Genomic DNA, 72,089 nt, shown 5'->3' with positions numbered 1-72,089 from the left:
TCAGTGATATTAAGGAAATATTGCCAATCATTAATCTTTGCCTGTGTGGGGGTACTGGGCGTATTCATGTAATGTCACAATTTTTGCTAACCCCAGACAGGATGTCTGTTGAATGGTGTCATTTAAAAAGATCATTTGCACAGGAATCAGGCATGCTCTAAAAAAAGCTTCCTTACCCTGTATTTGCCAATCTTGTGTTCCCAATACACTTTTTAAGTCAATAGTGCTCTTCCAGTATTCGTAACCTTCAACTGCGAGCCGGGAAACAAAGGGATCTGAATAAACCAGTTTTGTGTTAGCAAACTTTTCCTAATTTGTGACGGAGGTAACTTAAAATAGTATGACTCTGCATTTTTCGTGTACTGCCAGTGAAATATGTAAATTTATCTGTATAGTGTTTTGGCCTCCCCACTGGTGGTGTTGAACAGTGTTCTCACTATGCATAGTTCAATACTGGCCTGTGCCTAGTGGCAAGGTGTAGGTAGTAATGTCCCCAATTGTTAAAACAGAACATTTCTCCATAATTCATTGTATGTTCATATACATCATCACTTTCAAATACGGAATCGTCCTTCATTTCAGTTAGCATGGAATCAACTGTTTGGACATCCCAATCATCAGATACAACATCAGGTGTAACCACATCTGTCATAGATATTTTGAACACATATGGAATTTGAATGACCTCAGTAGGCCCGTATATATCAAAGGGAACATTGTCCCACACAATCCCATCAGAAATCAGTATTGCTGAAATGTTCACAAAGAACAAGTCTCTTCGGACCTTATGTGAGGAATGATATGGAGTTAAGACTTCATCCACAGGCTCTACAGAGGAGTGTTCAGGAATGTAATGACCATTTATGAGCAAAAAGAAAACAGTCACAAAACCAACCCAGTAAATGTCAAACCGAACCATAAATAGTTCCAGGGATCAATTAAATAGTTGTGTGTCAACAAAAGCTTTATTCGATCAATGACCATCAAAGCAGTACATAATCAATATCATCATAAATAAATATAAGAATATAAAATACAGTTCCATCCCAAAAACATAAAACCACATGATAACACCACCTAAAAAAAATAAATGCAAATCCAAAAATCATGTTATTAAGTAAAAAGATCCCCTCCTCTGGCTGACTTAACAGAAAAGCCTCATCCATCGGTTTTGCTAATATAAAAGTTCCTAATACGCCATGCTGACAATAGATATTTGCTAACAGAATATATCAGCATTTTGGTAGTATCGCTTTTTAAAATCCTCAATGCTACTGCACATTCCCTTATTCTCATTTCTCGGCAAAGATCACGGATCCACTTAGACCTAGGAGCTTTATATGCAGGGCAAAAAAACATAAAGTGCATCATTGATTCAGAAGTGTTGCCGCACACAGGGCAGGTATCATTAGTCGCATTTGTATCCCATCTGCACACTACGGTCTTCAATGGTAAAGTACCAAAGCGAAATCTAGCATATAGGCTTTTGCCAAAAATGTCAGGTATAAGATCTAGATAAGGTTCAAACCTTGGGTACCACTTAATATCAATAAATGAGTTGGTTAGACGACCGCATGATTTATGATTAATAGCATCATTCCTCAGATAAGACCAATAAACCCGCTTCAGTGCTTTGAGATGGACTTTCTCAAGTTTGTGAGGGTTCTCCCAGTAATCTCCTAACCCCAACATCTTGAGCCAGGTGGATACATGCTTAACCCACGGAATAGAAGCTGAATTGGTGCATGTTAGCAAGTCTAGAAGTGAGGCTTTATAGTCAACTAATTCAGGGACGGTCCATAGCCTGACCCAGTACAACAATGGTCTGAAGTTTATCAGGTCGGCTCTCCGTTTTATACCAAATCTAGAAACAGGGGGATCAAAGGTGTACTAGGGGGACAAGCACAAAGGGCCCTTGCAAAGCTATTCTCCCCTAGGGTGAGCTTGTTGGTATCAAGAAACCCCCATATTTCCGCACCATATACAGCAGCTCCCTGAGCCTTTGCTACATAGATCTTGATAGCTGGGGAGACCATTTTTGTAGAGGTGCTCCTATAAAAACGCAGGATAGATGCTGCATTGTGCTGGAGAAGACCAGTGCTTTTATTAATCTGTTCTTCCCAATGTAAGTTGTCAGTTATCCTTACTCCTAGGTAATCTATGGAACTGACCTTAGTCAGGGAATCACCTTTTAAATTGATGGTACACTTCTTCTGTTTCCCAGAGCACAAAACCATTAACTTCGTTTTCTTGGGATTTAACTCTAGACCATAATCCTGGCAGAATGCACTAAACCTATCAATGAGAATTTGCAAACCCATAGGCGTCTTTGAGATTAAAAGCGAATCATCGGCAAAGAGAAGGATAGGAATTTTTTGGGTCCCCAGAGTAGGGGCATCGCTCTGGCAGGTCATCATAGCCTGTACCACCTCATTAATGAACAAGGAAAACAAGATCGGTGCCAACACACATCCCTGGCGAACACCCCTATTTATGGGGATTTTATCGGTCAGTTCGCCTAGGTTGCCCCAACGGACTTGCGCATAGGTTCCTTCATGCAAGCGCTTTAGTAAGGAGACGAGGTTACTGGGGACCCCTATTCTGTGTAGGACTACCCACAATTTCTCCCTTGGAACCAGGTCGAAAGCTGATTTCAAATCAACAAATACAACGTATAATGGATGATTGGCAAGAACAGTGTGTTTCCAATACAACATAGCCAGCCTAAAGACCTGGTCCACTGTATTAATTCTAGTTCGAAAACCTGCCTGAAGGGGTGATAATGCCTTATGTTCCTTGGCCCATTGCATTAATCTGCCAAGAAGTTGTTTGGCAAAAATCTTTTGCAGGTTGTCTATGAGGCTAATCGGCCTGTAGTTTTCTGGTAGATTTGCATGACCCTTTTTATGGATAGGTATAATCTCTGCACCTTTCCAGGTTGATGAAATCTGCCCTCCTTCAGAAATTTTATTGGAGAGTGCATTAATATACCAACCCCATACAAAGGGTTCAGATCTATAGAGATCCCCTGGAATCATATTGGGTCCTGGGGCTTTCCTGGGTTTTAGAGAGCGATTTGCCACTAAGGTTTCTTCGATAGAGAAGCTAATGGGGACCTCAGTATCTATGAGACCCCTTCCCAATAAAGAAGATGAGAGTACAATGTCTTGCGAGGAACCGGGCTCTTTTCTCTCGCCATGGATTGTGGGTGTCTCTGGGGTATCGATTTTGCCATAGAGGCAAGAAAAGTGATCCACCCAGCTTTCTGGTTGGATATGATTCATAATGGTAGTTCTACCCCCTTGCTCTCTTTTAGCTAAAAGTTCCCAGAATAAGCTGTTGTTGTTAGATTCAGTTGCCTTAAACAACTCCTGCCAGATTGAGTCCTCCCAGGTTTTTTTAGCTCGTGAGATGGACTCCCTGTATTTGCGTCTGACCAGCTGAATATCCCCTGTGGACCCTTTCATAATAGCATCCTTTACCCCTCACTTGGCCCTAGAGCATGATCCGTCAAACCATAAGCTGTTAATCGGGGACCCACTTTGCAACCTTACCCCTTTCTTCCTATAGAATATATCTTGAAGTTTAACAACCATATTTTCATGGATACGAAGAACAGGGATATCTTGAGGATCATAGTAATTGTAAGGTGCCAAATGATCTAAAAAAGATGAATAGATTGCGTGCAATAGGTAAGGATTTGACACCACCTTTGGCCAACTAACCTTCATAGATAAATTCTTCACAATGGGGGTGAGAACCATAGTAACTACGTTATTTGCAGATCGACAAAATGCATCCCCAGAGATAGACAATAGCAGCGGATAATGGTCGCTTTGACTTTTAAGGTCTACCTTCATATCTCTGAGCTGTGGCCACAGTCTTACATCGACTAAGAAATAATCGATTACGCTAGTACAGATACCTCGTTTGAAAGTGGGAGCAATATCCGGGTCAGAGGGCATGCGACCATTACAGGCCCTGAGACCATGTTTCAAACAAAGTGAGGCCAATTGGACTGCTACATGAGTATGAGGACAGTAGCAGTCAGAGTTCAGTTGCACAATCCCCCATATTTCAACCTCCTCCATAGTTAGGCCACTTAATAATGTCGATGGTTCAAAAGTACAATTTACGTCCCCAGCTATAATTAGGTAAGATGAAGATTGAGTAGCAGTGTCTAAAAACTTGAGGAGCTGGATTAGGGTCTGAGATTCTACTCCCCGTGATACTGATCGAGCGTAAACATTAATAAGAGTTATGGTCAGATTCTGTTGAAATGTTATTTGCATCCCCATCAAGTCAGCACAATCAAACTGTAAGATCTTGTAGTCACAATGTAATCTTTTGTTCAGGAGAATTAACAACCCCCCTTTTGCACGACCTGACCCTTTTTCTGAAGGCTGGGCGGGAACATAAAAAGAGAGAAACCCATCGATGGTAGTCCTAACCTCGGCCCAAGTTTCTTGGAAGAGGCAAATATCTTGGGTTTGTACATATGAACACCAGTCCTTGTCTTCCAGTTTCCTCCCAATACCAGCTAAATTCCAAGACAGTATTGATAGACCACCAGTAGCATCAGGTGTAGCTCCAATTGGCTGTGGGACATCCTCTAGAGTTAATTTAATAGTGGGGCTCAGAGGCAACTCTATGATTTTGTCCTCACCAGAGGCTTCTTGGGACGTAGACAGTCATACAGGCTTAGGCAGGATGGTATCAACGTGCCCACATAAATTGCTTGTAATATTGTTGATTGTTTGAACATTTGTTTGGACCTGTGATGCATCAACTACCCCAAAATCTAAATCAATACCCCCCTCTTTCCCTTTAAGCCAGAATAGGCGAGTACGAATATCAAAAGTAATGAGATGATCAATCAGAGACTTATCATAGAACTCAATAGAAAAAATATCATGGTTGGACCCTTGGGGGCTCAGTCGTTTGGCATTTGAAATATCCGAGTGTATAACAGATAAAAAGCCCGTTGATTCCGAAGCCAATAAATGGCTTTGTTTATCCTGGGCTCATGGTCCTCTTTTGCTCCTTGCGGCAACCTGGGAACATTAATCATAAAAAATGAGTTAGGCCCATGTATATATTTTTTATTTTTCCTCGACATACTGAAACCAGTGGGGACTCCCTGAGAGGAAATAGAGCAAGTGGATTCGAGGATGGATACAGGTGGCCCTCGTATATTCAAAGGGGGACACCCCCCTGCATGTCTGAGGTTATCAAATTCTTTACGCCTTCCAAGTCCCTGTAGGTTTAGGGAAGGAAAGGGGCAACCAGTAGGGGCAGCACAGTTAATCGCAGTAATCCTTTCAGAAGGGGGGTGTATATTGCCCAGGTCGGCGTAAATGGATTTATCTACAGGGCATATCAACTGCACATCAATATCCGTTCTAGGTACCCGTTTCTTTAAATGAGGATTAACCTGTAATTCAAACGCCATCTTTGGATGCGAGCTCCTAACGGACTTTATTGGTTCACCTTCCCCCTTGTCCGCACTTAAACAACATTTACATCCAAATGAGTTTGGTGATCTTTCCTGGACAAGTTGGGTTAATAGCTGCACCATACCCTTGAGTTCATCTTGGGTTCGGAGGAGGATTCGACCAGTGGGGAATAGGTAGTTAGAATAGTTAAAGGACTAAGGATTCCGGGATCTAGAACTTCTACTGAAGAGACATGCGACCTATATGCAGCCACATCCTCGGATAATGTTTGGAACCGATTATTGCAAGGAATATTTGGGATCACATTAATCACAGGACTTAGCGAAATAGGAGCAGTGAGCAGACTAGTTTCCTCTTCTCTTTGGTTAGAAGTACAATCTTTGATTGTGTCCTTTTCTTCCCTAAATGGGGAAGGAGTTGTGGTAGACACATTAGATGAAGGCCCTACTCCATTAATTGAGAAATTTAGATCTTGGGCTATGCCCTTGTTCGTCTTATGAAAAAAATCTTGTATCCTACTGGATTGCGACAGGACCTTCTTGGTACCTGCAGTGCAATTTAAAATTGCCTCCACCTCCTCGAACAGATGGTCTATCTCCTCTGATGGTTTAAGGCTACGACCTTTGGGCTTGCTAGCTGGCTTAATGGAAAGTTTTTTCAGTTTTTTACATTAGAGCCGGTATTCCGGCAAGTCAATAGCCTTCCTTTTCCCCATAATGGCTGCCCAAATTGTAAAAAGAACTAGACACTTACTCAATCACTGGATACAAAAAGTAAAGGGGTGGGGCCCAGCCCAGTCTCAGTCGGTCGAAGACGGGCGTAGACGGGCCCGTCTTGGCCCGGTCTTCGCCCGGGCGCTGCCCGCGCGCGTCCCACGGAGCGGGAGCGCGGGCTCGAATTTAAAGGGCTCCTGCCCTTGGTTGATGCTGCCGGTGTGCCCTCCTTCAGCAAGGCGCGCTTCCCGCGAAGCGGGAGCACAAGACTTCTTAGATTAAAGGGCTCCTGCCCTGTGTTGACCTGCTGCCACCCCTCACTCCACAAGACGTGCTTCCCCGCGGGAGCGCGGTCTCGAATTTAAAGGGCTCCTGCCCTTGGTTGATGCTGCCGGTGTGCCCTCCTTCAGCAAGGCGCGCTTCCTGCGAAGCTGGAGCGCAAGACTTCTTAGATTAAAGGGCTCCTGCCCTGTGCTGACCTGCTGCCGCCCCTCACTCCACATGACACGTTTCCCCGTGGGAGCGGGAGCCCGGGCTCGAATTTAAAGGGCTCCTGCCCTTGGTTGATGCTGCCGGTGAGCCCTCCTTCAGCAAGGCATGCTTCCCGCGAAGCGGGAGCGCGAGACTTCTTAGATTAAAGGGCTCCTGCCCTGTATTGACCTGCTGCCGTCCCTCACTCCACAAGACGCGCTTCCCCGCGGGAGCGGGAGCGCGAGCTCGAATTTAAAGGGCTCCTGCCCTTGGTTGATGCTGCCGGTGTGCCCTCCTTCAGCAAGGCGCGCTTCCCACTAAGCGGGAGCGTGAGACTTCTTAGATTAAAGGGCTCCTGCCCTGTATTGACCTGCTGCCGCCCCTCACTCCACAAGATGCGCTAAATACTTCTTTTTAAGCCATTGATACAGCTTACGTCTTTTTGAAACGTTGTCAATCACAATAGTGGATGAGTCTGAAGAAAAATCATCAATCTAGGAAATAGCCAGAGGCAGTCTCTGCAAATACTGGAGCCGGTGCATTACTTGTACTTGGATCCACTTCGCGTGGAGGCTCATGGTAGAATGTGTCATCATTCTGTGTAGTGTTCATGTAGAAAACAGCCAAATCTTGGACAGGTGTTGTCACTGAAGTGGTAACTGGAACTAGCAAGAGTTCATTTTCCACCCTCCCCATGGTCGAGGAGGTCTCTGTGACAACGTCGGACATTGTTGCATAGTCCGTAGTAGTGTTGTTCATTCTACTATGTAGAGGTATACCCTGTTGGGTACTGAGCAGGGATCGGGAACTACCCAAGGGACCTCTTGGTCTCCTGTGAAGGATCGGCCACATGGTGTAGTTTGATGTCATCAATGGAAATGAATCTGTTTGTTCTGGAACCAGACAGTGGTGGTAAGATGACAGTTCTGGTACCTTGAATTCCCAAGACCGGGACAGGTGCTCTGTATGATGGACTGAACTCCTTCTTCACAGCGATCTTCTCACAAACCAGATCCCCAACTTTAGGAATCCAGCCAGTCAAAGTTTTTGCTAAATCCCTTATTCCTAAAGTGGCAACACTGGCAGATGATTTATCGTCACAAAATTGCTGAAGCTCCTATAAGACAGTGAGACGTTCATTTATGTCAAATGGTGTTTCTGCTGCCACCAAACCAGAGCCATCAAGATCTGGGACATACATAGGTATCCCAAAGAGAACATCATAAGGAGTGCATCCCCCCAAGGATTGTCTTGTCAGATTGCAGTGCTCTCTGGACCCCATATAGGTGATGAAGCCAACTACGGCCTGAACCTAATACTCAAGCTGTTAAGGACTGCTTTAGATCATGGTTCCACCTCTCCACGACCAAATTTCCCTCTGGATAATATGGTGAGGAGTAATGGAGTTCTACACCCATCATCCCCATGGTGTCCCTGAATGCCTTAGAGGCAAATGCAGGGCTCTGGTCCGAATGGAATGCTGCAAACGCATATGTACCGAGGAAGATCAGCAAGTCTTTTAAAACAGTTCGAACATCAGCTGACCGCTGCGGCCATACTCACAGGAATCTAGAACAAGAATCTACAGTGACTAAGATGTATTTGAATGCACCATCAGGTTGAAGTGGACCGCAATGGTCCTGGTACACACATTGCAGTGGCCTACTGGACACTAAGAGGGATGTCTGTGGTGGGTGTTTGATATTGGAGCCCTTTATTTGCTGGCAAATGTCACAACAAAGGACGTACTTTTTTGTCCGTCTGCATAGACCAGGCCACCAGAAGCGTTTCTGTAAGAGTGTTATTGTGGCCGAAATACCAGCATGTGCAGAAGTGACACCGTCATGCGCTGCTTTTACTAGATCTAATCTCTGGTCTTTGTTGGGGATCACTCGATCTCTAACCCCAGGAATTGTTATGTAGGCAACATTCTGTGCACTGATGTGGTAAGCATAATTTGTAGGGTATCCTTTCGGGAGGGGCTTGCCTTCACCCAAAGCTTTCATGGCAGTCAGTATTTCATTATCCAGTCTCATTTTTGTACAAATCACTGCAGCCACAGAAGCTGTAGCTACTGCAGATTTGGCTGCTTCATCAGCCAAAGTGTTGTCGGTAATGTGTACTCGTACACGTTGATGGCCCAATGTATGTACTACATGGACACACGGTAGCTTATCCTTAAGATCAGCCACCCCACCCCACAATTTTTTATGTTTAATGGTGTTCCCTTTGGAATCTCAAAACCCGTTCAGCTTCCAATGATTAAGATAATCATTGTATGACTGGACTCAGTAGTATGAGTCACAGACTATTAAAGTCAGGCATTCTGGCTCTGTGTGTTCTAGCGCTAATATAAGAGCTTTAAGTTCAGCTAACTGAGCTGTGCAGTCCCCTAGGGTCTGCGTGTAGGTGTTGTGAGGGTGGAAGGCTCCATCTTCCATCACACCACTCACGGCTGCGCAAGTGGCTGAGTATTGATGTTTGGTACCTACAGCTAGTTGCACTGAACCATCAGTGTATATGACAGTATGGTATCTGTCTAGTGGCAAGATATTTAGAGGAGCGGGGTACTCCTGTTCATACTGGAGAAACTCTTGTGTCTGAACTTTTGGATCAAAGATGCAGTCAACATCAGTGGCAGTCAGGGACGTTGCCCAATGAATCCAACGTGGATGTAATGCTTTAGCGTTGGGAACGATTGCTTTGGTGACAGCCTCTAAGGCCGACACCAGGGTAACGACAATAATGCGTTTTCCCTGGGCAAGTGGCCTCTCCTTTATGACAGCCATTTGAACTGCAGTCAGAATCTTTTCTTGAGGTGCAAAACGTTGTTCTATATTTGAGTATAAATGTGATTTATATGCTATGGGTACTGTGTCGTCTTCATTGAAGGTGAGATAAGTAAATCCAATGGCACCAGCAATTATTCTGATGACTAAATTCTTTTTATTGTCACATGTGTGCAAGTGTTTAGCTTCTAGCATGTCCTGTTGCAATTCCCTAAGGATGCGTGTGTGTTCAACTGTCCAGTGTCTGCTAGAAAAGTTTGGCTGTATCAAGTCATAAAGTGGCTTGATACGCTGCGCATAGTCTGGAATATATGTTCTGCCAAAGTTGAAGAAACCTAGTAATAACTGTAGTTTCTTGAGAGTGTTAGGAGGGTTCAATTGTGCACATTACTCTAGAAAGTGCAGGGAAAGGCTCTTCCCCTCATTTGATAGCTCATATCCCAGGAACAATACACTGAGAAAGGCAATCTTACTCTTTTATAGTTGAATTTGTAACTGAGGTCTGCAAATCCCAAAATGATCCGAACGACCCTTGCAAGATGAATTTTGAGGATGTCGTCTGTGAGATATATGTCATCCATGTAGGATAATGCCTCAGGATCAATATTATGTAATACTGATGTTACACAGGCTGAAAATAGCCCTGGGCTACTCTTATAGCCTTGGGGTAAACAACAAAAGCGTTTTTGGGAGCCAAATGAGAATGCACTCAGGTCCCGACTTTCATGTGCTAAGTTCTGGCAGAAAAACCCATTAGAAATATCTAACGTTGTTTTATGCTTTTTACGCACTATATTGTTTATTAATGCCGTGCTATGTGATGTTTGTATAGCATATGTACGTGTATGGCTATTTAAATGTCTGTAATCTATTACTATTCTGTAGGAATGGTCTGGCTTTGCAACGGGGAACAACAGGTTATTTGTTGCAGATGTACAGGGCTCAATTACTCCCTGGTACTCGAGCTGAGTGAGAATCTCCATCACCGGAGCTTTTGCTTCATATTGAATAGGATACTGTGGCTGAGGTTGGGGTGTAGACCTAATAGGAATTATATGACAAAGAGAGTCCTTGTTCCAACCTACATGATTGTGGTATAATCCAGGTGCCGGCTCTAAAGCCAATTCAGCAGCATAGGCTTGTTTTTCTGCTTCTGGAACAAGATTAGAGAAAGAAGGCAAAATTACATCTTCCCCATGTGGGAGCTTACGGACGTGCTCAGGTGGCCAGTCTCTTTCGGCCAATAGAATATCACTAGTAAGTTCATCCCAGAATATCACACCAATGGTGCCTTCCACGTCTCCCTCTATTGAATTTTTAAATGGGAGAACGCGGCCGTCCACAGTCTCAACTGCAATAAAATCGTTAGTTGCTGTCGCATCCAGATGATCTTTCAGACTCTGGCGACATATCGTGACCTCTGATGTGCTGTCTAACAGTGTCACTGCCCACATCTTATTCCTCAACAATGTTCTCAAGTGTACTGGCATTTTTAGCTGACAATGCTGCCACCTTTTTCTTTTTAAACTGTGGCTTTTGCTGAGGAGTCTTTTCTTCTTTTTTGACTGTAGACTGTGTTAAGTCTTTGTTTTGTTTCACGTATTCAGGACATCGATCAGGACGTCCCCCTCTCTCGCTACGTCTATCCAGTGCGTCCTGAAAGGAATGAGAGGGACTTGAATCAGTATGTCTGTCAGGAGTTTTTATATTTTCCCTATTTCTGAGTTCTCCGGATGTGGAGAATCAGCTCTCTTATTTCGTCTATCCTTAAATTCTTTTTGTTTTACCCAGCGCTTTTTAGAGCCCTCTTGTGCCTGCTTCGTACCGTCCTTAAGGGTCGTACCTTGTAATTCCAACTTCTTTGGTTTGGCTTCCAAACTATCCCGCCCTATACTGGTATAGGTGTCGGAAATTATTTTCGGTACCTGTCTCTCCTGTTCCAAATGTGGAGTTTCTCTGAGACGCTGGCGTATAGCCAGTGCTACCACTTGCCCTTTAATGTTACTGAGTATTGTTGAAGAAACTGAGTCAAAGTTACGCATTAACTTCATCCTCAAATCTAAGACTGGTGCAGCCCCGTGTTCATTCTGTATTTGTTTTAACACTTCCGGTAAATTGGCAAGTGCCGGGGTAACATGTGTGGTAGTATATATGGCAGCGAAGACTGTACCCCGTGTGGCGCAGTCATCCACAAAGGGAACCATGCCAAAGGGCAAGCACATTGTGAGAAGTCTATGTTTTTCCTGTGGTCCCGTATGGGGAAACACAGCTTCCAGCTGGTTTGTTTTCTGGGCTATCCAGAACGGTATTTTCTCTCGTTCTGTGGGTATTTCACCCACAATAGTATACACTGTTTGTGGATTAATCCCAGTAGCCAATTGGTATCCACCAGGTGCTGGTGGAGATGGATGCGCTGGTGTTGTTTTCAAAGTTTGCATTACGAACTGGAATAGTCATCTATATAGTGTCACTAATTCATTATATACATTTTGCAGATCTTCTATTTGCATATTTGGTATGCCTGGGTGAGGTGTGTATGTGACAAACATAGGCCATGTTGATCCATCATTACTTAAAGGACCTAGGCCCATATTTATACTTTTTGGCGCAAAACTGCGCCGGTGCAGTTTTGCGTCAAAAATATTACAGCCGGCTAATGCCATTTTGGTGCGCCGTGCGGGCGTCATATTTGTACTTTGATGCACGGCGGTGCAAATCACAGGTGGGAGTCATTATTTTTTACGCACACCGCAGCGTCAAGTCGTAAAGCAAAACGACGTTAACGCAGCAGAAATGACTGTGGGTCGATTTACGACCCCGCAAACCGGATATGCGCCGTTTTTTGACGCAATAGCGTCAAAAAAACCTGCGAACACCGCCATTACACCAGGGGAGAGCCAAAATGGATCCCAGATGCCACTACAGACCCCAGGAAGATGACAGCAGACCAGGAACCAGCCAGGAGGACCCACACAAGAACAGGACACTTTTAAGAAGAAAAGAAAGTGTAGCTTTAGTGCAGAGGAGCAGGAAATTCTGGTTAAAGAGGTGACGGAACACCAGCACCAACTGTTTGTCACCTCAAAGTGGCCAATCAGTAGGAGAGAGGCTATATGGCAACAAATTGTCGACAAGATTAACAGTGTGGCTGAAGTACGCAGAACTGTCATTGAGTGCAAGAAACGCTGGCATGACTTCAAGCGCAGAACCCAAGGAAAAGATGGCCAGGAACAGGAAGGCAGCACTGCAGACTGGAGGGGGGAGTTCACCACACCAGGAGGCCCTGGACCACATGGAGGAGATGGTCGCAGCCGTCATCCCTGAGGCGGTCGTCACAGGGATTCAAGGACAGGACAGAGCAGACTACCAGGAGACAACACACATGCAGGGTAAGTCGCATGGTGAATTATAATGCAATAATGTCAACTGTGAGCGGGGGGGGGATACCGACCACAAAATGCATGGAAGTCATCTAATACATGGAGTGGCATGGGTAAAGGGGCACGGCATGGGGGCATGGCCCGTTCTGAGAAGACCTGGGGCACACCATTACACAACACCAACAACAGTCCCATGGGGGCATGCTGTCATGCCAACAATGGAGCAAAGGGAAAGCCATGCCAGGAGGGAAGGCCACAACGTCAAACTGACATCCCGGCACACGTCAGACACCATACCCCCTACAATAACTAGGGCCCTATTAACAACCTCTAGCCATACCGACAACTGGAATGTAACTGCGACAAAAGTTGCCACTACCACCTCTGCTCTGTGTGCAGCTCAAGTAGCCAATGGCAGTAACCTCCCCATGGATCATACACACCTAAATTACGGGGTGAGGATGACAACTACAACAATCCCCAGAAACCAGACCAAGGGCCCAGTACTGTCAAATGTCAATGCCCATAGTTGTCGCAAACATCAGCCAATGTAAACAACAATAGGAGCTACACAGCACTAAGGACACACCCATGCTGCATATGTCTGGGTCCATCCTGTGCTAGGGTAACAATGCAACATCCCAAATGTCATACTGCTCAGACAACAGCATTGAGGGGGGGACACATGAAACTGGTCACTGAAATACACCTGCACAGTCAGAGGAGGAAATAGGACACCAATACGATTATCAGGGCAATCCAATGTAACACACATTCCCCAACATCAGTAGGACACATTACCAATGTCAACATCCATATCAGATCATAACATTGCCATGCATAGAATATGCCACATGTCAATTACATTTAAGTGGATGTGAACGATGAGGTCCAGATTGTTAAGTGTGCTGCCAGGGCCATCAGTACACCCACAGCCAGTGAAAGGTCTCACCATGAGAATGGATGTAGACGGAGGGTTGAGTAGGACAAGAAGGTGGCAATTCTCTATTTGGCATAAACCAACACCTAAAGGCGATGAGGCTGACAAGTCTGATAACTCAATAACATACATGTGACATACAGGTGGGCCATAGGCCTGGAAGAATGCCCATCTGAAGGACTGGAGAAATTAACACAAAACAAGATCACAAAGTGAATTCATCAAAAGGCAGGCACGTCACATCAAAATAGCCACAACACAGACACACTAATTGTACCCTGTTTCATTGCAGAGGAAGATGTATCTCCTGTGGATATGCCTGTCCCAGATTTCCCTGATGACATGGATGATGAGCCGATAAACATTCCCCAGGAGACTATCCAAAAGGTCCTTGACACCCTCCAGACCCCCCCTTCAGTCACAAGGAGGAGCACAGAACAAGCAGCCATCGCAGAGGATCCACCCACCACCCCAATTGTAAGATCTGCCATCTCCAATACAGCTGAGGACTCAGACGACACTGGCACCAGCTTTGAGAGAACTGTAGTTGGATTACAGCAGGAGCTGGCCAAGGAGGTGCAGGTGGGGATGCAAAATATGGCAGCCAGCCTTGAGGGGGTGCGTTCGTGCATGATGTCATCTGCAGATCAGGCAGCAGCTATGCAAGCCCTAACATCCATCCTGCAAGGACTACAAGAAACTGTCAAGGAATTCACCACTGCAGTAAGGGAGTTGCCACAACACCTCGCACCCCAAACCTTCCACTGCATGCACAAATGCAATCATGACCCTCTCAGGGCCAACCTGGCTGCCTACCATCGGGATGTGGCTGCTACTCTCAAGAACCAGCAGACGCTCCTTGCTGCAGTACTGCCCTTAAGACCTTCAGAGGGAGCAGCGACCGGGATGTCTGACTCCACGTCTTCTAACACTGAGGTGTTTGTTGCCCCTTCACAACCAACAACAACAAGGACAGAGGAGGCAACACACACATCAGAAGAAGAAGACATGGAACAGATCACATTCACAAGGAAAATGACCCGGAAGCACTAGTCCCTGCCACATGGCCCACATTTACCAAGGTCCTGCGCTTTGTAACTTGCCAGTCTTGCAACAACTTTACTCAAGCACTGTTCTGCAAACCACTGTATATCTTGTCACCCAGCCCAGCGATTGTCTCTCTCCTACTCATTGGCAAATCCTGTCCCTCTGCACCGTCTGACACATCAACCCCAGCTTGTCAAAATCATTTCCGTAACCCCTTGTGTAGGATCACAATGTAAGATGTCACTATAATGGACTCACAATCGTGGACAATGTACAGATAGCACTACAGCACTTTTCAATAAATTGCACTTACACAACAAATCTGTCTCTGGGTAATGTGACATATCAACTGTGCAGTAGATAACTGAAATGTGCCTACTGTCAAATTATGTAGCTTGTCAATACAACTGTCCTAATAATATGTAGTCAGATAAATCTGCACAGTGCCTATGATTGCATCATACTCTGCCCATCCTGAGGGACAAATCTGATGAAGTGAGAAACCATACACCATCATGCTGTGTTGGACAGAAGAATGCTATATTTTAGTCATCAAATAGTGGGCGCAAAATGTTGTCAACATGCAAAAATAACACAAATAACATGGCACACTAACCTAAGTAAACACTACAAAAACTGCATAAATGAAGTTGTCTGAGTTAACATACAAATAGGTAATCATGCTGAACTGTGTCACAAATGATGTATGAGGGTCATGAAGACAAGAATACAAGATTGCCAATGAGAACTCATCTTATAAGGGTGTCCATGATCATCACACTGCAGTCAGACCTAAAACTGTTACCCAGTACCAAGTCTGGAAGCACTATTTGTGACTTTGAAAACACACTTATCAACAGAAACACATTGTCATCCATATTAACTGTGATTGGTGGTTGCAACGAAGAGTCAACACTTTGTAAGGTAGCTCTGGGCTAGCTGTCAATCGTACAGCTCAGTTGGGATTTGTTTGTAGCATAGGACACAGATGTTATAGTACAAAATTGATGTACACTGAATCCAAACCCACGATCAAGTACCATTCAACACATACTATTAAGGGTTAACCAGATATTTATTAAAAGCAAATCACAGATGAGGAAACTGAGGGAAAAATCTTACCTACCCTAATCTACCCTGACTACTCATTACCCACAACTGTCCCTAACTAACCTATGCTACACTTACCTATCACATGTAACGAAACGTTCTAAACATCTACTCCCCACCCCCCTTATGAGACAGGACACATGGAGGACAACACATACTAACCTAAACACATACTATACTATCCTATACAAATATATATATATTTCTTTTTTTTTTTTTTTTTTTTTTTCATACACACAAGAACCCCAACATAGCCCCCCAACCACCCACCCACACACTTAAGAAGTAAATATATCAAGACTGTGTACCCTACACACCCACCCACTAACACTAACTAAACTATCAGCCTATACTAACCTAACACTAAACCCCCTAAGCCCACTAACTATAAGAACAAGGAAAGAGGAGGGACGGGAGGGAATCATGTCCAACTATAAATGTCTAGAGGTTGGCCCTCCAGAGGGTCCTCTTAATAGACTTAACACGCCGGTTAATGTGGCGCACATCCTGGCTCAGGTGGCTCAACTTGCGCAGCACTTTGTCCCCCTTACGTTCCATTTGGTTGAAGGCTGCAGGGTCAACAGATGGAGCTGTGGAAGTCTGGGTACCGGTGGAGGAGGTCTGTGTGGGTGTGGTGCCAGGCCTAGTGGGCTGTCCTGCACCGGTGGCAATGCTGGGGCCTGGAAGTCCAGCAGATGTCGGACCAACAGTGCCAGCTGTGGATGGGGTCACCTGGCTCGGATTGGTGGTTGTTCTGGTGGTGGCTGTGGTGGGCAAAGTAGGCCCACCCTCTGGGAAGGCTCTCCATGCCCCGGAGGCCCGTTCATGGCGATATCGCCGGGCCATCCTCCGGAACCCCGACTCCACCAGCAGGATGTGCTGGTATCGCATGGCCCGGCGCTGAAATTCACGGACCTGGTCTGGAGTCATGTTGGCAGCTGCGAAGACAAATGCAGATATTCTACATTAGTAACTGCATTGTGTGAAATGGCACAAGAAGTTAATCAGACAATACATCTACTGTACTTGTAACAGCTCATATCACAATACAGATCATTGAATGTCCCTGAGGAAGTACATGGCATGCCAGACTACAAAGGTCACATCACACATAGCCCATCCATAACCTACAAGATGGGTAACAACTGTCTTTGACTTGCAATCTGAGTTCTGCCAGTTATCAGCTAAGATTAATGCTGCATACCCTCCGCCAAGACCTGGGCTACAAATCTCAGTGTACGGAAATCAAAACTAAAGCCACATGGTCTGCAAGTTGTAACTGGACTTGCCAGTATAGTACAAAGTGCCAAACCTGAGTGTGTATACTAGTTTGCAACCAAACCGTCACTTATTCGCATGTATGTGTAACATACTGCTAGCATCAGTACTAGGTACCCCATTCACAAACCCATGCCCCTGTTTGAGAGTAGGGGGGTGGATAAACAACTATAATTTGCCAAAAACATGTACACAGAGGAGTGTATAAAAAACTCCACACGTTTGTCTCTACAGACACACCACAGGTAAGGTCTATCAACAGTTATGAGTCAGCAAACCCTAGAGCACTCATAGGGCAACACATGTCAGGAAATGTAGAACTTGGTACACAACATATACTTCCAGTGAGGCCTGACTTACATCACACACATAGTTGCTAGAACACCCATGATCATGAATTGCATGCACATCTAGGTCATTGCACTCAAGTTCCACATACTTGTAGCACTACATGTGGAAGTACATGCTGCTAGGAGGTTCTACCTACTGTTTCATGATTACGTAGGTAAATAGGGAAGCAGATGTCTATTGGAAAGCAATTCACTGTACCAATCTTGGAGAATGTGGGTCTGACAGGCTGACTAAATCGGAGCTGACTTCCAGTGCGACTCTTGGTGATACAAGTGTCATCCACATGACTAACCCCTGTACTCACAGTGGGGCCTACAGGAATGGTCTACAATCCCTACATGATACCATTGGATATGCATTGGCCAACTCAAGACATGTGAGAAACTGAATTCCCACTCATGGAATAAGAGAAAAGCTTGCCCAACGCATCACCCCTTGCTATGCATCCAACTCACACGAGTCCATAACCAGCAAACACAACACATAACAGACATATCAACACTTACTGGAGTGGTCAGGGTCCTCAAATGTCGCCACCTCTCCCACAGTGTAGGGTGCTGGTCCACCTGTAAGGTATGGAAGGAAGAAATGTGCTCAAAATCTGTGCACAGCGCAACAATTTCATAAACATATACAATATGTAGGCTGAATAAGGAAATGGCAGCCATTCAGACATGATGGTACTGCATCTGATATATCACGGCCAACTTGTACATAGCATGGGTCTCCTGTGACAGTTACACACATATCTGCACACATACATTGGCCCTAACTATCATGTGGTTGCAAACATGCCCAGTAATTGGTGGAGTGTTATTGTCTCATCATGTGCATCCAAGAGAGACATCCATAGCCTGGTTACTTGAGGACTGCATTACCAGTCAAACATGCCTTGTGGCCATGACCCATTAATGACACATAGGTACAATGTACAGATGGAGGGGCAGGGACTTTTGTAAGCCATCCTGTTGTTACAGTTTATTCAATTGATGTGGCCCAGCTATGGTGATTTGCATCAACCATGGACATGTAAAGCCATGTGCATACCTTTGAACTGCCATCCCTAATTGGAATGTGGCACAACTAACTCCAACAAACATTCTAAGATGTTAGCTGAGGGCAACTTACACCTTTTCACGATGTTTTCAAATCCAGATCTGACGTGTATCCAAAAAGATCAAGGAGCACAATAATCCCACACATTCATAGTACTTCCTTGTACGCTTTTTTTCCACACTCACCAGACTCACATGAGACATATGTCTGAGCCACTTTGCTATTATCAATTGAAGTGAAGGCAGCACTCATTTTCTGCATCATGTAGTGATTCTAAAGTCAGTCTAGCAATTACGTCAACAAGTTTGGCCTAAATGTTGGTACATCTGTACTTCTCTGTCAATAGTACCCTATATAGACATGATTGGCTCCTATTTTGTTTGCTTTTCTGACAAAAAGGCCGCACCAATTTCCTTCATGGAAAAGTAACCTGTAAGTTTGCTGAGCACATGCTACCTGACAGCTAGCAATTGTGATCCTTGCCATAGTGCATCAATTATCCCTTTATGTTTCCCCAGCATTACACACAGTCAGCAAGTTAGCTGGCAGACATTGTACTAATCCCCTTATGCCACTACAGAGCATTTAATCGTGCACATTAACATGATTCGTACTCACCAACAGTGCCACCAATCATGATTCCCAGGTGGTCCAAGAGATTCTGCTCCCTGGTGATTAGGTCAGCCCACTGGTGCTTCAGCTGGTGGTCACTCCTCTGGCTGGCATACACACGCTGCAGGGGATGCAGCACCTTTCCCCACTGGATTCTGCGCGCCTTTGTTGGATACCCCTGTATCACCCTGCCCCCTGCCTGGATCATGAGCAGCAAGAAATGGCACACAAGCCAGATGAACTCCCCCAACTCCTCTTCCCCCATCCTGCCAAGACGTGGCCTACCAGACATACTTGTGAAGTGAAAGGGAATAGGGGTAAAAGAAATAGAAAGGGGGAAAGGGGGAAAGCAGGGGTACAAATACAGATGAAAAGTAAACTTAACCACTAAAAGAGCCCAACTATCTTCAAACTAACACTACCCACAACAGACTCCCACAAACAACAAAAACACAAGATAAATGGACAAATGTAGACAAAACACAGTAGTACAGTATACAGCAACAATATTTATTTCACAAATGAACTTTACAGATAGCACACAGGACAAAAACAGCACAAAATATCAGGACAACACTCTCTACACAGCCACACAGTCTAGAAGGATCATAGACTGCAAAGTGAAAGTGAAAGTACACCCACTGTACATGATCTGTAAACAGGATATCCTATTACATCACTTCCTGTATGAAAAGTCCCGCCTTTTTCACGTTATGCGTCATTTTTTGTATACCAAAACTGTATTTGCGTCATTTGTTTTGACGCACAGAAGTGAAAATTAGCCCGCATCCACATAATAGTACATGGCCTGTACAAATATCTGGATGCGGGCTAAATTTCACTCCTGTGCGTCAAAAAAAATTACGCAAATACAGTTTTGGTAGACAAAAAATTACGCATAACGCTAGGAACGTCAAAATTACAGTGCATTAACTGGTTTTGGGAAATTTTTCTTGTTTTTTGGTTATGTTACATTTGGGACACATCAGAGACTGTTGAAAGGCTAATTGAAGACACTATGGTGTTGATGGTGTATGTTCACATGTGTGACATCATACTGCAGCAGACCATGATCCGCTACTCCCTTCACAGTATTTTTACGGTTGGCTGACGCAATAGTTGGTCATAAGTGTGGCCTACATATATGTGTTGCAGAAATTGTGCATTTTTGGCATAAGGAGAGAATAGCAATGTGACACACATATGTACAATACCTAAATACCTTGGGCTCAAAGTGTGTGCTTTGGCAACTAATGTATTTGTTGACCAAGTGTGTGTGTATCACAAGAAGCATTTTTGTACATATGCTTGCATGAATGTGGCGTCCATGTGTCCAATCCTTAGATGCAAGTCAGTGTGGAAATGAGAGAGGGCATGTGTTAGTCATATATGTAACAACACCCGTAAAGTGGACTTCCAAGATTTAGGGTCATGTAGACACCACATGTGACATAGCATGCACCTGATGGATGGCAGACACTTGTTCATGTCAATGGTCCACATTTTCTACATCCTATGTCCTAGAGTATTGGTAAGAGCTTCCTAGACACTAGTTGGTGAATCCCACAGTGAGTCATACACATGCATTGAGGAAATGGGTACCATGTTGTTTGCACAGACAGACAAGGGTGAATCTCAAATGTATGATGACACCACAGTTTAGGCCATAGAAGTGAGCCCCAACTATCAAGTGGCAGTGGTGGACCAGCATACGAGGCAGCATGTGTTCACATATTTCCAGTGATCAATTGCACATAGGTGTCTTGTTCATGTGTGTGGTCCAATGATGATCCTGTATATTGTTTGGGGTGTAATTTGTCACAGTTCGGTCCAGGACTCATCATGAGTCATTGGCAGCTATTCCTGTATCTACTGAGTATCCTTGGTTGATCAATGTGAGTAAAGTGGATGTGAACATGTGAACCAACATGTGGATGGTCCCACCCTGTCACTAAAGACGTGTAAAGAGACAGTCAACAGGGCAACCTTGGTGTGCTGAGTGAGATAATGTCTCAGGTGTCATGTTCCGGCAGGTGTCATTACAACATAGCCTCTGTGCTGATTATTCTCGCAGCTATTAACCACACACGGCCCATCACTATGTTGTGAGCACTGTGATTCTGTGTGTGAACTGTCATGGTGCTGACATTTGTGTATTATTCATGGACATTATCAGAGGTTCCTGGTTGTGCTGAAAGCCCTGTACCCAATCCGTGCCTACGGCCCTTGGAAACTGTCACACTTTGTCATCCATGCATAAATGCAACCCAGACAAGGGATGGGCCATTAATTTTTCTTTTCCAAGAGGATATAATTCAAATGGTACAGTTAAACAGCAGATGATGCTATACAATGTATTTGTGTATGCATTGAAGAAGCCCATGCCCAATACCCCCTGATGAATGAGAGGTTTGCTAACGCAAGTGTGGTACATATGTAGACACAGGGATACTTTAGTGTGACGCACAGACAGATTCCAGTCAGGCTGACAGAATGCAAGGTGATTCAGGATCCAGCAATTTCACAAGTTACATAATCAGTGGTCTGACTGAGACTGTTTGGAGGACAAACTAGAGAGGTGACATGTCAAACTGTGTATGTCCTGTGTTTTTGAAGGTGACAAATGAACCCAGTGGCTGTGTTACACGGCTTAATTAGTATCAATGCTTAACGGTGTATTTGACATAGTGGCAACTCCTATGCTGTTCCAGGCATCAGCAGGGGCAGTGCTTTTTGAAATGGGTGGTGTGCATGGAAGTGATCACAGGTGTGGGCTGCATCTGTTTCTCACCAGTCCTGTAGGTGAGACTTGCATTCTAAGGGCCAACAGACATTTTCACACGGAAAGCAATCTATATGTGCTAACAGGGCTTTGAAGCTAGAAGACAGTGTATACATTAACCTGACGTCCATGCAGTCAGATGTTCTATGACAATGGCATACCATAGGAAAGGGTGTAGCACACTGGTTTGCTAATGTTGGTCTGTGTGTGTAGAGGAGGGAATATCAGGGTACACATCTTAGTATTCCAGGGACCTCTTCCGACAGGTGGGTTTTGACCAGGTGCATGGGTGTGTCAGGAGTTAGGAAATGGGCTGACATGTACATGGAATGTCATGTGTGCATTGCTGCTCATATGTGTGGCACTTGTGCTGTCTATGTTCTGCTTCTATGGGACTCTGGTCACAGATAGTCCTTGCAAGTATTGGATGCAGTTGGACTTACTACTGTCAAGGGTCTGGTCAGGCATTCCTGTTACTGATGCCAAAGCACATTGACTGCCTCATGTATGAGGCTTGTTTTCCCCTTATTGAGTGATGGTGTCTTAGTTGTGTGCCATATGCTGCGTTGGACCTTGATTTCAACATGTATGTGTGAAATAGTTGTGGTCCTCTGCTATTGGCCTTCAAAGGAGAAATGTACATGATATATGTCATTAACCCCTTCGCTGCCAGGGCTTTTCCCCCTCCTGTGCCAGGCCTTTTTTTGCCTATTTGGGGCAGTTCGCGCTTAGGCCCTCATAACTTTTTGTCCACATAAGCTAACCAAGCCAAATTTGCGTCCTTTTTTTCCAACATCCTAGGGATTCTAAAGGTACCCAGACTTTGTGGGTGCCCCTGAAGGAGGCCAAGAAATTGGTCAAAATACATGGAAAATTTCGTTTTTTTCAAAAAAATTGGAAAAAGTGGCTGCAGAAGAAGGCTTGTGGTTTTTCCCCTGAAAATGGCATCAACAAAGGGTTTGCGGTGCTAAATTCAGCAGCTTCCCAGCTTTCAGGAACAGGCAGACTTGAATCAGAAAACCCAATTTTTCAACACAATTGTGGCATTTTACTGGGACATACCCCATTTTTGAAATTTTTTGTGCTTTAAGCCTCCTTCCAGTCAGTGACAGAAATGGGCATGAAACCAATGCTGGATCCCAGAAGCCTAAACATTTCTGAAAAGTATACAAAATTCTGAATTCAGCAAGGGGTCATTTGTGTAGCTCCTACAAGGGTTTCCTACAGAAAATAACAACTGAAAAAGAAAAATATTGAAATTGAGGTGAAAAAAACATAAATGTTTCTCTACGTTTTACTCTGTAACTTTTCCCTGCAATGTCAAATTATCGAAAGCAATATACCGTTACGTCTGCTGGACTCCTCTGGTTGCGGGGATATATAGGGCTTGTAGGTTCATCAAGAACCCAAGGAACCCAGAGCCAATGAATGAGCTGCACCCTGCAGTGCGTTTTCATTCTATACCGAGTATACAGCAATTCATTTGCTGAAATAAAAAGAGTAAAAAATTGCTATCAAGAAGACCTTTGTATTTCCATAAAGGGCACAAGATAAGGTGTGGAGGAGTAGTGGTTATTTACACATCTCTGAATTCCGGGGTGACCATACTAGCATGTGAATTACAGGGCATTTCTCAAATAGATGTCTTTTTTACACACTCTCCTATATTTGGAAGGAAAAAATGTAGAGAAAGACAAGGGGCAATAACACTTGTTTTGCTAATCAATGTTCCCCCAAGTCTCCCGATAAAAATGATACCTCACTTGTGTGGGTAGGCCTAGCGCCCGTGACAGGAAACGTCCCAAAGCGCAACGTGGACACATCCAAATTTTTGAAAGAAAACAGAGGTGTTTTTTGCGAAGTGCCTACCTGTAGATTTTGGCCTCTAGCTCAGCCAGCACCTAGGGAAACCTACCAAACCTGTGCATTTCTGAAAACTAGAGACCTAGGGGAATCCAAGATGGGGTGACTTGCGGGGCTCGGACCAGGTTCTGTTACCCAGAATCCTTTGCAAACCTCAAAATTTGGCTAAAAAAACACATGTTCCTCACATTTCTTTGGCAGAAAGTTCTGGAATCTGAGAGGAGCCACAAATTTCCTTCCACCCAGCGTTCCCCCAAGTCTCCCGATAAAAATGATACCTCACTTGTGTGGGTAGGCCTAGCGCCCGTGACAGGAGACGCACCAGAGCACAACGTGGACACATCCAAATTTTTTGAAGAAAACAGATGTGTTTTTTGCGAAGTGCCTACCTGTAGATTTTGGCCTCTAGCTCAGCCGGCACCTTGCGAAGCCTACCAAACCTGTGCATTTCTGAAAACTAGAGACCTAGGGGAATCCAAGATGGGGTGACTTGCGGGGCTCGGACCAGGTTCTGTTACCCAGAATCCTTTGCAAACCTCAAAATTTGGCCAAAAAAACACTTTTTCCTCTCATTTCGGTGACAGAAAGTTCTGGAATCTGAGCGGAGCCACAAATTTCCTTCCACCCAGCGTTCCCCTAAGTCTCTCGATAAAAATGGTACCTCACTTCTGTGCGTAGGCCTAGCGCCCACGAAAGGAAATGGCCCAAAACACAACGTGGACACAACATATTTTTTCACAGAAAACAGAGGTGTTTTTTGCAAGGTGCCTACCTGTGGAGTTTGGCCTGTAGCTCAGCCGGCCCGGGGGGGGGGGCAGAAATGCCCTAAAATAAATTTGCCCCCCGAACCCCCACCGCCCCCCCCGGGAGTGACCCTTGCCTACGGGGTCTCTCCCCCTGCGTGACATTGGCACCAAAAAACAAATCCCCGGTGCCTAGCGGTTTCTGCCCCCTTGGGGGCAAATTGACCTAAAATCGGCCAATCTGCCCCCAAGGGGGGCCGAAATGTCCTAAATACAATTTGCCCCCCAGCGGAGTGACCCTTGCCTGATGGGTTGCTCCCCATCTCTAAAAAAACAAACAAACAAAAAAACAAACAACAAAAAAAAAAATTCCCCTGGCGCATAGAGGTTTCTGCCCCCCCCCCGGGGGCGGAAATGGCCTGAAATAAATTTGCCCCCCTAACACCCACCCCCCTCCCCGAGAGCGACCCTTGCCTATGGGGTCGCTCCCCCTGCGTGACATTGGCGGCAAAAAACAAATCCCAGGTGCCTAGTGGTTTCTGCCCCCTTGGGGGCAGATTGACCTAAAATCGGCCAATCTTCCCCAAAGGGGGGCAGGAATGGCCTAAATACAATTTGCCCCCCAGGGCAGCGACCCTTGCCTGATGGGTCGCTCCCCATCTCTAAAAAAACAAACAAAACAAAAAAACAAAAAAAAAAATATTTGTCCTGGCGCCTAGAGGTTTCTGCCCCCCCGGGGTCAGATCGGCCTAATAATAGGCCGATCTGCCCCCAGGGGGGGGGCAGAAATGGCCTAAAATAAATTCCCCCCCCCCCAACCCCCCCCCCCCCTAACCCCCCCCCCCCCCCCAGGAGCGACCCTTGCCTTCACTGGGGGTGAGATGATAGTTCCAAACACTTAAAATAGGCAGTGTTGTTAACACGTTCATATCAATGTACCCTGGACATCCCATACCTTTAGACATAGGCAATGGATTAATGTAAAGGTCATTGGGACACTTACATTTTGCAAGGTGAAATTTGGGCAACCCACTCCACACGTTGTGTTCTTTGACGTCTTAACATTAGACTGTACACTAATTTCCAATGTGCGACAGGTTCAATGGTGACCTAAGAAACATGGCTAGCGATGTCACGACCTCAGTATGTTCCTGTCCACATGTTGCTGTTGTGGTGTATGTGTTGTGTGTCCTAGAGGGTTGTTGTGCAGTGTGTATATAAGTAGGATTTTGTACTTACCAACAAGTAGTCCATTGCCATACCGTCCATCCTGGAAGTGTTCATTGATGGTGCAGTGAGGGAAGATGTATGAGTCATGGACACTCCCAGGATATTTAGCCACGATGTTGGTGATCAATCCCTGGTGATCGACTATGGCCTGCACGTTGATGGAATGTGTGTGCTTCCTGTTGCGGTAGAGGTGTTCAGTTGCAGCAGGTGGCACAAGGCATTCATGTGTGCAGTCGATTGCACCAAGGACGTGTGGGAAGCCACTGATGAGGTAGAACCCCTGTTTTGTTGTTTCCTGCTGCTTCTGCAGTGTTTTAGGGAAGCAGATGTGGCGGGTGTCAGTCCAATGATGACATCCAGTACTTTGGGCAAAAAGGCGGAGAATGATGGTTGTGATATTCCGCCAACCAGGGCACCAGTTGTTTGGAAAGAGCCACTTGCCAGCATATGAAGTACGGCAAGCAGCTTTGTTTCTGTTGGGATGGTGCGGGTGTCACCAAAGTGGGGGCCAATTGCAGTTCAATGTTCCGCAGCAGCTGCTGAATGGCCTGCCAGTTCAACCGGTACCTCTGGATGATGTTGTGTTCCCTGAGGCCCTGAAGGGTGGTTCTGGGGCGGAATATCCTCTCCTGCCTTCTGCGCTGCCTTTGGGGTCCCTGCTGGTGTTGTTGTAGCTGCTGTTGTTGCTGCTGGGCTCTGCGTCTGTGTGCACGCTGGATTAGAATCACCTCCATAGCTCCCTGTTGCCGCTCTGCTGCTCTGCTGTTTGTTCTTTGTGTTCTGATTAAATACAGGTGTGTTTGCCCCATTTTAACGCCGGCGCAAAATTTTGATGCAAATCGGGCTGTGCGTCATTTTCGGGCTCCGCCTCCCGGTCGTGCGTCATTTTTGCCTGAAAGCATAAATACGGCGCACGGCCGTTTAAGCCATTTTTTGGACGGGAACACCTACCTTGCATATGATTAACGCAAGACGGGTTGCCGCATCCAAAAAATGATGCACACGGCGGAATTTTGTCGTCCGCAGGCTTGGGCGTCAAAGTTTAAATACGGGGCAACGTTTGCGCTGAATGTGCGTCAAATTCTTTGACGCACAATTGGCGCAGACGGAGTATAAATATGCCCCCTAGTCTCACTCTTTGTATTACATGTGGTAGGGCGCCTTCAAACCAGTTCTGATGCTCTTGGTATGTGAGCGTTATTTCATGATACTGGTATGCTTGGTACCGTTGAGGTACGTTTGCAATTTCGTATGTGTGGAATATATGTGTTCTGTGGTCCACCTCAGGAAAGGTGACCCAACAGTAAAATGTCACTGTTTAGTATGCTTCATTAGCTTCTATTATAAGAGTAATATCCCCGCTCTCTGGTGTAAGGCCATGTAAGTGTTGTGTTAATGCTCGTCTATCATTCTCAGGAACTTCTATGGTGTTTGCCATATTTGTTTAGAGAAACGGAACACCAAATTGGGAATAAAGTCCTTTTATGAGTTCGAGCTCGAACAACCTACAGCCTAATCAGGTGTTACCTTTTCAGATGAGGAGGATCTTCCCAAAGACCACGGACGTCTCTGTTTAATGGTACTTAGGGTAACTGTTGTCTGTGAGGCAGTGATAGTCAGGGTATCCGTAAATTAGTGCCTAAACACCATCATTGGGCGCCATGTCGTATTTTGGACTCTTGCTCTAGGCAAGACTGCTGGTTTAAGGATAACGGTACTTATATTTGTAGGCGACTATGCCTATCCTACAACAAGTCGCAGCTGTCGTCCCAACCCTTCCGGCTCACTAGCAGCACCTCACCAAAAACTCAAATAGTAAAAGGTGATTTGTGGCAGCCTTTATGCATGGACTCGAGAGTATGACATCTCAGGGAGTGTCGTGGTTAAACGGAAATTACCCCTTTCTCACAGATATATCATGTCTCAGCCAAACACAGGCAATAAGGAAGATGCGGTAAAGTTTCAATGGTTTTTATTTAACACAACTGCAATCTGCGATAAGTTGCATGGGCTGCAATGATTAGGATAATGAACAGTGCAAGAAACAGAATTGTAAAGACAAGAGTCATTATTACAAAGACCCCCACCATCTTACAATAACATGAAAAGACATAAACGGGGTCATTACAACATTGGCGGTAAAAGCCGCTTACCACTGTGCAGAAGACCGCCAACACACCGCTGCAGCAGCGGAATTCCACCACGGTAACTATGACCCACTGATCGGAATCTGCCAAAATTCAGACACCCACACAAGTCCGCCACACCAAAGGTCAGTGAAAACTGGCGATAACAAAACCTGCACCGTCATGCCAACAGGAATATACACACACTATCACAACACACAAATCCACGTGGCGGTCTTTCAACTGCGGTATTCCATTGGCGATACACACCGCCGCGCTCAAAATACACACACTCTTACAAAACACAGCCACATTGGACAAATCGAAATACACACACCTGATACACATACACACACCACTCCCACACGCCCTTTACAATATAAAACACACACCCACATCTCCCACAAACCCCTACGACAAAATTACAAAGAGAAGGCCAGAGAGATACACTACAAACAACTACCAAGCATCCACAGGCACACAATACCATCACCCACATAACTTCCACGCACCTCACACAACACACCACTAAATATCACCCCACTTATCACTACACACACCACCCCACACATCACCCACACCACCCCATGGCACGGCAAAGACACCCCAGGTTCTCGGAGGAGGAGCTCAGGGTCATGGTGGAGGAAATTGTCTGGGTAGAGCCACAGCTATTCGGATCACAGGTGCAGCACACCTCCATAGCTAGGAAGATGGAGCTATGGTGCAGAATAGTGGACAGGGTTAACGCAGTGGAACAGCACCCAAGAAATAGGGATGACATCAGGAAGAGGTGGAAGGACCTACAGGGGAAGGTGGGTTCCGTGGTTTCAAGACACCACCTTGCGGTTCAGCGGACTGGCGGCGGACCCCCACCTCTTCCCCCACAACTAACAACATGGGAGGAGCAAGTCTTGGCGATTCTGCATCCTGAGGGCCTCGCAGGAGTAGATGGAGGAATGGACTCTGGTAAGTCAAATCTTAACTATTACATCCCCCACCCTACTTGCATGTTATCACATACCCCTACCCTCACCCTCATCACTCCAACTCCTCACAAATGTCCCAACATCACAAACCACACATCCTAAGACCAAGCCCTGCATGCAACAACAAAGCATGGGCCCCCATCACCAAAGCATTGCCACTGCACATACCCGTACACCCCCCTAATCACCATCACACAAGGACCCACACAGGAATGCAAGCACTGGGGTACACGCAGGACTCCTACCCAACGTCACCAGACAGAAGGGCCCACACATGTCCACACCACCAACAGAAGAGGCCCACAGTGATGACAGCAGCTCTGTCCAACTGGATCTAGATGACCAGCCCGGCCCAATCGGGGACCTCTGGACAGTCGATTCCACTGACACAGTCACAGGCCACCACAGAGCTTCCCCCCTCTGGAAACACCAGCACAGCACCCACCCAGCTGGCCCATACCTCTGTCCCCAGGACACGTCAATCAGCAGTGTGTCCACCACTACAGGGAACCGAAGCTAACCCACCACCCCAACAACAACAGGGACCTGGGGGCAGTGGGCACACGGTCCAGGGGACGGAGGCCCAGGAACACAGGGGAACTGGGAGGGCTGCTGTGCGACAGGGGGAGGACAGGCCAAGGGAACCCACTCTCCACGAGATCCCTCTCCAACATCATGGGAGCCTACCACCATTATCAGGAGACGATGGCAACGGTACTGGCCAAGTTTCAGGAGACCCAGCGCCTGCAGGAGGAACAGTATTTGGGCTTCAGGGAGGAACTCAGATCCATCAGTTCCACCCTGGGAACCATCGTTGGGATGCTGAAGGAAGTCCTCAACACCAGGAGGGACACTGTGGCACAACAAGGGGCCCCTGACACTAGCCTGGACGATGAACTGCCCACCATCTCCGCCGGCGCTAGTGGACAGGAGGCACCGCCACAGGACCACCACACCAGCACCCCACCCCTGCAGAGGGAGAACCACCCCGCAAACGGTCCCTGAGATCCAGGACAAAGACAGAGAACGATGCCAAGACCCCCGCCAAGAAATGAGACCACCCTGAATGTCATCCTTCTGTCCCACTTTGTTACCCTGTCCATCCTCAAACTGCCCAAGCTCCACTTCATATGCCCATTTGGGCAATGCACCTTTGAGACTAATAGACTGGACTCTGCCATGGAAATTCCTCCACCATCACCCCTCTTAACATTTTACAACCCCCTCCAATCTTGAGCACATAAATAAACACCCTTAAAGCACAAAACAATCTGGAGTCTGTCTGTGATTTCGAAATAGTGTATTAGCAATTACAGTGGCAAAATGCTCTTTGTAATGTAATTTCAACATACCTATGTCACACAGCTCTAGTCCATGAGGAAACAAAGCAGATGTCACACAGTGGGACCCACATCTGTGAAATCGTAAAGGAAAGTGACAACTCAGTGACCTTACACTGGGTGAAAAGGACAGACAGTAGATAGGTAGTAGTGTTAAAGTACATGCAGTAGGCAGGTGTGTATTCTTACCTGTGTCTCACTGGAAATATTGCAGGATAACCAAGTTCCTGTTGTCGATGTCCTCTTCTTCTGCTTCCTCGTCTTCACTGTCCACAGGCTCCACAGCTGCCACAACACCTCCATCTGGACCATCCTCCTGCAGAAAAGGCACCTGTCTTCGCAAAGCTAAGTTGTGAAGCACACAGCAGGCCACGATGATCTGGCACACCTTCTTTGGTGAATAGAATAGGGATCCACCTGTCATATGGAGGCACCTGAACCTGGCCTTCAGGAGGCCGAAGGTCCGCTCTATAATCCGCTGAGTTCACCCATGGGCCTCATTGTAGCGTTCCTCTGCCCTTGTCCTGGGATTCTTCACTGGGTTCAGTAGCCATGACAGGTTGGGGTAACCAGAGTCACCTGCAAATGGCGAGGGCAACTGTTAGACACACACTAACCTGTAGAGATATCCCCAGACCTAGACAACCATTCCCACTGACTTGCTTCCAGGTGCTAATCTAATAGCCACACTCAGTGCCTCTGGAGTTGACCCATCACATAAGGGATGCTGCTATTCCGCAGGATGTAAGCGTCATGCACTGAGCCAGGAAATTTGGCATTCACATGGGAGATGTACTGGTCTGCCAAACATACCATCTGTACATTCATAGAATGATAACTCTTCCGGTTTCTTTACACCTGTTCACTCCTGTGGGGAGGACCAAAGCCACATGGGTCCCATCAATGGCACCTATGATGTTGGGAATATGTCCCTGGGCATAAAAATCACCTTTCACTGTAGGCAAATCCTCCACCTGAGGGAAAACGATGTAGCTGTGCATGTGTTTCAGCAGGACAGACAACACACTGGACAACATGTTGAAAAACATAGGCTGGGACATCCCTGATGCTATGGCCACTGTTGTTTGAAATGACCCACCTGCAAGGAAATGGAGTACTGACAGCACCTACGCTAGAGGGGGGATTCCGGTGGGATGGCGGATAGCTGACATCAGCTCTGACTCCAGCTGGGCACACAGTTCCAGGATTGTGGCACGATCAAGCCTGTAGATGATGATCACATGTCTTTCCTCCATTGTCGACAGGTCCACCAGTGGTCTGTACACCGGAGGATGCCGCCATCTCCTCACGGACGGTGCCTATGAAGGACAACAGCGAGCACAGAGTCAACCAACTCAGAGGTACGTACCCACAGCTTACACAGAACAGGAATCATATTCTGAAATTTGGCCTGTATGAGTGTTGAGGCAAGGCCTAGGCATGTGTGACGCAGTGAAAAGTTAAGCCATCTGGGCTCCTGAAATGGTGGCGGCCTGACCTGTAAAGTGGGACAATGGGATGTGAGGTAACTGTGCTGGCGTTGTACATCGTTGCGGTAGGCGTTCGAAGACCGTGGCGCAATTCTGCATTGGTTAACATTGGACCCTATGGGTCCCAGGAGCCAATGACGATGTACGCCCGTGGTGACGGTACGCACCGCCACGGACATGACCGCCATTTTCTATCTGTTCAATCACTCGATACCTGATCTTCGACAGGAGAGGACCTACACTGCAAGTGCTGCTGTGACCTTGGTATGGAAGAGACATTGGCTCGTGCGTCTGGGGAAAGGGCCCCTGCCTTCACATCGGAGGAGTTGGAGAAACTCGTGGATGGGGTCCTCCCCAGTACATGCTACTCTATGGTCCTCCAGACAAACAGGTAAGTACACTGGGAGCATGCTGTATGGGCTATGCCTGTGTGGATAAGAGTGGATGAAAGATAGGGGGGGTGAGAATGAGGTGTGCATGAAACGACGGTGAGTGCATGTGCCACATTGCAAGGGTAGGGAAGGGGGCCAATGACTGTGACGGTGCGGACGGTTATATCTTCTCCTTTTCCCCTGTACTATTCCTGTAGGTCAGCACCCACCAGAAGAAGGATATTTGGCGTGCCATCGCCAAGGAAGTCCGAACCCTGGTGGTCTACCACAGACGGAGCACCCACTGCTGTAAAAGATGGGAGGACAGTTGCCGCTGGAGGAAGAAGACGGCGGAGGCCCAGCTGGGGATTGCCTCCCAACGTGGGCGGGGTGCCCGTCGCACCATGACCACCCTGATGTTCAGGATCCTGGCGATGGCGTACCCGGAGTTGGATGGGCACTTGATGGCATCACAGCAGCCACAAGGGGGTGAGTACAGTCTCATTCTGCTGATTTTGCGTGCAGTGGAGGTGTCTGGGTGGGGGAGGTGGGCTATGGATTTCCGTAGGCCGGGGCGAGTGTGCTAGTTAGGTCCCCTTGTTCTGGCAGCCCCTGTGGCACCTGACCCCACCTGTGTACAGTGCCAACTACACCTAGTCAGGCTGCTGTGACATCCATGTGTGCTGATGTCAGCCATAGCCTTGTAGGCCATGTCCCAGGGATTGAACAGTGTACCCCAAGTGTGCGGCGTAGTGCAGGGGGCTTCTGTGTCTGTCGTGTCCGCCAACGGTAGCGGTAATGCATGCACTCAACATGTCTTTCTTCTGTCGTTCCCCCCCCTTTTGTGGTCTCCCTGTTCTTGGGGGCATTAGCATCATCAGGCAGAGGAGCAGTGGCACCGGAGACTACGGACTCTGAATTCACCAGTGGGACGGAGGGCGATGGGAGCTCCACGGCGGGGACAGGAGCTGACACCAGTGATACGGACTCATCCTCTGATGGGAGCTCCCTTGTGGTGGCGGCCACATCTGTGCCCTCGCATCTACAGGTATAGCCGCCACCCCCCCTACCAGCACTGCCCTCCCAGCAGCCCCTCAGCCTTTGCACCGTGCCCGCTCACCCAGGAGGGTGGGCATCACCTTCGCCCCAGGCATCTCAGCCCCTGCCCCAGTCACCCCTGCTGCCCTCAGTGAGGAGGCCATTGACCTCCTCAGGTCCCTCACTGTTGGGCAGTCTACTATTTTGAATACCATCCAGGGTGTAGAGAGGCAGTTGCAAAAAACAAATGCATTCCTAGAGGGCATTCATTCTGGTCAGGCAGCCCTTCAGCAAGCTTTTCAGACTCTGGCCTCAGCACTGATGGCAGCTATTGTCCCTGTCTCTAGCCTCCCCCCTCCAACTTCCTCCACCCAGACCCAATCCCCTATACCTCAGGCTATCCCAAGCACACCTTCAGACCAGCATGCACACACGTCAACACACAAGGGAAGCTCTGGCAAACATAAGCACCACACATCCCACAGGCACTCACGCAAGCATCACACATATGCAGACACACCATCATCCCCTCCTCCTCGTCTCCCTCCTCCCTCCCAGTCTCGTCTACACTCACACCTGCATGCACTACATTTACAGCCACTACTTCCATCACCAGCACACCCACCACCACACCCCGCTCACGTGCAGTCACCACCCCCACTACCATTCACACGTCCCCTGTGTCATCTCCCAGTGTGTCTGTGACACCACCTCCCAAGATACACAAACGCAGCCACACACCCACCCAACTGCCATCCACCTCACGACAGCCTACAGCGCATACACCTTCACCCAAAGTCACCAAACAAACACCTCCTACAACCACAACCTCTTCCTCCACTCCCAAACCCCCTCCAGCTACCCGTCCCAGTGTTCCCAAGAAACTTTTCCTGTCCACCCTTGACCTCTTTCCCTCACCTCCCCCACCCTGTCAGTCTCCTAGGGCCCGACTCTCCAGGTCCCAACTTAGCACCTCAGCCACAACATCTCCGGGACCAGTGGTGCCTGTAGTCACCGGAATCTGGAGTGCACCGGGCAGCAGGGCACCCAGTGTGGCACGGAGCCACAGCACAGACAGTCCCCCACCTGTCAAGCATCAAAAGTTGGCCAGTGCCCTGCGGGAGAGGGGGGAAGACTCCAGCCAGCAAAGCCGCTTCCAGGGGTACAGGTGGGAGTGTGGAGTCAGCTGCAACACCTTCCAAGGTGGGGAAGGGGCACAAGAAACTCAGCAAGTCGGGGAAGAGCAGCATGGCGGAGAAGACCGCCATCATCCCCGCTGCCCAGGAGGCCACCGCCAGCCCCAGCCCTGCTGCCCAGGAAGCCACCGCCATCATCCCCGCTGCCCAGGAGGCCACCGCCATCATCCCCGCTGCCCAGGAGGCCCCCGCCAGCACCAGCCCTGCTGCCCAGGAGGCCAGCACCAGCCCTGCTGCCTAGGACAGGACCACCAGCACCAGCCCTGCTGCCCAGGACAGGACCACCAGCACCAGCCCTGCTGCCCAGGACAGGACCGCCAGCACCAGCCCAGCTGCCCAGGACAGGACCGCCAGCCCCGCTGGGCCATAAAGGACCGCCAGCACAAGCCCTGCTGGGCCATAAAGGACCTCCAGCACCAGCCCCGCTGGGCCAGACAGGACCGCCAGCACCAGCCCTGCTGGGCCATAAAGGACCCCTAGCACCAGCCCAGCTGGGCCAGACAGGACCACCAGCACCAGCCCTGCTGGGCCATAAAGGACCGCCAGCACCAGCCCCGCCGGGCCAGACAGGACCGCCAGCAGCTGAGTCACTGCCAAGGACCCTGCAGCCACAAGCACCGCTGAACAGGACACTACCACCACAAGCACCGCTGGCAAGGACACCGCCGCCACAAGCACCCCTGAACAGGACACTGCCGCCACAAGCACCGCTGAACAGGACACTGCCGCCACAAGCACCGCTGCCAAGGACACCGCCGCCACAAGCACCGCTGCCAAGGGCACCGCCGCCACAAGCACCGCTGAACAGGACACTGCCGCCACAAGCACCGCTGGCAAGGACACCACCGCCACAAGCACCGCTGAACAGGACACTGCTGCCACAAGCACTGCTGGCCCATGGGCGCCAAGGGCACTGACGCTACTGAGTCCGTCACAAGCAGGGTAAAGCACTCTGGGCACAAGGCCCCCTCCAGAACCAGTGGACAGATACATCCACTACCTCAGTCCTTGGCAGGATGAAGCACTCTGGGCACAAGGCCCCCTCCAGAACCAGTGGAGAGATACATCCACTACCTCAGTCCTTGGCACGATGAAGCACTCTGGAAGCACTCTGGAAGCACTCTGGGAACAAGGCCCCCTCCAGAACCAGCAGAGTATCACATCCACTACCTCAGTCCTTGGCAGGATGAAGCACTCTGGGCACAAGGCCCCCTCCAGAACCAGTGGAGAGATACATCCACTACCTCAGTTCTTGGCAGGATGAAGCACTCTGGGCACAAGGCCCCCTCCAGAACCAGTGGAGAATGTTATCCACTTGAGAGACTGTGGCTTTGCACTCCCCAAGATGGAACAGTGGGCAACCCACCCACTGTAGAGACTTGTGAGACTGTGGCTTTACACTCCCCAGGATGGAACAGTGGGCAACCCACCCACTGTAGAGACTTGTGAGACTGTGGCTTTGCACTCCCCAGGATGGAACAGTGGGCAACCCACCCACTGTAGAGACTTGTGAGACTGTGGCTTTACACTCCCCAGGATGGAACAGTGGGCAACCCACCCACTGTAGAGACTTGAGAGACTGTGGCTTTGCACTCCCCAGGATGGAACAGTGGGCAACCCACCCACTGTATAGATTCGAGAATCTGTGCTTTGCACTCCCCAGGATTGAACAGTGGGCATGTGGCCCCCTCGTGGATTTGGTGTTGTGCACTCAACCGGCTGAGGTGCCCCCCCTTTCCCTTCCCCCTGAGGTGCCTGTTTTATTGCTATCTAATGCCCCTGCAGTGTTCTGTCCATCATGTTCGGGGATTGAGTGTGGGCCTCGCCCATGCCGTGTGGGCCCAGTGTTCCACGGACTTCAATGGAGCACTACCTGGACTACTATTCTTGGTGTATATATTTGTTTATGGTGTATATATATTTTTTGCATACTGGATTTTAATATATTACAATGGTTACACTCATTTCCTATTGTCCTTGCATTCTTCCAGGGGCGTTGGGGGTGTAACTGTTATGTGTCAATATGTATTAGCGTGTGTGTTGTAGTGGGTGATGGTGGGGGTGGGGGTGTTGCGTGTTGCATGTGTGTGTCACTGTTTTTTCCCTCCCCTGTGTCGTAGGTGCAGTACTCACCGTGGTCTTTGCCGCCGGCGTTCGTGCTCCTGGTAGAGGAGCAAGAAGATAAGGGCTGCCAGGATCAGGAGCTTGGGTTCCATGGCGTCCGAATTCCTCGTGGGGTGTGTAGAGGTGAGCGTTTTCCCTTCGAAGTCCTGTTTCTGCCGTGTTTTTGTTCGCGGTGAATCCGCCCCGGAAAAGGTGGCAGATTGGTAGGTTGTGATACTGTGGGTGGTACATTGTCCTCCGCCTGTCTGTTGGTGGTGACCGCCATGCTGTTTGTTTGTACCGCCATGGCGGTCGGAGTGTTAAAGTGGCTGTCTATGTTAGCGTTTTCCGCCACAGTCGTAATTCCATTTTTTTTTTCGCCGGCATGTTGGCTGTTTTACCGCCGCCTTAACACCGACCGCCAGGGTTGTAATGACCACCAAAGTGTATAATATGTCCTAATACCCTGTCATGATAGGCCTAACCTCCTACCTAAAGGAGAGCTGGGTATGTTAAACCTAATCTGCCAATGCCTTGCCAACGAGAGGAGCCCCCAACCCTGGTTACCTTGGAATGAGGTCTCTATCTCAGACTCCACATGGACACGAAGACTGAGTCAGCATGAAGACGACGTGCAGCATCGATATCAGCGATGGTGGCGATGCCCTCTGGTCGGAATCCCTCTCATTATCTGTCTAAAGTGTGATGTATTTATGCAGATCTACTTGGACCCCTGACGTAGGTATGTTCCCAAACAATAGATAACAGGCATGCTTGGGGCGACAATTAATATAAACAATTCCCTCAAAAGCATAGAGAGAAAGTCCCTAAGTGTGAACACCTACTGTTTGTCGGTCTTTGTCACTTGATCTTGACGCCTTAACGTGGTGGCACTGATAATGCAAATCATAACAAGTGGCCTAACTATAAACAAGGCAGCCATCTTAGAAGAATTAAATATTAAATGGGCTAAGACAGAGGAAGCTAAGTAGGCTAAAAGTCACTAGGTAACGGGGGCACGAGTCTGCAAGCCAAAGGCTAAGCTAACTCCTGTTATCCCATTAAACCAAACTAGGATTCACTACACCCACACTAGTACAAGGCCTTACCCTTCTTCCCCTCAGAAATCCTTGAAGCCACAAAAATCACTGCTGCTAACATAAAACGCTGCAAGCACAAGCACTTTTCTTCTGGGCTCCCACCAGTAAAGAGTAGGTACTGACAAGGGGATGCCCTTTTCTTTTCTTAAACTGCGTATGGGGGGAGTAGCGGTTTATTAATTATTTAGATAATTGTTCAGGGTTTGCAATTTCTTTTTTATTAGTAATGGACTTATTAGACTAGTGTTGATCACTGCTAATATGCTTTTAAACTATGATTATGGTTTTACACGGATATAAGTTTATCGTTGTGTGTATTATTTTATATTATTGTAAGGCCTTTGCTGATACAATTTAATGAATTAAAAAATGTCAAGATAAGTGGCAAAAGTTAACATCCTCAAGCAATAACACAGACCTAGTCTGTGTTGTCTTGTGCCCACTCTGGTAGCTGTGCATTTTTGGGGTCTAAGTAAAGTAAATAACCTAGCAAATAATTATAAGGAAAAGGTCTTCAGAATCAGCTAGGGAAAAGTCGATATACAGTAAGTGTTTGTTCTGAGAGCTACTTTATGTCAATTATAAAAACAGACTGCACTAAAAACAGTGCAAAGATACAAGACAGATTACAGTTATGTAAACAAACTACCCATTTATTTTCTTTAAAAATGAAATTCACTCTCTCCATCCTCAACAGGCCCACTCCTATCCCAAACAAATAAATAAATCTCCCCAACGTTCAACGTAATTCTCCAAATCCAAATGTCCTGGCCCCAACTGCCCTTGCCAATTGTCACCCTCTCCACCCTCTACAAAAGTCCCTTCAACCAAAGAAAATATATTTAAAAAGGGCTTAGAGGGCATCTAGCCAGGTGGGGGGGTATGCTACCTCTCAGCAGAGCAGCACCAATTCCTGTAGGAAACAACAGACAAGGCGGTCTGTGGGTGACAATGATGAGGAGGAGGAGAGGGCAGCAGTGGTAGATCCTGGCTGCTGGCAGCGCTGGCAGTGGTGTGGCTTGGATGCATGTGCTGATGGCTGGCCAGAGGTACTCGGATAGCGGCACATACCTTCCCTTACTCCTCCTCCAGAGCTACCATCCGGCAATATTTTGCCTGGGTGGCCTCCATCTAGTGGTGTCACAACTGTACGGCTATCTCCTCATGTGATAGTGGATGAGCAGGAGTAGTTATATCAAGAAAGAAAAAAGTAACAAAATACAATTGTAACTAATGCTTAGTGAAAGCATGTGTTAATATAGTGGCAAAGTAGCAGAACATTGCTGGCCCCTTAGGGCCATTGGAATTTTTGATGTGATACGTTACAGGGCCAGGATTTTCCCACTCATGCATCACATAAAACAATGACTGCAAAAAATTAAGCCGCATAAAAGTGATTTTGTTTGTCCGGAGGATTTCATAGTAAAAACTAATCATGTGATGCCGCTGGCTCCTGCGGCTTCTCCTTCACAGGCCGCGGCTGGATCAGCCGTTTTCAGAGTCACATATGCCTTTTTGGCCATAGTGTGGCCCGTGAGTCCTAGATTGGGCTCTGTGCCACACCTCGTTTGACAGCAACCTCCTTAACTAACAACACCCTATTCGATAAACTGTAATTCGTGGAGACTTGCTTTCTTCTTTCATTTTTTTTTTCTTTGTTCTTTCTTCTTTGTTCTCTCTTTTCTTTTTGGAGCCATATCGTCCTTCCCAGATGTCTGTGGTTTTTCCCTGCATGCATTTCTTTAACAAAATGGTGTTTTTTTATGTTTCTTCTTATGAGTTATTCCCAATCCAAGATGGTGCTATTTGTCCTTCCTGCATGTCATTTACTGTTTTAGGGCATATAAAGCCCGGAGCGCCTTCCTTCCTTGCGTTGCAAACACTTCCAACTTGGTGGTGATCTTCCCTCCTGTCTACAGTTTTGGGGACTCTTCTTGACCTGTTTTCCTGCTGTTCCGATGCCTTGCTGAGTCTCTTTTTTCCTCATTTCAGGAGTTCCTGTGGTTAGAGGTTTTTTTCCCATTTTGGGGTTTTTCCTCTGGTATTCCTTCTGGGGCTTATGGCTTACTTTTGCGTTATCTAATCGACAGCACCGTGGCTACTGGAAGGGGTCACCTTTATCTTGGTCAATCTAGAACAAGCAAGAAGCAAGGCGGCATTCCAGGATTTGTAGACCAAAGCGGTAAAGGACGGGCAAATCGTGACAAATAAAAAACTTTAGTCACCATTTTGACATTGGCGGTCTATTCCGAAGACCGCCGTGATGACGGCCGCCAACAGACCACTGAGGAGGCAGTATTCCACCCACCAGTTAATGACACACAAACACAAAACCAACAGAAACCAGCCACAACCACAAGTCCACCAGACCCAACAAAGGTGAAAAACTGTCAGACCCACCACCCTCACCACTACACCAGCAATAAACCACCCTCCAAATTATGACCCACGAATCCCCACAGCGGACATTCAACAGTGATCAGCAATTGGTGATGCACACCGCTGCGGTGGAATTGGGCACCCAGCACCACTTGAAACCAACATTGGCCAGACCAGAGAACACACACCTGACACATATACACACACCCTACACACCCACCAATAGCACTATAAAACACCCCCCCACATAACCCACAATCCTTAGCAAGCACGAAAAGACTGCTACACCTTGCCAAGCCAGTCCCTCAGAGAACTGCTCACACACACCAAATCTACCTATATATTTATCATGCATTACACACCACACATCCCACCACAACACTGAACACCCTCTGAACAACACACACAGCACAAAATAGGTATGTCCCCACAAAAAGCACCCCCGTTTCACAGATGAGGAGTTGCGGGTGATGGTGGAGGAAATTGTCAGTGTAGAGTCACAGCTGTTTGGTGCACAGGTCCAGCAGATCTCCATTGCCAGGAAGATGGAGCTATGGCATCGTGGACAGGTTGAACTCACACACAAGGGACGACATCCAAAAGTGGTGGAACGACTTAGGGGGAAGGTGCCTTCCATTGAATCAAGGCACCAGGTTGCCATCATGAAGACTGGTGGTGGACCCTCACCTCCTCCCCCACAGTTCACAGCATGGGAGGAGAAAGACTTGGCAATCCTGCATCCTGAGGGCCTCACTGGAGGGCTGGACCCTGGTAAGTCACCATTACTTACCTACCTCCACTGATACCTGCATTACATGTCACCCCTCACCCCTCACCCTGACTCCCTACACCCCACTCCATCCCACACAGTGCACCACCCCAATGACCACACTTAAATGTGTACCCCTGCATGCCCTACCCACTGCAAGCATACCCCTCCCAGCTCTGCATGCACACCCACCAGCAATGCATGAACAACATGTAGAACTACCAATCCCACAATCCATCACCATACACTACCAAAGGTGGGAGGACAACACCAAACCCATAGTGAAAGTCATAAATGTGGAATATGTGACAAACAATGACCCTAACAAATCACTTACATCCCCACAGGTGCCCCAGCCAATGTCAGCAGCGAGCAGGTGCCACGACAACCCAGTCCTCCACCAGAAGATGCCCTCAGTGAAGGCAGCAACAATGGATCTCCCGAGCTGGATGAACTCCCTGGCCCATCTGGGACCACAGGTCAGTCGGCTTCCACATCCCACAGTCAGTCCATCACAGGGCCCATCCTCTGACTCGAACATCACAGCAGCCACTCAACGTCCCCAGACCCATGTCTCCAGGACACTTCGATCTATAGTGTGCCCACCTGTGCAGGGACCTGAGTTGACACCACACATGTAAACCAGTGAAGGTCCTGGTGTAAGTGGGATTGACACACCGTTCAGGGGACACAGGCACAGGGGGCAGGTCCAGTGGGAGGTCAGCTGTATACCAGGGGGAGGCCAGGCCCAGGGAAATGACTGCCCAGGAGGCAGTCACACATGTCCTGGGGGCATACCAAAAATCCCAGGACAGGATGGGCCAGGTGATCACCATCATGCAGAAGACCAGCAGCTGCCTGGGGTACACCACCAGGAGGTCATGCAGCAGTTGTAGGGCCTAAATGGCAACATGGCCTCCGTTGTAGAGGTGCTGGGTGACATGGCCAACACCATGCAGGAGAAGAGAGCGCACCAGCACCCCACTTCCACTAGTTGGTCCACTCACCATCCACTAACATCTGCTGCAGCTAGTAGACAGGAGGACCTGCCACAAGACCCAAAGGCCACCAGCACCCTGCCCTCTGCAGCAGAAGAACTGTCCCTGTCCAGACAATAGGTGAGTATGATGTGCCAGTCCTTCAGTATAGCCAAGTCCACCAGGGATCTGTACATGGGTGCTTGCCTCCTCCTCTGCAGTGCTAGGTTTCTAAGTAAACCAAACATGAGATGTGTGTGACTGCATGAAGTATGAACATACAATATCACAGTACACAGAGCATGTATATTTGTAGAAGACTGGAATTGTCTAAGTGTGTATAAGCAATACCAATGACGCACATACATTTGTCCAGCATGAATACTAGCATTTGGAAATGGCAACCCCCTGTCTTGTATGCAGGGACAGGTGGAAGTGACCTAACTCCACCGGCATTTGGAGTCATTGCGGAAGACAGTCTGCACCACTGTCTAACTCCTCATTTGCTAACATGGAGCTCTATGGAGTACGGGAACCAATGATGATCAACGCCCGCGGTGACAGCGTTCACAGCCGCGGACGTGACCGCCATTTTCTCTGTACCACTTCACTTGATTCCTGACTCTCTATGGTTCAACATCTCCACTTAGTGTGCTGCTGTGATCTGTGTCTAGAACCTGCGATGGCCCGTGCTACAGGGGAAAGGGCCCCGGCCTTCGCATCCGAGGAGTTGGAGAAACTTGTGGATGGGGTCCTACCCCTGTATAGGCTGTTGTATGGGCCTCCAGACCAACAGGTGAATACATCATGGGTACGTTGAATGCAACATGACTGCATGAAGATGTATGTGTGTGCTGGCAGTGTGTCTTTTGGGCTGGTTTGGATGCATGCAATGTGTATGCAGAGGTAGGGGTCATGTGTGTGCTTAATGTGGGTCATATGCAGTATGTAAGCCATTTGTGTAACAGAATGGATTGTTTAGTTCACGGTGTCCTTCTCTCTGTGTATCCTCTGCAGGTCAGCGTCCATCAAAAGAAAGAGTTGTGGCATGCCATCGCCAAGGACATGCAGAACCTGGGGGTCTATAGCCGGTGGCGCACGCACTGCAGGTAATAGGTGCCCGTCGAAGCCTGACCCCCCTAATGGCCCGCATACTGGCAGTGGCCAACCCTGAGTTGGATGGGTGCTTGAGGACAGCACAGCAGCCACAGGGGCTCTTCTTTGTTACCTGGGTTTGGGTGCAAGGATCTAGTCAGTGGATGCACCCATATGCCGGTGTAGCTTTCCCTGTGTGGTCCTGCTTAGATATGTATGGTGGTATGTATATTTGGTATTGGTAAGGCGCCAGCATACCACAGCAGATAGGGCATAGTGAGTTCCAGTAGGTGTGCAGATGGTAGTGTTTGGGGTATTTACTGCTGTTGTACCCAGGTAATGGTTTGTCATTGTGGTCTATACTTCACAGTGTTGGTTCCAGTGAGTGACTGTGATGTGTATGCCTTATGTGCAGTTGTTGCTGTGATTGACCCTGTGCTCCCTTTCTTTCTCGCCCACAATCTCTCCTTTTCTCATCCTGTCCTTGTGTGCATTAGCATCATCTGGCAAAGGAGCAGAGGCACCGGCGAGTGGGGGAACTGCAGCATACGGGACCCAGGAGGTGGAGAGCACAGATGCCGAAGGGGCCAGTGGGTTGGAGGGTGAGGGAAGCACTAGAGGGAGACAGGTGCGACGACGACAGATTCAGATTCCTCCCCCGATGGAAGCTCCCTGGTGGTGGAGAACCCCTCTGGGACTACCCCAGCTACAAGATGTTCCACTACCCCCGCACCAGCACCGTCCTCCCAGTAGCCCCCCACTGTAGCCCCCCACAAAAGCTCCCCACCCAGTTGCCCGTACCCACTCACGCAGGAGGGTGGGGGACTCCTTTGCCCAAGGCACCTCAGGCCCTCTCCCAGTCAGCCCTGCTGCCCTCAGTGTAGAGGCTATTGATCCATCTCTGTAGGGCAGTCAACCATAGTGAATGCCATCCAGGGGCTGGCTTCCCAGATGCAGCAATGCAATGCCTGCCTGGATGGCATTCACTGTGGCTTGGCTGCCCTTCAAAGATTGTTTCAGGCTCTGCCCACCTCTCTGATGGAAGCCAGTGTCCCTGGTTCTGCCATCCCCCTCCAACTTCCTGTTCCCAGTCCTAAAGCCTTCTCCCCAACCCATTTCACGCACACAATCTGACAAGCATGCACCCAAAACAACGGACAGGACTCACACTGACAAACACAGGCACCACACTTCACTCTACAAGCACACACACAGCCAACACACAGATGCACATGCTACAACAGCCACTGCCTCCACTGTCTCCCCCTCCTCCCTCACAGTGTCATTAACACTCACACCTGCATGCACTGCATCATCAGTCACAGATCCGGCCATCTGTACAGCCTTGCCCACAGTCACCCCAACAGCAGACACACAGACATACACACCACATGTGCAGTCACCACCACCAACATCACAACCTCATACAGCACACCCACCTCATTTGCAGACACCACAACAGGCATCCACACGTCTTGTTTGTCCTCTCCCACCCTGTCTTCCCCCTTCAATAACAGATAAATGCTCCCACTGAGACACTCAACAGCCATCCATCTCAGACACGCACACTGTCCATGCACCTGCACCCAAGTCAAGCACACCTACTCCTCCTACAACCACTCCCTCTACCTCCACTCCAAATCTTCCTCCCACAACCCGCCCCATTGGTCCCAAGAAGCTTTTCCTTTCCCGTCTTGACCTCTTCCCTCCCCCATCCGGCCCGTAAGAGAAAGATCACTCCTCCAGCTCAGTACCTTCAGCTCCCAGTCGACTCCTGTTCCTACACCTAAAACTACTGCTGCCACTAAGAGGCACAAGAGTGGCACTCCGGCCCCTTCCCCAAGCCCACTCCTCCATCCCTAAACAGAAGGATAAAGACACGCTCCCTTCCAAACCCAAGACCAAGGGCCCCCCCTCCCAAGAACACTCCCCACCTGTCCAACCCCCCCACACCCTACAGACTCCTGAGGTGCCAGACAACATCATCATGTTTCTCTTGCCCAGTGGAGTGAACGGGCTGTCAGGAGTCAAGTTGGGCCTTGGATGTCACCCTGTGGCCATTTATTGACTATGGACTGCCCAATTTACCTTGCTGTATATTTGTAGAAATGTATATATTTATTCATTTTTAATTGAGGTTGCTGTTCCCATATGATTTCAGTGGTTGGACCAGAGCTATGTGCCCTAGCTTTCTTTGCTCCTGGGTCATGTTGATTTACTCTGCAGATTGTTCTGGGTGTGTGGTATGTGTGTTTGGTGTGTGTTGTCCGTGTGTTACTCTCCCCTCCCTTCCTTGTGTGCTAGGCGGCTGTATTCGCTGTCGTTATCGTCATCGGCGTTGGTGCTCCTGGACTGCCATTGCGTGGCACAGCATTGGCAGGACTTCCAGTTCGGATTACATGGTGGCCATAGACTTCTCTGTGTCCCTGGAGGCGAGTGTCTCCTTTTTGTGAAGTGTTTCTGCCAAGATTTTGGTAGCGATGGTCCCGCTCCCGGAAATCCTGGTGGTCTGCTATGTCGTTGTCTTCCGCCTGCCTGAAGATGGCTACCACTGTGGTCAGTGGACAGACCCCACAGGCGGTGCAGGAGCTACATTCGCTGTCTAAGGGAGGGATCAACATTATGGTCATAATTTGTTGGTCTTCACTGCCAGCCTGGCGACGGTATTTCCACCATCTCCGGCATGGCGGTTAGCTGACCGCCAATGTCATAATAAGGGCCTTTGTGTGGTAAATAGAAAATTTACCTCGCATTAATGACCAAGGCATATATGCAGCACAAATAATATTATTTGTTTTGCGCAACATTAATTGAGGCATGTTAGCATTGGGTCTGCTATTTTCTGCAGCCTGAGCATGTTTTTGGGGCAGCTAAGATGGATAATGTATTATCATACTTTAATTCCAATTGTCCTGCTCTTCTCCAACTGCCTTTCAATTCTACTATAATTCCAAAGAGGCAGATGAATAAAAATCCTGATACTACGCCAAATGTAGATATCCTGTCTGCAGGGAGTAGACAATGCACTGCAGTACAGGGAAGATAATGGGATATATATTTTACGTGATGCATTTATCACAAAGTATCCCATCTGCAAAACTCTAAATCAGGCACTTAGGCAGACATTATGAACATCGCGGGAAAGACCGCCGACCGCTGTGTCGGCGGTGAACAGAATCCCACCATTGGCAGTGAATGAAAACCCGCCATATAATGATCAAAAATCCCAACCCCGCCAAACATTCCCACACCACCACTCCCCCGCAAGACACTGTCGGCGGGAATCCCGGCCCACCCCACCACCGCCAAGCGCACCCACATCCCGCCCTCCAAATAATGATGCATAAATCACCTCGGCGGACAGTGGAGGCCGGACGAACATTGGCGGCTGCGACCGCCACAGGCGGCAAGTGGACTCAACAGCAACAAGTGCACACATTGGATAGGCGTATCACCCACTGTTGGACTTTTTTGCTTATGCAGGGTCATCCCCAATCTTTTTTGCCTCCTGCCTCCTATTTTTTCCAACCTGTTGCAGTTGGCTTTTAAACTCTGAGCATTTTACCACTGCTAACAAGTGCTAAAGTGCATGTGCTCTGTGCGTAAATTGTATTGTTCATTGGTTTATCCATGATTGGCATATTTGATTTATTAGTAAGTCCCTAGTAAAGTGCATTAGAGGTGCCAGGGCCTGTAAATCAAATGCTACTAGTGGGCCTGCAGCACGGGTTGTGCCAACCACATAAGTAGCTCTGTAATCATGTCTCAGACCTGCCACTGCAGTGTTTGTGTGTGCAGTTTCAACTGTAAATTCGACTTGGCAAGTGTACCCACTTGCCAGGCCTAAACCTTCCCTTTTCTTACATGTAAGGCACCCCTAAGGTAGGTCCTAGGTAGCCCCCAAGGGCAGGGTGCAGTGTATGGTTAAGGTAGGACACATAGGCGGTGATTCTAACCGCGGCGGGCGGCGGTCGCCGCCCGCCATGCGGTTACCGCCCAATGACCGCACCGCGGTCACAAGACCGCGGTGGCCATTCTGGCTTTCCTGCTGTGCTGGCGGGCGACCGCCAAAAGGCCGCCCGCCCGCACAACGGGAAAGACCCAGCAACGATGAAGCCGGCTCCGAATGGAGCCGGCGGAGTTGCTGGAGTGCGACCGGTGCAGTAGCACCCGTCGCGAATTTCAGTGTCTGCTAGGCAGACACTGAAATTCTTTTTGGGGCCCTCTTACGGGGGCCCCTGCAATGCCCATGCCATTGGCATGGGCACTGCAGGGGCCCACAGGGGCCCCGCGGCACCCCCTACCGCCATCCTGTCCCGCCAGGAACAGGATGGCGGTAGGGGGTGTCAGAATCCCCATGGCGGCGGAGCGTGCTCTGCCGCCATGGAGGATTCTCAAGGGCAGCGGAAAGTCGGCGGTACACCGCCGACTTTCCGTTTCTGGCCGCGGCTGAACCGCCGCGGTCAGAATGCCCAGCGGTGCACCGCCAGCCTGTTGGCGGTGCTACCGCGGTCATTCGCCCTGGCGGTTTTTACCGCCAGGGTTAGAATGACCCCCATAGTAATGTGTTTTATATGTCCTGACAGTGAAATATTGCTAAATGTGTTTTTCACTGTTGCAAGGCCTGTCCCTCTCCTAGATTAACAGGAGGGCTACCTTTAAATCTGATTAAAGTGTAGATTCCCTTTGGGAGCGGATGGACATGTGGAGTTTGGGGTCTCTGAGCTCACAATTTAAAAATACATCTTTTAGTAAAGTTGATTTTAAGATTGTGTGTTTGAAAATGCCACTTTTAGAAAGTGTGTATTTTCTTGCTTATACCATTTCTGTGACTCTGCCTGTTTGTGGATTCCCTGTCTGGGTCAGTTTGACAGTTGGGCTGGTTGCACCTCACACTAGACAGTGACACAAAAGGAGCTGGGGTGTAGTCTGCATTTCCTGATGAGCCATCTGTGCTAGGAAGGAGGAGTGGTCACTTACACCTGAAAGGGCTGTGCTTGTCCTCACTCAATGCAGTCTCCAACCCCCTGGTGATTGTTTGGGGACTGGCCTGAGCAAGGCAGGATTTCACATTTAAAAGAGACTTTACTTTGAAGTAGGCCTTCTTCAAAGGAGTATTTGGGTATAAGAAGGGCACCCAAAACCACAGACTTTAGAACACTTCTGGAAACAAGAGGATCCTCTGCCTGGAGAAGGGCTGAAGAGCTGAGGAGAAGTGCTGCCCTGCCTGTGACTGTGCTTTGTGGAGCTATCCTGCAGTTGCTACTTCTGCCAGAGTAAGAGGAAAAGACTGGACTTTGTGTACCTTCCATCTTGTGAAGAAATCTCCAAGGGCTTGATTTAGAGATTGCCTCCTGTTGTTTGAAGTCTCAGGGACAGCAAAGACTTTTCTCTGCCAGCACCTGGAGTCTCTGGAAAGACTCCTGCTCTGACAAGTGGTGCCCTATCCAGTCCTTGGGCCCTTGAAAGGAAAGCTGGTGGAAATCCAAGGAAATCAACTTTGGACGACTTTGGACAACGTCTGCAACCGACTCTGTGATCTTCACTGGAAAGCGACGACCTTCGCAGGCCCGAGGCCGTAGCAGCCCTGCTGAAGTCCACGACTCCGTTGAAGTTGCCGCACCACGTCGTGACCGATGCCGCTTGAAGTGCGCGGATTCAACGTTTCGCACAGACGCCGCGATCCCCGACTTCGCACATCGACTTGTTTTCACTATTCACCAAAAGCACTGACTTGGGGGTCTATGCGACTCTGTGTCCGGCGCCGCTAGTGTCGGCTTGTTGGGAACGACTCCGTCACGACGCCCTGTTAAAACCTCAACGAAGCATTTGGTGTTTCTAAGCGCTATTTTTGAGTTTAATCTTTAAAAAATCATAACTTGACTGGTGTATGTCAGATTTTTGTTGTTTTGGTCTTGTCTTGTTTTGTTTAGATAAATATTTCCTATTTTTGTAAACTGGTGTTGTGTCATTTTGTAGTGTTTTCATTAAGTTACTGTGTGTGCTGGTACAAATACTTTACACCTAGCACTCTGAGGTTAAGCCTACTGCTCTGCCAAGCTACCAAGGGGGTAAGCAGGGGTTAGCTGAGGGTGATTCTCTTTTACCCTGACTAGAGTGAGGGTCCTTGCTTAAACAGGGGGTAACCTGACTGTCAACCAAAGACCCCATTTCTAACACCCACACACCTGACACACATCCAGAACCCCATAAGACACCCCCAGTCACAACCCACAATCCCTTTCAATGAAACCAGGACAAAAAGAAGGAGAGCACCAGAGCCAGACAGCGAAAGCCAGCATACAGGAGACGCACATCAACCCACAGTGGAGCACCCTTACCCCGTCCCCAGTCCCTGGAACTGGTGGCGGAATGGTGTTTCATAATTTGATGGGCGGGTTAGGCCTTTCCGACGGCCTGTTGGCGGACTCTGCAGTCGGTGGTGGGACTCCTCTCCTGTTGGTGGGTGGTTCGCGGGATGCATGTGTTTCGTTTGGATCATTATTTGGCGGTCCGGACCGCTCCTCTGTTGGCGGTGTCTACCGCCACCACCGGCGTAGCGGAACGGACCGCCATGTTCGTAATGAGGGCCTTAGTCCCACTTTAGTCCTTTGCCTCGCCGTCTATAACAAATTATTTTCAACAGATACCTTCACTTAGCAGTGAGGAAAGTTATTCTACTGCAAGGTAATTTAGGAGGATTAGGCTAAGGAGAGTTTTTGCTTTTACTGTAGAATAGTGTGGTGTCACTGATCATCATGTGCTAAGCAGTTGCTTAGTCAGCCACAGTAGTTGATAAATGATGAAAAGGAAAAATTTGAACAGGTCTAAATCTGTCATGGAAGCCATGAAATCTATACACATAAATCCCTTGGTCAGAAAAATGTGGCACATGCCAAGAATGGATTTTTTCATTTTTTTCGGTAGACTGGGATACAAGTTAGGAAAGCATAATAGGGTGAGTACGAGTAGGTGGTGACTGAGTGAGCACTGGAAACACACATTGCTTTCAGTTTGTAAATTAATTAAAAACTTTGTAATGCTGCATTAACTAAAGCAGACACATTACACAGCCAACACTTCAGTGCTGAATTGAGCCATGCTGTAGTTAGGTTACGGGTGGCCAGATGCCATTGGCAGGGATGTCATGATGATGGGTATGATATTTATCTCACTTAGCAAACATAGTAAACTTAATTTGTCAATAAGCAGGCAATATGACTAACCACCACCATTCATCCCTGCCTCCACTGGGACTCCTCCACATTCAACCAGCTGGGCCTCCTCCGTTGCACTGGTATTGCTCTTGGCCCCAGCACTGGTTGTCTGTGCGGCTAGAAAAGAAAATTAACCATTTTAGATAACAGATTTGCATCCTAAGTACTTATTATTGTTTTAATAAAGCTCAACGGCAATACTTCACTACAGTTCGGTTAGCTGTATCTTTTATCAAAACTATCACTTTGAGAGGTTTGTTGATTGACATGTTAGAAAAGGCCAGGTAGTCAAACCAACCAATATGTTTTTTCTTGTAATGGAGGGACAGCGGTATAATGAATCATTGAAGCACGGTTAAGGAGTGGAATGATCAATGAGGAACATATGGTCTTGGTTGGCACATGCAATGGGATCTCAGTCATTACTTTGCTGGCATGCTGCACTGTAATGGAAACTGCTGGTATGATAAACAAATGAATGATAACACAACATTGGGGGGGCGTCCCATGCTGTGGACACTCTCTTGTTTTAACTATTTGATCATAAGCTAGAAAGCCTTCTCAACAAATGTGGAGAGATTACATAACAGGTAACTTAGGCCTGCAATATTCACAGTATCAAAATATGTTGTCTTAGACTTACAGTACCTTACTAAAAGAGCAGAAGATCACTACAGACAGGAAGAAATCAGATACAGAAACAGAAAATATTGAAAAAGAAGATAATGCATGAATAACAAGATTTTAACAAACATTAGACAGAGGAGCTGGACAAAATTGAGTCAGGATAATTTACTGGTGAGGAAAGGTAAAAGGTACCTAGAAATAGCTCAAGCTGGAGCAGATATTATTCGTAATGTAAACTTAACTTACCTCTGCGTATGAGCACCATGCTATTTGAAAAAAATTGAATTTTTAGAAAGCAAAAAATAATTATTGCTCACCAAGCCACACAACCTCGACACCTAGCAGGTACTGCAGGTCCTGTTCAGGGTCAATGTTGTCTGTTCAATAATGTGTCAGCTTCTCTGTCATGCGCTGCATGCACAGCATCACTATTCACCACAGCACCTGATGATTCCACAGGCCGTAACCTCTCTCAGGCCTTCCTTCTGATGCAAACATGGCGGGGAGTTGGAGCTGGACCCAAAAAAACACCACAACCATCGCTGGCTGAGTAAAAACGTGGTCAGGCTGCACCCCCAAATGGCACAGGCACCCACATGGTGTGCAGCTACTGGTGCCTCCGATTTCTGCTCGCCATCGGGCCAACTGAAAAAAAAGGTCAATAACACCAAGCAGAAAGTAAGAACTAGAAAGTGGAGCACAATGAAGTAAAGTGAAAATAAAAAAGTACAAAAAGCCATGAAAAAGAAAAAAAAAAGACAAAAACAAAATACACACACAGAAAGACACACATTCATAAAAAATAAGTGAATGGGGGTAGGTGAGTGGGATAGGGGAAGCATTGGCATGGATTAAAACATATAAAAGTAGACCAGGCACTATGCACAGAACAGCAGAGAAAGCAGATAAAGGGAAATGGGTGCACCCATGCACAACATGTTTTGCCATTCGCTCTGATTTTTAGTGTGAAATGCACTACCAGCGTGAAAAAACAACACAAAGAGCCAGACGAATATTTTCCTGCTGTTCTTTAAGTTGCAGAGTATGTTGTGGAATTTTTTTATAACTCCGCTGAGCTCTAAGAAGCAGAACTCTGTAAGTTATGCCCAGGCCTATTTCAGACTTGTGAGAAGAGTTAAAGGGTTGGACTTGCTTCCAATTTACCCTTGCCAAGCGTAGGTTGACTGACCTCTTGTGTGGCTATAGGGATACAACAAGCTGTACAAGACTTTTTTTTTGAAGTGCCTGCTGATAAGTAGCAACTCAGTCACACATGTGCCCTCCTGTTGGTCTCTTCTGGAGTGACCCTGGACCCCCAAGTGCTGATCCTGAGGTCCTGAGGCCCTTTGCTCTGTTTAACTGGACGTCTTCTAACATCTTTGATAATTTAAGTCTTAGTCAATTTTGGGACTTCCAAACTTCTGGAGGACTGGGACAAACTACCCTAGCCAACCTTCTCAATACTTCCCTGGGCTAAAAATACATATTTTGTTAACTTGGAGATCCTCTGCAGTAAGAAATATAGTTTAGCAAGCCTTCAAACAGAAGATACCCAGTCATGAGGAACTCATCAACAGATATAGGCCCTTATTGCAACTTCAGAAGGCTTTTCAATAGACCGCTGAAGACGCAGGCACCAGAAAACAGCCAGTGTTGGTGGTCTAAAGAGTGCTATATTAGATCATTCAGATTTCTGCCTGTTTATGGGCGTAAATCCAACACTTTTGGCCTGGCCGACAGCAGAAGAGAGAAGTTTTCCACTTCCAGAACTGCCACACCAACATGACTCCACCTCCTGTATTATGATATGTTATAAGGCGCAGCGGTTTCCTGAATGGTGGCGTGGTGCTGCTGGTGGAAAAAGCCGAGACCCATCCCCTCCCAGATGACCACCTCGCCGAGACAGATAGGTGGACTGTCCGAATGGAGGGGCAGGGGTTGGGGTGTTTTGTGCATGTGTGTGGTGTGTGCCTGTATGTGTAGCAGTATAGGTGTGCGTGAGTGCGTGTGTGTATGTATGTGTGCGTGGAGGGTGTGTGTGTCTAAATGGAAGCGGAGGGGACAGGGGTGTGAATCGGGATGCATGCGAGTAGGAATGTTTGTTTGGGTGTGTGCGAGTGAGTGGGGGTGTATGTCAGGGAGTGTGTTGATGAGTGGGGTGTGTGTCTGTGTGCAAGTGAGTGGGGGTGTCTGGATCTATGCTTGCAGTTGTGAGTGCGTATCTGCAGGTGCGGTGTTATGTTTCTCTAAGTGTGTGGATGTGTGGGGGTGTTTTTAGGTGTGTGGATGGATAGGGGGTGTTTGCATGTGTTTGGATGGGTAGGGGGTGTTTGCAGGTGTGTGGACGTGTGAGGTGGATATGCCAGCAACAGGAATGGGGATTCCTGTCATAGGGTGTGTTACCGCCAGAGTTTTCGTGGTGGAGTGACCACCACAGAAAGCCTACCAGTTTGCCTGGTTTTAATACCGTTGGCGGTATTATGGCTGCCGCCGGGCTGGAGGTACTCACCTCTGGCCCGGTGGTCCGACCCCTCTGGTGCTACTGGCGGCTTTGCAGCGGTTTGCTTTGAACAAACCATTGATGTCATAATACAGTGGTCTTCACTGCTTAGCCCACGGCGGTAAGACTGCCACCAAGAATGTGGTGGTCTTAAGACTGCCACACTCGTAAAGAGGGCCATAGTCTGCGACCTTGTCCTAATGGGAGATACTCACCTCTGGAAAACAGTCGAAGGGCCTGACTTAGATCTTGGTGGTAATGGTCCCACCATCATCTTGACAGCATAAATCCTGTTTTCTGCCTTGGTGGTCTGCCTGCTCTATTCACCAGTTTGTGGTCCTATAGATAAATAAACGCTGATGAACTGCTGTCACCGCCATGATTCTTCTCCTACATCAATGGCACCATAGGCAAAAGCAGCTGCCGGCGGGACTCCATCCACTTCTAACACTGAGCCAATCATGATGTGCCTTCCCGCCAATGCAACTGTGGCAGCTAACCTGCCACTCCTGAGTTGGCAGATTGGGAGGTATAAAACCACAAAACATACCTTTCTTCTGCTTTTCTTATTTCCTACTACTATGAGTCTGATCAAACAAGTCCTACCTTTGCTGCTGCTACTGGACCAAGATGAAAATCAACCCTGTTGATGTGAGAACCATAGGTAAGTCACTGTTTTACCTGTCATCCTCAGAATTGCCTGTGTACATTAGCAATTAACTTGTGCATGTTCACAAAATACTTGCAAGCAATAGTACAATGATGTGCACTGCATATGTGTTTAATGTGGTAATTACAAAACCTGAAAATAAAACGTCTCGACATATCAGTAACACTTACCATTCTGGTGCCATCTGCCTAAATGCCAATGGACACCTACACAAAAAGGCACAACAATTTCTGAATGGGAATGTTTTGGTACAGGTGTATGTAATCATTTAACACAAACTACCATATGATATAAACATCACTGTAAATACATGTAGCTGACAAAGTGTAGCATTTGCAATGCACAATGAAACAAGTGGGTTTACACAGAATCTACAACCAATGTAACCTATAATTTTTAAAGCAGAGATGTATTAAGGACACATATCCCCTTGGTTTGTGCAATTGCTGTTACACATTCAATGTCATTTAACTCTAACGTGTCATATTCCTTGTGTAATGCATATGTGCATATCATCAACACATCATGTTGAAATAAACACGCCTGCATTCTCAAGTCACAAAACATATACAATTTTGGTGCAACTGTCCAGTAACGTGAGAAATGTTTGCACCAAAATCAACATGTCCATCAAAATGTACAACACTAATGTACGTACTATATATGTCAGAACCATAACCTGTGCATGTCAATGTCAGAAATCAGAATAAGTGCATGTGACACACATTTCAATAGATAACATTATCAGCAAATTATTACTAATAATATAAAATTAATGCCAGGACAAAGGTATAGAAAATAAGATACATTTTTTTTTCATAATGGGATACTTCTCTCAGTGAATAATATATTATTAATATGAACCAATGTTCACATTAGATAAGTGGGCTTCAGGCTCGGAACATGCCTCCTAATTGCACTGCAACCTCCTCAGGAAGGGGCATCTATTGGGCACAGAGCAGGCACTCAATGCTCTTAATTGGGAGGTGGGTGTTTGAGAGGGGTATCTTTGGTCTTGAGAGGGGTGGTTTTGGGTGTGGGTTTGTGTCAGGGAGGGGTGAGTTTGAATGTGAGGGGGCGGGTTCGGTCTTGGGGGTAGGTTTATGTTTGGGAGGGGTGGTTTGGAATGTGGAAGGGGTCAGGGCCAGGGCAAATAAAAGGTCTTCTTTAGGAAAATTAGTAGGATGGTTGCCAGAATGTTGGGGTTAGAAGGTAGAGGGAGTGGAGGTGGGTGATGTGTGCAAATGTCTGTTGAGGGTGCAGTCCTCTAGGTCTGGTGTATGCGTAACGTATGTTTGAATGTGTGTTTTTGCTGGGTGTCTGTTGGTCAGGTGCGTGTGGGTGTTTCTGTCCTGTGGGTATGTTTGTGGTGCTTGTGAATGTGGTGGTACATATAGGTGTGGTACCTGCAGGTGTCGATTGTGGTGCATTTGAGTATGTAGTGGGTGTGGTATATGTATGTTTGTGTGTGTGCCTGTGTTTTTTGCAGTGTCTGTGTTTATGTGTGAATGTGCTGCATGTGTGTGCTGGAGTGGGTGACTGCAAAGGAATGATGTGCTTTGGACAGGGCTGGGAATCTGAAATTTGGATGAGGATGGGGTGGAGTTGGGGCACGAGGGTGGGAAAGTTAGACTGTGGTCAGTGAAGATGCCAGAACTTGGAATGACCTCTGTAGACCAGATGTTGCACTGGGAATGTCATACAGATAAGCCAGCATTTGTTGCATTTGTTTAATCTGGCAACTAAGCCCGTGGATGGTGTACACAGTAGTCTACAAGGGATCAATATCCTCCCCACTCAGAGCAGCCAGGAAAGCAGGGGTTAGGGGGTATCTGCAAATGTCCATTTAAGTATCAAATGTCTCATCATCATTGATTTGTCATCTGGACATAACTAAGGATACTAAGTTGTTCTTTGGGATACATGTAACTGTCAACAATGTGGAAACATTCTTTTCAATCAATACAGATTGGATAAAAAATTCATGTTGGTTGAAACAGACTGACTTACATGCACATTTGTGAAGGACTATGGCTTCATGCTAATCTGCTGCTGTCAACATAAATGGACTTGAATCTTGATGTGAAAACATATTTCTAAAAAATTTTTGATAAGGAATTATGCCATTGTACTTGTTTCCAGCCATTTGGGATCAGATGCGAATTATCATTTGATCATTGTACCAGCTTAACAATGTAAAGTCTGAAAAATCAGCTGTACTATAAGTGCTTAGTATGCCATGTCACCTGTAATAGGGCCCACATTACCTACTCACATTTGTGATGAAGCATCACACCTGACCACTATTCAAATGTGGCATGTTTGGTACAACTTTTCCTCATAAAATAGAAAAAAAATGCAAGTACCTCTTTTTTCTTATGTATCCATGTGTCTGCTCAAAACAGTACGTGGCTTGTGATAAGGAATCTAGTTGCAACCTTTAGCACAATTCAATACACCAAACACATCATCAGACTCTCTGTGAAACATGCACCTCCAGAAATCCCTGTGCATGTTGGATGTTTGTCAACCATCATTTGGATGCCATAAAACATTGCTACAAACAATAACTCACCCCCTTGATGCTGCTGTTGGGCCCTCAACTGCCCATCAAACTGTGGTAAGGCCCACACAAGGATGCAGGCCATTAGGGGGGTTGGGGTGTGGCACACGCGCTTGCCTTGATGGAAGGACTGGATAGGCTAGACTTTGGGTGAATATCTGGTCCAGCGTCGTAGGTCTTCCTACCTCTTTCTGCAATGCAAGGTGCATCGCTTATGGAACTGCAGGGTCCACACCTTTTTGGCAATGGCCTTTTAGATTTCACGCTTTTGATGGGCATTGACCTGTATGGATGAGAAAAAATAAAAACAAAATATGTTCCGAAAGATTTTATTTGCCTGTAGTGCTGTGATACAATTTTGTTGCATCTCCTACATGCATTCCTAAAAGAGTAAATGCAGATTATTTAGCAACATTTCCAAGTTCCTAGGAAATACTAATTTGCAGTGATCTGTTGAGTATCCTCACCACTTTCTATCTCGTCATGTTTCCAATTCAGGTCACCAACATCATATTGGCCAGGACTATGAAACCTTTCCTGTAGCAAGATCCACTCAAGATTGGTCCAAATCATTGTGAGCTACTAAAGGCTAAGCAACCTATACATTATTTGCACATACCCAGATGCCCAGCAATATTGGCTTAATGCCTAATCTTATAATAGTCAGATACAATGGTTTGGACCTCATATAGGGGGTCATTCTGACTCCCGCCGGGCGCGGCCACCGCGCGCCCGGCGGGAGCCGCCAAAATACCGTACCGCGGTCGGAAGACCGCAGCAGGTATTTTGAGTTTTCCCCTGGGCTGGCGGGCGGCCTCCAAAAGGCCGCCCGCCAGCCCAGGGGAAAACGACCTTCCCACCATGAAGCCGGCTCGTAATCGAGCCGGCGGAGTGGGAAGGTGCGACGGGTGCTACTGCACCCGTCGCGTATTTCACTGTCTGCTATGCAGACAGTGAAATACAAGCGGGGCCCTCTTACGGGGGCCCCTGCAGTGCCCATGCCATTGGCATGGGCACTGCAGGGGCCCCCAGGGGCCCCGCGACACCCCCTACCGCCATCCTGTTCCTGGCGGGCGAACCGCCAGGAACAGGATGGCGGTAGGGGGTGTCAGAATCCCCAAGGCGGCGCAGCATGCTGCGCCGCCTTGGAGGATTCTGACGGGCAGCGGAAAACCGGCGGGAGACCGCCGGTTTTCCTGCACTGACCGCGGCCAAAGCGCCACGGTCAGAATGCCCTGCGGGGCACCGCCGGTCTGTCGGCGGTGCTCCCGCCGACCCTGGCCCCGGCGGTCTGAGACCGCCGGGGTCAGAATGACCCCCATAGTGACTAAAGGCAGTATGGAAGGGCTGCCAGGTGTCAGTAAGAACATTTTGTTTGTGTTTTCGTGATGTTTGAACAAGTATGTGAAGTAATGGGACATACTTGTATGAGTGATTGAGAGCCTGTGCAATTTAGACTTACAGCACAGAAAATTCCTTTCCCCATATGTGGCACCATGACATTTTGAAAATATAGAGATACTCTTCTTTTAAAATATGGGCTGCAGTTTAACTTGAAAGAAAAGCACCAGGCAACTCCATAACTTAAAAGTTTCTTCTTACACATTACATGTCTCTCATTTTGACAGGGGCTGTAAGTTTTCACTTATATTACTGGTACAGTATCCACTGGCAACAAGAAGTAAGGGGCCTGCAGTTAGTCTTATGAAAACTGAAATCTTGAGTAACATGAACTGAAAATTCAGCTTATTCTTTCAGGTGTCTTTTCATTTCAATGTACAGACATTTCTAACATTGTCAAACAACATTCTGTAGCCGCCTAAATTATTCAGTTCACTACATTCCGATCACCTTTACTTTACTAATGAGCAAATAGGGACAAAATAGTCTATGTATAAAAAAGGAACAAGTTATTTCATAGAACTTGTCCCATTCAAACATGTACTTGTTCCACTAGGTTCCCATACAGCGGGCAGTACAGGGACAGAACCTCTGTGGGAAGGCGTTCTAAATACTCAGAGCAAAAGGCAGGAACCGGGCAGCTTGACTCCAAGAGATCAGTGTCTTGGCCTGCCTACTCTCCACTGCTATTCACGCATCAAATCCATTTCTGGTGGCCATCCACCCATCCTCATCCCCGGGATTCAGGTCATGTCCCTGTCGACACCAGTAAACATCATTGTACTCTCTCCCCTAAACATCAAACATATACCACTCATGTGAAAACCCACAAAGTCTAATGTATATAATGCATGCCACTATAAAATGTAAAGTTTATCACTTATGTTGTCAATGCCACAAAGTCTAATGCACATCATGTATAACATAACGTATACCAAGCCAATATAAAACGTGAAGATGTGCCACAAGCTTATAATGATGCTTGCCCTAATCACAGATTAATTTAATATGACACATGATTGTGATTGTGCTTGTGATTATGATTACATTATTGCACCAATTACTCACATGCACTTGTTATTGAGTAAAGTTCCACAAAGCCAATGAAAGTGGTATCACAGGAGCCACTTCCATTGTTTGCAAGACCAATTTACCTGCCAAGGATCGTCATTGCCCCAAGGCTGGTCATTGTCTTAAGAGCCTCCAGTCACAGCTAACCAAACCTGCAAAAGGAAAGATAATAATTGCAAGGCAAATTTGTTAGTTGATCAAAGTTTCCCTACATTGACTACTATTTTTTTGACATAGATTATCTTTGCATGTGCTAAGTATATGAGTCCTCATAACTTATCATGTGAGTCAAATTTCTTATGTTACATCTACTACGCGGTCAACCTCCGGCCACGGCCGTCATATCGCCAAGGTCCTGACCTTATTTTATGATGTGAAGCAGTGTTGAACTGATTATGCATCACCAATCCTCAAAATGGTGGCTAGTTTGTTAACCTATCTCAGATACGTACACTCAGTGCACATTAAAAAGTGAACTGTTATTGTGTTAAACATCAATAGTGCCACGGAGTATGTAAAATGTCCATTGGTCATTGTTTGAAGACATAGGCTCTCATTACAACCCTGGCGGTCGGTGATAAAGTGGCGGTAATACCGGCAACAGGCTGGCGATAACAAAAATGGAATTATGACCACGGCGGAAACCGCTCAGACAGACAGCCACTTTAACACACCGACCGCCAGGGCAAAATCAACAAGCACCAGCGCAGTAACCATCAACAGCCAGACGGAAGACAATGTACCGCCCACTCTACTATGACCGGCCTATCCGCCACCTTTTCCGTGGCGGTACCAATGACATCAAAAGCCTGGCGAAAACACTGCACAGAAGTCAAAGGACTCACCGGTGGAGACTCAGTGAACAACCACAATGCCATGGAGCCCGAGCTGCAAGTTTTTTCCATGCTCGTCTACCTTCTGCGGCATTATGAACACCAACACCGGCGAAGACGACCATGGTGAGTACTGCCACCTAGCACTCAAGGGAGGGGGGATGAAAAAGAGAGTGACACACACTCCCCCCCCCACCTCCAACACCATACACACACCCAGATGCAGTAACATTACATATTCACCCCTCAGGAATAATGCAAGAACAAAAATAATTTGAAGAAAGTGAGTGTAATACGACAAAATAATATGAATAAGTGCATCAAAATCCAAACTTATATACACATTTACAAATGTAGGGACACTGCCCAGTCCTCAATTGCCTTGGGGCACAGAGCCACAACACATAGGCCAAGGCCCCACCTCACTCCTGCAACAACACGGAAAGAACACCCTAAGGACATCAGGTTGAAAATATACAGGCACCTCAGGGGGACGGGGAATGGGGGGGGGGCACCTCAGCCGGAAGATAGTACAACACCACTTTTCCTGGAGGGGGCAACATGCCCTGTGCACTTTCCTGGGGAGTGCAAGGCCACAGTCTCTCAAGTGGGTGGTTTGCCCACTGCTTGGTCCAGGTAGTGCAAGGCCACAGTCTCTCAAGTAGGTGGTTTGCCCACAGCTTGGTCCTGGGTAGTGCAAGGCCACAGTCTCTCAAGTGGGTGGGTTGCCCACTGCTTGGTCCTGGGGAGTGCAAGGCCAAAGTCTCTCTAGTGGATGGCGTCTTCCACTGATTCTGGAGGGGGCATTGTGCCCAGTGTGCTTCATCCTGGGAAGGATGGGGTGAGTGGATGGCTTCTCCACTGGTTCTGGAGGGGGCCTAGTGCCCAGTGTGCTTCATGCTGGGAAGGATGGGGTGAGTAGATGGCTTCTCCACTGGTTCTAGAGGGGGCATTGTGCCCTGCGATGCAGATCTTGGGGAGTGCAAGGTCACAGTCTTTCACCTGGGTGTCAGACCGACAGGATTTGTAGGGCCCAGGCCGCACAACAGCCCATGGATGCGGGACTACACACTGCCCGCTGGCGGTGATGGCTGCTTAGTGGTGGCAGATTCTGTGCTGGTGGCAGTGCTGGCAGTAGTGGGGGGGACTCCAGCCCATCCCCTGCAGCCTCGGACGGCTGCCCACTGGGGCTGCTGCTGCTGGCAGTGGTGATGGTGGCGGTGCTGGTGGTGGTGCTAGCAGTGGTGGGGGAGGCTCCAGCCCTTCCCCTGCAGCCTCAGACTGCTGAACCCCCATGGTTGGTGGTGGGGGCTCCGAATGAGTCCCAGCACCAGGCCTCCTGTCTTTCCTGCCTGCTGGTGCAGGCCCCTTGCCCTTCCTGTCAGGAGCCAGGGATTGCTCCTTGCCCTTCCCTGTAGCAGCTGGGGGTGGCTCCTTGCCCTTCCCTGTAGCAGCTGGGGGTGCCTTCTTGCCCTTCCTAGATGCAGCTGGTGGTGCCTCCTTGCCCTTCCCTGTAGCAGCTGGGGGTGTCTCCGTGCCCTTCCTAGACGCAGCTGGTGGTGTCTTCTTGCCCTTCCTAGACGCAGCTGGTGGTGCCTCATTGCCCTTCCTTGAAGCAATTGGTGTAGGCAATCTTTCAGTGTGGCTGCCTGGTGCCCAGGATCCTCTCCCACATGCAGTAGCTGTCGACATTACTGTGGCCGTGGTCTGGGTGGCTGACGTGCTCGTCTGGGGTCTGACTACCCTGGCCCGACATGAAGGACAGGGAGGGAGTGGTAGGGAAGAGGTCAACGGTGGAGAGGAAAAGCTTCTTAGGGACATTGGGGCGGGAAGAGTGTGAAGGTTTGGGAGTGGAGGAAGAGGAAGTGGTTGTAGGAGGTGTCTGCTGATTTTAGGTGCATGGGCTGGATGCTGTTGTGAGGTGGATGGCTGTTGGGTGTCTGAATGCTTGCATTTGCGTACTTTGGGAGGAGGGGAACAGATACAGTGGGGGAGGACACAGGGGATGTGTGCATGGATGTGGGGGTGGTGACTGCCAGTAAGGGGCGTGTAGTGATAGGTGTGATGGTGGTAGTGGATGAGGATGTAGTGCATGTAGGTGTGAGTGTAGATGCTACTGGGAGGGAGGTGGATGAGGAGGAAGAGGGGGACACAGTGGAGACAGTGAATGTTGGTATGTCTGCATATGGATGGTGTTTGTTTGAGTGCCTGTGGATGATGTGTGGTGCTTGTGTTTGCCTGAGCTACTCCTGTGTGTTGTATTGTGTGCATGCTGGTCTGCCTGTGTGCTTGAGATAGGTTGGGGTTGAGGGGAATGGGATTGGGTAGAGGACGTTGGAGGGGAGAGGCTAGAAACAGGGACAATGGCTGCCATCAGAGAGGAAGCCAAAGCCTGGATTGATCTCTGTTGGGCCACCATGCCAGAGTGAATGCCCTCCATAAATGCATTTGTCTGTTGCAAATGGGCTGCGAGCCCCTGGATGGCATTCGCAATGGTTGACTGCCCAACAGAGATGGATCGCAGGAGGTCAATAGCCTCCTCACTCAGGGCAGCAGGGCTAACTGGGGCAGGGCCTGAGGTGCCTGGGGCGAAGGAGATGCCCACCCTCCTGGGTGAGTGGGCTCGGGAAACAAGGCATTCACAATGGTTGACTGCCCAACAGAGGTGGATCGCAGGAGGTCCATAGCCTCCTTACTCAGGACAACAGGGCTAACTAGGGCAGAGCCTGAGGTGCCTGGGGTGAAAGAGATGCCAGCAGGCAAGGGAAACATGCTGAGGGGCTGCTGTGAGGGCGGTGCTGGTACGGGGTGGTGGCTGTACAAGTAGTTGGGGTGGGCACAGGGGTGTCCGCCACCACCAGGGAGCATCCATCGGAGGAGGTATCACTGTCCGAATTATCCCCTCCAGTCTCCACCATGGTGCTCCCCTCTCCCTCCGTCCCACTGGTGCCCTCACCATCGGTGGATTCGGCCTCCTGGGCCCTGTGGGATGCAGCTCCCTCCATCGCCAGTGCCTCTGCTCCTCCGCCAGATGATGCTAATGCACATAAGGACAGGGTGACAAAACAGAAAGGGGGGGAAAAGACAAAGGATATACTTGGTCAATGGCGGCAACAACACCACCGTTGGTGTACACACACAAACACAGGGAACAGTCCTACGCACTAGGCAATGCACTAACAGTCACAATGATAGTCACCAGCCCATAGACATGGACACCTTACGCCAATTGCAGCATACCTGAGACCCACAGACCCTGCCCAGTAGTGGATGCCTACTAGCTTGGTTGGAAGAAGTTTACACCAGACCCTGCGCAACATGGGACCTACCCTGCAATGTCTGGCCTGGCCTTGTGGCACCCACAGGCCCACATCTCCCACCCGGATGCCACCCCACCACGCACAAGTAGTATTTTGGGGCACTCTACTCACCCACTTATGGCTGCTGGGATGCCTTCAAGCACCCATCCAGTTCTGGATAGGCCACCGCCAGTATGCTGGCCATCAGTGAGGTCAGGGTTCGACGGGCACCCCTTCCTCGTTGGGAGGCCATCCCCAGCTAGGCCTGCGCAGTCTTCGATGACCAGCGTCTCAGGTTCTCCCACCATTTCCGACAGTGGGTGTTCCGCCTGCTGTAGACCCCCAGGGTCCGCACGTCCTTGGCGATGGCACGCCATATACCCTTTTTCTGATGGGCGCTGACCTGCAGAGAAATACACATAGGAAAAGGTATCAGTCAGACCATCCTGCCTATTACACTCATGGCCCACCGTAGCCCTTCACATCCCCTTATGCACAGACATGGCACACCATACATGCAGCATGTTGCCCAGGGCCCTTCCATCAACTCCCCCACATGAGGCCTTCACACAACACACCCCATGCATCATGCTCACAGTGTACTCACCTGTTGGTCTGGAGGCCCATACAGCATTCGGTACTGGGGTAGGACCCCATCCACCAGTCTCTCCAATTCTGCTGCGGTGAAGGCAGGGGCCCTTTCCCCAGTGACACGAGCCATGGTCAGTTCCAGACACAGGTCACAGCAGCACATGCAATGTAGGTCCTCTCCTGTTGAAGGTCAGGTAGCAAGTGAGTGAACAGATAGAAAATAGTGGGCATGTCCGCGGCGGTGCGTACCATCACCGCCGGCGTATATCACCATTGGGCACTGTAACCCATAGAGCCCAATGTTAATCAATGAGGAGCTGCACGGCAGTTCTCAACCTCCTTCCGCAACTGCGCAGAATGTCAGCGGAATTACCTCATTTCCACATGTCCATCCTAAAGGGACAGGCAGACACCATTTCAGTGGGGGGGAGGGGGGGCAGGCCATGGCACCTAACTGCGTTGCAGTACACATAAGCACCATTTGGTCCTATCCAACAATATACTGTTATAATCACAACATGCAAGGAAGTGTAGTGTTTGGAAATATGAGATACTGACCAGCTGCTCAGCATTTTGCCCCATAGATTGCAACTGCTGCAGATGAATAGGAGATGGAGACATACCCCCATGTACAGGCCCCTGGTGGACTTGGCAACAATGGAGGGCAGGCACATTATCTTCACCTATATACTGGACATGGCCACAATCATAGAGCTGTGTGCCCAATTGGAGCCTGACCTGATATCTGCTATCCCTCACCTCACCAGGATCCCCCCTCTTGTGCAAGTCTTATCTGTCCTCCATTTCCTGGCAACTGGCTCCTTCCAAGTGACAGTGGTCTTGGCAGCAGGAATGTCACAGCCAGTGTTCTCAATAGTGCTGACCAGAGTGTTGGCTGCCCTGATTAAACACATGTGCAGCTACATCGTTTTCCCCCAGGTGGAGGATTTGGCCAAAGTGAAAGCTGATTTCTATGCAATGGGACATATCCCAAACATTATTGGAGCTATTGATGGTACACATATTGTATTTGTCCCCCAACCCAGAGAAATGAACAGGTGTTCAGAAATCGAAAGAGCTTTCACTCAATCAATGTGCAGATAGTCTGCCTGGCGGACCAGTACATCTCCCGTGTCAATGCAAAGTATCCTGCGTCTGTGCATGATGCCTTTATTCTGAGGAATAGCAGCATCCCATATGTGATGGCTCAAATCCAGGGGCACCGGGTGTGGCTAATAGGTGAGCTCTGGTTCCCACCCAGTGGATGTTGGTGTATGGGTATAGTGTGGGCCCTAAGGGTTAATATGTGTCTAACAGTTGTCCCTCGATATTTGCATGTGACTCTGGTTACCCCAACCTCTCATGGCTACTGACCCCTGTGAGGAATCCCAGGACAAGGCAGAGGAACGTTACAATGAGGCACATGGGTGAACAAGAAGAATCATAAAGAGGACATTCGGCCCCACGAAGGCTAGGTTTTGTTGCCTCCATCTGACAGTGGATCCCTGTGCTACTCACCCAAGAAGGTCTGCCAGATCATCGTGGCAATCTGTGTGTTGCACAACCTTGCCTTACATCGCCAGGTGCCATTTCTGCAGGAGGATGAGGCTAGAGATGGGCGTTTGGCAGCAGTGGACCCCGTGGACAGTGAAGATGAGGAGGCGGAGGATGAGGATGAGAACAAAAGAAGTGCAATCATTCGTCAATACTTCCAATGACACACAGGTAAGACAGTGTAACTTCACTTTTAATTGACAGTTTTGTGTTTGACATTGTCACTAGCAGGCTGATTTTCCCACTTCTATGACCACTAACTGTACCCTTTGGCATCTCTATTTGCAGATATGTGTGCCCCACTATCACTCCTGGTTTGTTGACTGCAGCCAACTACAGGTCTTTCATATGTATACATTACTGTACAGTTGTATTGCAGTGTTGACAGCTTGTTAAACAAATACATAGTTCAATCATTTGACAGACTCCATACTTGTAGTTTTTTCAAATGGTATTTATTTAAGTGCTAATAAGTAGAGGGGGATGTGCAATGGGCTGGGGTGATGGTGGAGGAAAGTCCAGGATAGAGTCCAGTCTATGTGGATCACAGGTGCATTGTCCAAGGGGGCATAGGAAGCGGAGCAATGGCAGTTCAAGGTGTGACAGGGTGGGACACAAGGGTGACAATCAGGACAGTCTTATTTCCTGGTGGGGTCTTGGCAATAGTCTCTGGCTTCTCCCTGGATCGCAGGGACGGTCTGCGGGGTGGTTCTCCTTCTGCAGGGGAGGGGTGCTGGTGACTTGTTGTTCCTGTTGCGGGGCCTCCTGTCTACTAGTTGTAGCGAAGGTGGAGAGCTGTTCATCGGTTTGGCTAGTGGTAGGGCCCCGGTGGTGTGCCACTGCCTCCCTCATAGTGTTGCCCATGTCTGTCAGCACCCCTGCAATGGTGACCAGTGTGGTGTTCATGTTCTTCAAGTCCTCCCTGATTCCCAGCTACTATTCTTCCTGCAGCCACTGGTTCTCCTGCATCTTGTCCAGTATCTGGCCTATCATCTCCTGGGAATGGTGATATGCTCCCAGGATCTTGGTGAGTGCCTCCTGGAGAGTCGATTCCCTGGGCCTGTTCTCCCCCTGTCGCACAGCAGTCCTCCCAGCTTCCCCGCTGTCCTGTGCCTCTGTCCTCTGAACTGTGCGCCCACTGCCACTGACCCCTATGTTTGTGGGGTGGCCTGGGGTCCCTGTAGTGGTGGACACACTGCTGATTGACGTGTCCTGGGGCCAGAGTTATGGGCCCGCTGGGTGGGTACTGTGCTGGTGTTTCCTGAGGGGGAGGCTCTGTGGTGGTATGCGACTGTGCCTGGGTAACCGACTGAATAGAGAACCCTGATGGGCCAGGTTGGTCATCCAGATCCAAGCATCCAGAGCTGCTGTCATCACTGTGGGCCTCTTCTGGGGGGGTTGGATGCTTGCTGGCACCTCCTCTCCGGTGACATTGGCTGGGGGACCTGTGGGGATGTAAATGCAGTGTTATAGTTTCTGCGTCTGACATCTTGTGCATGGGTGTGTTGCCCTCTATGGTTGCTATTGCCCTGCCAGCTTTGCCTTGTGTGAGTAGTTATTTTGTGGGCTAGCTGTTTCCCTCTAGTGTACATGCTTTAGTGATGGGTGTCCATGCAGGTCTGTGATGGGTGTCCATGCATTTGTGTTGCAGACAGCGCTTAGTATTGGGAGGGGTGGGTTCTGATGGTGGGGTATGTGGAAGGTGGTGGAGTAATGGGAGTAAGGGTAAGGGTGGGTGTATGTGATGGCATACAGGTAAGGGGGTAAAAGTAGTAAAGAGTTGACTTAACAGAGTCCAGTCCTCCTCCTACCCCTGCCAGGCCCTCAGGATGCATAATTGGCAAGACTTGCTCCTTCCATATTGTTAGTTGTGGGGGAGGAGTAGGGCGTCCACTGCCAGTCCTCTGTACAGCTATTTGGTGTCTTGCTGCCATGGAACGCACCTTCCCCTGTAGGTTGTTCCACCGCTTCCTGATGTCATCCCTTGTTCTTGGGTGCTGTCTCATGGTATTGACCCTGTCCGCGATTCTCCGCCATAGCTCCAGCTTCCTAGCAATGGATGTCTGCTGCACCTTTGATCCGAATAGCTGTGGCTCTACCCGGATGATTTCCTCCACCATGACCCTTAGCTCCTCCTCAGAGAACCTGGGGTGTCAACGTGGTGCCATGGGTGTAGTGTGAGTGGTGTGGGTGTGGGTGAGGGTGTGTAGGGTGATGTGTTGGGGTGTGTGATGTAAGGTGTGTGGATGGTGTATAGGTGATTGTGTTTTGTGGCTGTGGTCTTGTCTGTGGTCTTGCTATCTCTCTTGTGGCACTTGTTTGTAGTCATAAAGAGTTCTCGGTGATATGGGTGTGTGTTTTATAGTGGTGTGGGTGTGGTGTGTGAATGTGTGTCAGGTGTGTGTTATTTGGATTGTCCAATGTGGTGTTGTTTTGTATGTTTGTGTGTATTTTGAGCTCAGCGGTATGTAGCACCAATGGTTTACCACCATTGAATGTCCGCCACAGTGATTTTTGGGTCATAATGTTGTGGGTGTAGTTCTGTTAGCGTAACGGACTGGGTTTGGATACCGTCAGTTTATCACCGACCATTGGGCTGGCAGACTTGTGTGTGTGGCTGTATAGTGACGGATTGCTATGTGTGTGTCATAATATGAGTACCAGTAATCTGCTGTGGCGGCGGTATGTTGGCGGCAGTCAGCATGGCGGTAAGCAGTACCTACCGCCAATGTCAAAATGAGAGCTGTATTGTGCAAAAAATGTATTTCAAATGTATTATTTACACATTATTTGTTACAAATGTTAGACATGTTAAAAGCTGAGAATTCAAGTTGCAACACTGTGTAAAAATGAAGTGTACACTTATGAGACAATAGGATTACTAATTTTACTAAGACATAAGATGTTTTTTGATTATCAATGTATTGTTTAACCATTTTAAATGATAGTTTGTTTTCTTATGTGCGGAAATATAAACTCATGGAAGGTTAGAAGACATCAACCTCAAGACCTCAGACCACTCCCAGACCTTGCCACCATGGAGGAAACGGACACCATAAAGAAATTCAGATTAAATAGACAAACTATATTGGATTCATTTGGCCAGCTGGAGCCCGATCTCCTGCCTCACAATAGGAATATAACAGCAATAAAACCAATATTGAAACTCATGCAGTACTTCATTTGGTGGCCACAGGATCTTTCCCATACACTGACAGTATCTGGAGGCATGTCACAACCAATCTTCAATGGTGTGCTACACAAAGTCCTTGCTTCAATGATGAGACACATCAACAGCTTCATCCAGTTTCCAAGAAATCTGGATTTGGGTAATGTGAAGGAAGAATTTTGGGTGGCCCACCACATGCGGTTGGAGCAACTGATGGCACACATATTGCCTTGGTGCCACCACATGCCAGGGAACATGTCTACCGCAATTGGAAGAACCTCCATTCCATCAATGTGCAAGTTGTCTGCTTACATGATTTGTACATCTCAAGTGTGTGTGCCTGAACAAATTGACCTACATCAAAATGTTTTTGACCACTTCTTTACCTGATTGGAAGTTTATCATTACATATTGTAGCGTAAAATATCAGAACAACTTGTGATATACTGAACATATCAGTCTGTGGTGACAATATAGTAGGAGTGGTTAGTTCAGGAAAGACCAAGGCAAATAGGTTTGTTGATCAAACGTTCCCCACATTGACTACTGTGTTTATTGACATAGATTATCTATGCTTATGCTAAGTCTGTGTGTTCTCTAGCTTATCATTTGTGTGACATTTCTTAGATGCAATCACTAATTCCCCCTCTTTATTCTGTTTTAGGATCCTTCACCATGTCATCTTAATTTTTACATTTCAAAGTTGAGTCATTTGCAGTGATATGTTGCTGTTGGAAAGTACAAAGGGAACATGGGTTGATACTGGGACAGACACACACTTTGGATTGTACATTGATTGAATGGAAGTTCCTGAGATTGTATCAGACGTGTTTCTGTTGGATGTGGCCACTAAGGCAATATGTGCTGCTTAACTTGCTCTAACCACATGTACATGTCAAACCATAGCATACTGATCTCCCTTCACATTGGCTAAATCTTCAGTTTATGTTCATTGTATGAATCTGTTGATGTGTCTCATCATATTTGAAATTACTTTTCCTTTTTAATTGGGTTTTATTAATTTTTCCCTTTCTTCCATGGTGTCAAGGTCGTGGATTGTCAACTTCTAAATGGCACATGCTATTGGGTTATGCATGGTTTGCGAAGGACCTGTTACCTACAAATGTATGATAACAATACATTGAGACGTTAGGGTTTCATTTTCTAGCTTTTTTAAAATGGGAAACGCATGCCCAAGTTGTTATTTCTTGTTTGTTTTTTAATCCTACTAGCTGACAGGTTTAAAAATGATGGTGCAAGGAAGGCATAGAAAAGGAAATACCACAATAAATACTACACCGGTCTTTGACTTTGTGTTATGCGCATTTATTTTGATGACGAAAATGAGTGAAATATTTTTGAAACTAGAATAAAAAAGAAAAATGAAAAATAAGTCCATCATGGTGGATGAAATTCTTTTTGTTGAGCACTAATTGTTTGGAGTCTAATGTACAAAATTCAACTGACCTCAACGTGTCCACAGAGTGAATGGTAGACACACACTGGAGAAAATTAGGTTTGGCGTCACCTGAAGGTGGTGGTGGAGGTCTTGCCATCCTAACCTGGTGGTCTAAAGGAACGTCTGCTCCTGGGGTGTGGAGATCCACAGTTGCATGAACTGGAGTGGGTAGAGAAGTATCCTGTCATGGCAGGGCCTACATGTCTGTGGCAGGTGTAGTTTATCCTGATGTTGAAATACCTCTTACAGAGGTGGATGGTAGGAGAGAAACTGTGTAGACGTGATGGTAAATATCAAACATCACCCCTGTCAGGAAGCACAAACTAGAGCTGGCGTTCTGCATCTCTACATTGTACTCTCTCTTCAACTGTTTCATCTCCTGGATCTCCGTTATGGCCTGGCCCATCACATCTTGTGATTGCTGTAATGCTCCAAAGACTCGGTTGATGGTGGTCTGGGTGACACTTATCCTAGTGGGCTCAATGTGCTGGCCCACAGATTCCCTTCCATGATCCCTACCCTCACTACCCTGGGCCCTTGAGACAGTGTGGCCCATGCCACTGTGTCCTGGCACAACGCGAGGTAGTGGTGGTGGGTGCTCAACAGTAGCCAGGACTGGGAGGCACAATATGGTAGTGTGTTCCTCTGTACACGCTAAGTGGACGTATCCTGAGGCTAAGGGGTGTTGTAGCAGCTGGGGTGGGATGTGCAGGTGTGGGCTGAGTGTGACTCACTGGAGCTATCTGCCCAGACAGACCAGATGGACCAGACATGTCTACATTATTCAGGCTTGTAGGAGTGGTATCCTCACTGAAGGCTTGATCCTGGTCTGGAGTGGAGGTGTCTTCTATTGCAGATGGTGGTCCACTGGCCTTTGATGTTGAACCTAATATGAGTTACAAACAAAATGAAATTAAAGGTCTATTTCAAATGTGTCCTCGGCTACAAATGAAGCAACCTAAAAACATAAATTAAGATTAATGGAATTATTAGGTCTTTGTGTGATTGTTAACTTTTTACACATGCAGGTTAATTTACACATATGCAAACTTCAGTAACAATGATGGAGAGATGCCCTGAAATGTAAAATCCTAATTTGCATGTGTAGATTACATTTACCAGAGATGCAACTCAGCCTAGTAAGGAGGAAATTAGAGAGCTGAGCCATTTCAAACCCTAGCAGCCTCAAAAACAAACTGTGGCATACCTTTTTTGAATTAATGGCATTGGTCATCATATGTTTTTCAATACTAATATTCAGCATGCCATAGAACATGGGTGGAAACCTTTGACTCAATAAAATATGATTTATGCAAGCAAGTAAATCAATTCGAAGGAGTAACTAATACTACTACTATACTACTTCAGTTCTGAAATATAGATTGCTAACAGAAGAAAACAAAAGGCCTGATTACGAGGCTGGTGGTCTTGAGACCGCCAGCCTCGCTGTGGCCGTCGGACGGCGGCACTCCAGGTGGGCAGCCTCCACTAGTATTCTGATGGCTGTCCCCGCCCGGAACATGGTTCCCAATGGGCTGACAGCGGTCAGACTCGTGGTCAGCCATGGCGCACTGAGTTCAGCATCGCCAAAATGATGATGAGTCCCCTCTCTGCCAGACTTTTCATGGCAGTTCAACCACCATGAAAAGGCTGGTTGAAAGGAAGTGCAGGGGGCCCCAAGGGGACCCTGCTCTGCCCACGACCATGTCATGGACAGTGCAGGGACTCTCCTGCTCAGCACCCTTGGAATGCGCACTGTCTTCTTTGCAGACTGTGTGCATTCCGAGGGTGCTGTTGTTCTACGGTATACTGTAGCCCTGTTCCCGTTGGGCTAACCGTCAGGAATGTCGTAATGCAATGTTTCCGCCTGTCAGCGTGGTGGGAACATCGTAATGCGATTGGGGGTGAGTCTGCCGGGTTTATGGCAGTCCCATCTCCACAAGTTTGGTGGTCAGCTTGTCTGACCACCAAACACATATTGAGGCCAAAGGTGTACTTTTTGAACTTTGGGAATTAAGACCCTCCAAATGTAACTTGTGGAGCGTTCACTCAGCATTTTCCAAGAGTGGGTCTACTTCTATCTAATGTTTCATATACAGTTAGATTAAAATCTCCTCCAATATTCATATTTGTACATTATAGAGGAATATGTCATCTTTCATTTAATGTAGTGTAGATTTAGCAAAGAAGATAGAGGTTTGAAAGTCTGGTCCATCTAAGTGAATTTTGTTACTTTTCTGCTACCTCCTTTGGCAGTGAAAGCTGAATGCAACACAAGATTTCTTTTTTTTTTTTTAAACGCCATGTGTTCTAATCCAAACCATTTTTGCAGCTTTTTTACTCC

Source organism: Pleurodeles waltl, chromosome 6, assembly GCF_031143425.1.
Source record: "Pleurodeles waltl isolate 20211129_DDA chromosome 6, aPleWal1.hap1.20221129, whole genome shotgun sequence".
Taxonomy (NCBI): Eukaryota; Metazoa; Chordata; class Amphibia; order Caudata; family Salamandridae; genus Pleurodeles; species Pleurodeles waltl.
The sequence above is the reverse complement of the archived record's forward strand: the minus strand, read 5'-3'. Positions refer to the sequence as shown.